This window comes from Ranitomeya variabilis, chromosome 7, assembly GCF_051348905.1.
Source record: "Ranitomeya variabilis isolate aRanVar5 chromosome 7, aRanVar5.hap1, whole genome shotgun sequence".
NCBI lineage: Eukaryota > Metazoa > Chordata > Amphibia > Anura > Dendrobatidae > Ranitomeya > Ranitomeya variabilis.
The window spans coordinates 238,651,849-238,708,942 of record NC_135238.1 but is presented as its reverse complement, the minus strand read 5'-3'; the positions used below and the strand labels follow the sequence as shown (position 1 = coordinate 238,708,942).

The 57,094-nt window shown below is 46.9% G+C and overlaps 1 long non-coding RNA gene across 2 annotated transcripts; it reads left to right on the top strand.

Annotated features, from left to right (window-relative positions):
- Positions 1–1,659: 1,659 nt before the first annotated feature.
- On the top strand, positions 1,660–8,438 carry LOC143784724 (uncharacterized). 2 transcript variants are annotated; one of them, XR_013217878.1, is made up of 3 exons: positions 1,660–1,876; positions 5,675–5,764; positions 7,097–8,438. It is a non-coding gene; the product is annotated as an uncharacterized LOC143784724 (long non-coding RNA). The 2 variants fall into 2 exon arrangements; XR_013217879.1 differs by lacking the exon at positions 1,660–1,876 and adding an exon at positions 1,881–2,019.
- Positions 8,439–57,094: the final 48,656 nt, after the last annotated feature.

The window sequence follows — 57,094 nt, the reverse complement described above, 5'->3', positions numbered from 1 at the left end:
CTCATAGGGCAGTGGTAACTGGGTTGACCATATATCTACTCCTAACGCCAACACTAGAAGTAGCCGGGGATCATTCCTACGTTGATTCTAGATGACACGCTCCAGCCGGAGAATCTAGCTACCCCTAGTAGAGGAAAACAAAAGACCTTTCTTGCCTCCAGAGAAGGGGACCCCAAAGCTGGATAGAAGCCCCCCACAAATAATAACGGTGAGGTAAGAGGAAATGACAAACACAGAAATGAACCAGGTTTAGCACAGAGAGGCCCGCTTACTGATAGCAGAATAAAGAAAGGTAACTTATATGGTCAACAAAAACCCTATCAAAATCCACACTGGAAATTCAAGAACCCCCGAACCGTCTAACGGTCCGGGGGGAGAACACCAGCCCCCTAGAGCTTCCAGCAAAGGTCAGGATATAGATTTGGAACAAGCTGGACAAAAATACAAAACCAAAACAAATAGCAAAAAGCAAAAGGCAGACTTAGCTGATATAACTGGAACCAGGATCAGTAGACAAGAGCACAGCAGACTAGCTCTGATAACTACGTTGCCAGGCATTGAACTGAAGGTCTAGGGAGCTTATATAGCAACACCCCTAACTAACGACCCAGGTGCGGATAAAAGGAATGACAGAAAAACCAGAGTCAAAAAACTAGTAACCACTAGAGGGAGCAAAAAGCAAATTCACAACAGATGGCGTGGGGCGAGTTCTTATTTTGGGCTGTGGATGGCGTGGGGCGAGTTCTTATTTTGGGCTGTGGAAGGCATGTGGCGAGTTCTTATTTTGGGCTGTGGAAGGCGCGGGGTGAGTTCTTATTTTGGGCTGTGGACGGGGTGGGGCGAGTTCTTATTTTGGGCTGTGGATGGTGCGGGGCGATTTCTTATTTTGGGCTGTGGACGGCGCGGGCCGAGTTCTTATTTTGGGCTGTGGAAGGCGTGGGGCGAGTTCTTATTTTGGGTTGTGGATGGTGTGGGGCGAGTTATTTTGGGCTGTGGAAGGCCCGGGGCGAGTTCTTATTTTGGGCTGTGGACGGCGCGGGGCGAGTTCTTATTTTGGGCTGTGGACGGCGCGGGCCGAGTTCTTATTTTGGGCTGTGGATGGCGTGGGGCGAGTTCTTATTTTGGGCTGTGGATGGCGTGGTGCGAGTTCTTATTTTGGGCTGTGGATGGCGTGGGGCGAGTTCTTATTTTGGGCTGTGGATGGCGTGGGGCGAGTTCTTATTTTGGGCTGTGGACGGCGTGGGGCGAGTTCTTATTTTGGGCTGTGGATGGCGTGGGGCGAGTTCTTATTTTGGGCTGTGGACGGCGTGGTGCGAGTTCTTATTTTGGGCTGTGGATGGCGTGGTGCGAGTTCTTATTTTGGGCTGTGGATGGCGTGGGGCGAGTTCTTATTTTGGGCTGTGGATGGCGTGGGGCGAGTTCTTATTTTGGGCTGTGGACGGCGCGGGCCGAGTTCTTATTTTGGGCTGTGGATGGCGTGGGGCGAGTTCTTATTTTGGGCTGTGGATGGCGTGGTGCGAGTTCTTATTTTGGGATGTGGATGGCGTGGGGCGAGTTCTTATTTTGGGCTGTGGACGGCGTGGGGCGAGTTCTTATTTTGGGCTGTGGATGGCGTGAGGCGAGTTCTTATTTTGGGCTGTGGACGGCGCGGGCCGAGTTCTTATTGTGGGCTGTGGACGGCGCGTTTATCACTTTTTGTTATTTTTTTAGGACGAAGTGGTGATCAAAAACATTTTTTCTTCTAATTTTTACTTTTTTTCAGCCACCCCTTGGGGGCTTCACCGGGCGAGTGTTTGGTCTCTTGTGACGCATAGTGCAGTCCTCGGTACCGACTGACAAAGTGAGATTTGTGCTGTTGTATGGAGCTCGGCCGCAGGTAACGCAAGATGGCGGTAACAGGAGCCTAACAAAGGGGCGCTGCTGCCATGGCAACCCAACAAACCCCCCCATCAGTCGGCGCTGAATGATTGCGTTCTGAATTATGCTACTGCGCAGGCACAGCCGACGGCCCCATTTTGCGTAAGATTATTCGTTTTATTTTTTTCCTCAAGAAATTTATGACAAAATCAAATGAAAATATGGTGACTTTAGATCGTATCATGCTACAGTGCAGGGAGTCGCCACCTGCATGACGAATATATATTTTTTAAATCAATAAGATATGCAGTATTTAAAATTAGGGGGCAGGTCAGTGAGGGATCAGTGACCTGTCATAAGCCATAAGTGTAACGGGTTTACCACGACAGAGAGGAGCCAGAAGACCACAGCGTCTGATTTCTCCTACTCCTGCACTGATTAGAAGCACTTCACCTTCATAGTAAATGGTACAGGTTTCTTTTAGCAGTCGGGGGTTAATCTGATCAGTTGAGCGCTCCTGGAGCATTCTTGCATTAAGGCTCTCAGCTGTGCACTGTTAGCAACTCCCATCCCCTATATAATCTGGGCCCTGACTAGCACTCATTGTCAGAGCTAGCTTATGCTCCATGGCTGTAGGTTGTAGGTGTTTGCTGTTGGGAGAAGGCGTTTGGTGGATTTATCTGTGACTGTTGCTAGGTTTTGGGTGTGTGATAATTTCCTTTCTTCTCCTACTTTGGGTTAACCCCATCCTCCACTCCCCAGTGCATTTGTGTATTACGGTACACTACTACTCCCCTGTTCCCTGGGTGGTCCCGGCATCTTCACCATCAGTAGTAATCCGGGGAGCAGAGCGAGCTAGGGCACCTATAGGGTTAGGGACAGGGAAGGAGCCCCTGGGCCCCGGGAAACCCGACAACAGAGTACCACATAACATAAAGCCCTGCCCACATCCTCACCTCAGAGAACCAGAATCTCATTAACTGAAAACTACAAATAAAGATTAAACAACCACAAGACGGATTTCATCACCAGGTATCATTGTAATCAGTATAACAGAGCCAACATGACACTGTCTGTAGGTTACTAAACTCAATCCTGCTGACAGGTTCCCTTTAAGTGCATTTAAAGGGAACTGCAGTTTTGCAGTTGACAAAGTCTCTATTATGAAATACAAATATCAACATACATAACATTGTAGCTACATAATGCTGGAAAATACCCAATGCCACAACAAATATTATATGGAAATAACAAATTCAGTACAAAATTAGAATGGCATCATATAATGGAAAAAATGTAGATTAGAATCAACAATTACAAACATATAAATTTTTATAAATGCCAAAAATGTATTTAACATATATAGACTAAGCATATTAAAAAGTAGGAAACCACAAGGTGGTGCAAAAATACTAAAAACCTCCACACACAAAGCTTTACAGAGTCATTGTAAAGCTGTACGTGAAAATAGGGCAGTTAAACAAATACCTACGGTGAGGATATGCATACAAATAAAGGAGTAGGTGCCTAGGGTTAAAGGGAACCTGTCACCACGTTTTTGGAAGATGGGATAAAAATAGCGTTAAATAGGGGCAGAGGTGGGCGTTACATTAGTGTGTGTGTTATGCGTTTATTACCCACCTAAGTTGCCGAAATAACTTTGCAAAGTCTCCGTTTTCGCCTGTCAATCAGGCTGGTCAGGTCACATGGGCGTGGTGTCTTCCCCCAGATTTGGCGTAGTTTTCCGTTGGTGGCGTAGTGGTGTGCGCATGCCCAAAGTCCGGAATCCTCTTCCAGGGGATTTAAAATAGCGCGGTGTTCGTTATTGCATTGGTGATCGGTGGGCGCGGCCATCTTCCTTTGGCCGCGCGTGCGCAGAAGCGGCGCTCTGCTGGCAGCGGCTTCAGGAAAATGGCCGCGGGATGCCGCGCGTGCGCAGATGGATATCGCGGCGGCCATTTTCCTGAAGCCGCGGCCAGCAGAGCGCCGCTTCTGCGCACGCGCGGCCAAAGGAAGATGGCCGCGCCCACCGATCACCAATGCAATAACGAACACCGCGCTATTTTAAATCCCCTGGAAGAGGATTCCGGACTTTGGGCATGCGCACACCACTACGCCACCAACGGAAAACTACGCCAAATCTGGGGGAAGACAACGCCCATGCGACCTGACCAGCCTGATTGACAGGCGAAAACGGAGACTTTGCAAAGTTATTTCGGCAACTTAGGTGGGTAATAAACGCATAACACACACACTAATGTAACGCCCACCTCTGCCCCTATTTAACGCTATTTTTATCCCATCTTCCAAAAACGTGGTGACAGGTTCCCTTTAAATGTTATCCAAGGACCCTACATGGCCAAACATTACTTGCCACTCTGATAAACCCACACCTAATGGAAAAAAGGACCCATTCCGCTTCAGCATCAGTATACAAATATATTACACATGCAGCAATACCTGTAGTGTAGGATATCGCTCACACCATAAGACCCCACACATTTCGGCAGTTTGCCTTCATCACCATCAAAAGTAATCCGGGGAGCAGGGATAACTATGGCTCCCCTAGCTTTAGGGATTGGATGTAGCCCCTGGATATCCTGCAACAATGTCGTGAGAGGTGCCCTCAGGTTACAAGTGACCACTGCAAACACTATGCACCCAAACACCCGCACCCCATTATACTACTAATGAGAGAGACACTGAAGGTATAACTGACCACCGAACACACTGCACCCCAAAACACCCGCACCACATTATACAGCACTAGTGAGAGACGGTACAAGTGACCACTGAAAACACTGCACCCCCAAACACCCGGCAATTTCTACCTTAAGCTACAGGTGTAGAGTCGCTCTCATACTGAATAAATTGATGTCTTTGGTGTACAAGTCCACTCTGCCATTGCTGAGAAATCTGCTGATGAAGTTATATGCAAATGAGCTGCAAGTGCTTTGGGGTGTGGGCAAAGCACTTGTATCTCCCCAGCCCTCACTTCTTAGCTCCCGCCCAGAGCCTGCCTACGGTATGTGATTGACAGGTCAGTCTGGCATTTGGGCTAAATCTCTGCAAGGGGCTGCAGTTAAACGCGGGTGGACAGACCTGTTAATCAGTGAGGGCTGGAGAGCTGGAACTGCTTCGTCACTCCCCAAAGCACATTTGACTCATATGCATAAAACTTCATACAGCCATAGTTTTAGTTAGAATTTCCTCTTGACCAGTAAGGGCCAAAATTGCCAGGATTAGAATCAACACTGATCCCTGAATATACAGTGGCATGTAAAAGTTTGTGCACCCCTGGTCAAAATTAATGTTATTGTGAACAGTTAAGCAAGTGGAAGATGAAATTATCTAAAAGGCCTAAAGTTACAGTTGACACATTTCCTTTGTATTTTAGGCAATATATATTTCCATCTTTTACATTTTAAAAATTACAAAAAGAAAAAGGGGAAAAAAATACTGAACGTGCACACATACCCTTAGAGTTATGGTTTGTTCACTATCATTATTAGAAAAGGCCAGGTGTGATGACACAGCATTTAATCTTAATTATGCAGTAACTTCAGTTGGCCCTGAGACATGCGCTATTATGTTTAGATTGACTTTTGAATTTATGTGTCTTTCTTTGGTTGGTCAAGAAACACAGACTATTGTTCTTCTGAGCCTTTAACGTTGATTCTTGAGTTGACGTTTGTTGTAGCATATTGTGTTATCTTGGATGCTGGGACGCAAGGTAATTGAACAATAGGGAGGGGCTCATCTCTGATTGTTTGAGTATTTAATCAATCTGCATAATTTGTCCTCCTCTGCTCTGCAGGTCAACAAGCCATCGGGTCCGGCACAATGGTCAATCAAGATATTATCAAACATCAATTGTTCAGTGACCCTGTGTCCCTGTCTTGCTAAGGTAGCAGACAACACCAATATTTATATAATCAACTTTATTTAAAGAACCGATAAAACCAAGGACCCCTGGACGAAGCTTTCCTAAGGGTCCCGTCTCACAGTGGCACTTTTGTCGCTACGACGGTACGATCCGTGACGTTCCAGCGATATCCATACGATATCGCTGTATCTGACACGCAGCAGCGATCAGGGACCCCGCTGAGAATCGTACGTCGTAGCAGATCGTTTGGAACTTTCTTTCGTCGCTGGATCTCCCGCTGTCATCGCTGGATCGTTGTGTGTGACAGCGATCCAGCGATGCGTTCGCTTGTAACCAGGGTAAACATCGGGTTACTAAGCGCAGGGCCGTGCTTAGTAACCCGATGTTTACCGTGGTTACCAGCGTAAAAGTAAAAAAAAAAAAACACTACATACTCACATTCCGGTGTCTGTCCCCCGGCGTTCTGCTTCTCTGCACTGTGAGCGCCGGCCGGCCGGAAAGCGAGCACAGCGGTGACGTCACCGCTGTGCTTTCCGGCTGGCACAGACACAGTGGAGAGAAGCAGAACGCCGGGGGACGGACACCGGAATGTAAGTATGTACTGTTTGGTTTTTTTTACTTTTACGCTGGTAACCACGGTAAACATCGGGTTACTAAGCGCGGCCCTGCACTTAGTAACCCGATGGTTACCCGGGGACCTCGGCATCGTTGGTCGCTGGAGAGCTGACTATGTGACAGCTCCCCAGCGACCACACAACCACTTACCAACGATCACGGCCAGGTCGTATCGCTGGTCGTGATCGTTGGTAAATCGTTATCTGAGACGGTACCCTTAGCGAAACGCGCATCGGGTGTGGTCGGGTCCCTGGCTGGTGGCACTTATTAGGTAAATATGTTCCTTCTGGTATTTACTAATGGATATATGATATGCTTTCCGATATGATGACTGATGCTTTTTTTATATTATATATTACATATTATACCACTTGGTGTTATATCACACTTGTGAATATTTATTAATCTATGCTACTGTATGATTGAGTTGCACGTTTGCACTTTTTTGTCAGTCACCATATCGGCAGCTATACTCTGGAATTGGTAGAGTGCTGTTATTTTCTGCAATAAGATCATATTGGGAGTTTTTTTTTATTTTTAGCCACTTGGTTGTCAGCCATACCTGCCCGCTGTGTCTGTTCTCTGTTGTGTCCCATTGCTACTTTTACGTACTTGGTTTTATCGGTTCTTTAAATAAAGTTGATTATATAAATATTGGTGTTGCCTAGCACTTTTCTTTGGTGTGTATAATTATAAACTGCTTGGCTCAAAGTAATTTGTTATCTATAGGTGTTTAAGGTAGCAGACAGTAAGCTGTGGGAGCTGATATAAGAGGCAAACAGCAGCCATTCAAAAATGTCAAGAATCAACTTTTAAGACTCAAATAAACAATAGTCTATGTTTCTTGACCAACCAAATAAAAACATATAAATTCAAAAATCAACATAAAGATAATAGACTAGGTCATCTGGACTAATCAAAATAGACGTCTGGATAATTAAGATTACATGTTGTGTCATCATAGCAGGTGATGCAAATTTCCCAGCTTTATAAAAACTCACCCTCCTCTAACCTTCTGCCAAAAAACAGCAGCCATATGTTCTTCTAAACAGCTGCCGAGCACTCTGAAGACTCAGAAAGCAGGAGAAGGCTATAAGAAGACAACAAAATTGCCTTTCCTTAGTTTGAAATGTAATTAAGAAATGGCAGTTACGAGGAACAGTGGAAGTCAAGATAAGGTCTGGAAGACCAAGCACAATTTTAGTGAGAGCTGCTCGTAGGATTGCTAGAGAGGCAAATCAGAACCCCCGTCTGACAACAAAAGACCTTCAGAAAGATTTAGCAGACTCTGCAGTTGTGGTATATTGTACTACTGTTCAGAGACACCTGCACAAATATGGTCTTCATGGAAGAGTCATCAGATGAAAACCTCTCCTGTGTCCTCACCATAAAATTCAGCATCAGAAGTATGAAAAGAACATCAACACAAGCCTGATGAATTTTGGAAACAAGTCCTGTGGACTGGTGAGGTTAAAATACAGATCTTTGGCCTCAATGATCAAACATTTGTGTGCAAAAAAAGGGCACAGAATTTCATGAAAAGAGCATCTTGACAACCATTAACCCCTTTCTGCCAGCTGACGTACTATTCCGTCAGCTGGCAGAACCCCCGCTTTGAGGTGGGCTTCGGCGGTGAGCCCACCTCAAAGCCGCGACATGTCAGCTGTTTTGTACAGCTGACATGTGTGCGCAATGAGCGCGAGCGGAATCGCGATCAGCCCACACCCATTAACTAGTTAAATGCCGCTGTCAAACGCAGACAGTGGCATTTAGCGCTCCCGGCCGCGCGGCCAGGGATGCTCGCACCGCTGACCCGTCACATGATCGGGGGTCATCAGTGCATTGCCATAACAACCACAGGTCTCCTTGAGACCTCTATGGTTGTTGATGGCCGATTGCTTTGAGCGCCACCCTGTGGTCGGCGTTCAAAGCAACCCTGCATTTCTGCTACATAGAGGTGATCTGTGCTTCACCTCTATGTACCAGAGCCGTTCGTGTAGTGCATGCTTCTAGCCTCCTATGGAGGCTATTGAAGCATGCCAAAATTAAAAAAAAAAAGTGTTTCAAAATATAAAAAAAATATATAAAAGTTCAAATCACCCCCCTTTCGCCCCAATCAAAATAAAACAATAAAAAAAATCAAACCTACACATATTTGGTATTGCCGCGTTCAGAATCGCCCGATCTATCAATAAAAACAAAGGATTAACCTGATCGCTAAATGGCGTAGCGAGAAAAAAAATCAAAACGCCAAACTTACGTTTTTTTGGTCGCCGCAACATTGCGTTAAAATGCAATAACGGGCGATCAAAAGAACGTATCTGCACCAAAATGGTATCATTAAAAATGCCAGCTCGGCACGCAAAAAATAAGCCCTCACCCAACCCCAGATCACGAAAATTGGAGACGCTTCGGGTATCGGAAAATGGCGCAATTTTTTTTTATTTATTTTTTTTAGCAAAGTTTGGAATTGTTTTTTACCACTTAGATAAAAGAGAACCTAGACATGTTTGGTGTCTATGAACTCGTAATAACCTGGAGAATCATAATGGCAGGTCAGTTTTAGCATTTGGTGAACCTAGCAAAAAAGCCAAACAAAAAACATGTGTAAGATTGCACTTTTTTTGCAATTTCATCGCACTTGGAATTTTTTTCCTGTTTTCTTTTACACGGCATGGTAAAACCAATGGTATCGTTCAAAATTACATCTCGTCCCGCAAAAAATAAGCCCTCACATGGCCATATTGATGGAAAAATAAAAAAGTTATGGCTCTGGGAAGGAGTGGAGCGAAAAACGAAAAAACAGAAGAAGCTCCAGGGGTGAAGGGGTTAAGCATGGGGGTGGATCAATCAGGCTTTGGGGATGTGTTGCAGCCAATGGCATGGGGAACATTTCACAGGTAGAGGGACGAATGGATTAAATGAAATTTCCTCAAACCCTGACCCAAAAACAAAACCTGGTTAAATACCACATATGATAAAAATACCACCAGATGGGTCATCTGTTAAGGTACTACAATACAACCTACTGCTCACGCCTGCCTTGCTGTGGAGGTTGTGGCACCCTAAGAAACGGTTTATTGACGCCCCCACTCAACGCAGGCTGTCCCTCTCTTCCCTACGATATCCCTCTCAGTGTAGGTGGGAAAACAATATAGTAAAGAGCAGTGGTGAAAAAAGTACACAAAATGAATAAATATCCAGAAAACCTCAACAGGCACCCCCAAATACCATTATGATAATCCAACACATCACCAAATAGCAGATAAATAATCAAGCAATATTCAGTCTGAAAATAACTGTATTAGTCCCATGTCCATCATGGACATACAATCATTGCAAACCATAGTCGAATAGGGACCAACACAAACGACCAGAATATTGTGATAGATAATGATGCTACTCATCTATACAGCATCCGGCAGTATCGATGACCACATTATTTCCTCCTGATGAACCGTGCTAACGGGGAAACGCGTCGGGAAGACACTAGCACATGCTAAGTTATCTTTCATCATTATCTATCACAATATTCTGGTCGTTTGTGTTGGTCCCTATTGGACTATGGTTTGCATAAACCGTTTCTTAGGGTGCCAACCTCCACAGCAAGGCAGGCGTGAGCAGTAGGTTGTATTGTAGTACCTTAACAGGTGACCCATCTGGTGGTATTTTTATCATATATGGTATTTAACCAGGTTTTGTTTTTGGGTCAGGGTTTTAAATTTATAACATTAACCCCTTCATGACCCAGCCTATTTTGGCCTTAATGACCTTGCCGTTTTTTGCAATTCTGACCAGTGTCCCTTTATGAGGTAATAACTCAGGAACGCTTCAACGGATCCTAGCGATTCTGAGATTGTTTTTTCGTGACATATTGGGCTTCATGTTAGTGGTAAATTTAGGTCGATAATTTCTGAGTTTATTTGTGAAAAAAACGGAAATTTGGCGAAAATTTTGAAAATTTTGCAATTTTCACATTTTGAATTTTTATTCTGTTAAACCAGAGAGTTATGTGACACAAAATAGTTAATAAATAACATTTCCCGCATGTCTACTTTACATCAGCACAATTTTGGAAACAATTTTTTTTTTTGCTAGGAAGTTATAAGGGTTAAAATTTGACCAGTGATTTCTCATTTTTACAATAAAATTTACAAAACCATTTTTTTTAGGGACCACCTCACACTTGAAGTCATTTTGAGGGTTCTATATGGCTGAAAATACCCAAAAGTGACACCATTCTAAAAACTGCACTCCTCAAGGTGCTCAAAACCACATTCAAGAAGTTTATTAACCCTTCAGGTGTTTCACAGCAGCAGAAGCAACATGGAAGTAAAAAATGAACATTTAACTTTTTAGTCACAAAAATGATCTTTTAGCAACAATTTTTTTATTTTCCCAAGGGTAAAAGGAGAAACTGGACCAGGGACGTTGTTGTCCAATTTGTCCTGAGTACGCTGATACCTCATATGTGGGGGTAAACCACTGTTTGGGCGCACGGCAGGGCTCGGAAGGGAAGGAGCGCCATTTGACTTTTTGAATGAAAAATTGGCTCCAATCTTTAGCGGACACCATGTCGCGTTTGGAGAGCCCCCGTGTGCCTAAACATTGGAGCTCCCCCACAAGTGACCACATTTTGGAAACTAGACCCCCCAAGGAACTTATCTAGAAGCATAGTGAGCACTTTAAACCCCCAGGTGCTTCACAAATTGATCCGTAAAAATGAAAAAGTACTTTTTTTTCACAAAAAAATTATTTTAGCCTCAATTTTTTCATTTTCACATGGGCAACAGGATAAAATGGATCCTAAATTTTGTTGGGCAATTTCTCCTGAGTACACCAATACCTTACATGTGGGGGTAAACCACTGTTTGGGCACATGGTAAGGCTCGGAAGGGAAGGAGCGCCATTTGACTTTTTGAATGAAAAATTGGCTCCAATCTTTAGCGGACACCATGTCGCGTTTGGAGAGCCCCCGTGTGCCTAAACATTGGAGCTCCCCCACAAGTGACCACATTTTGGAAACTAGACCCCCCAAGGAACTCATCTAGAGGCATAGTGAGCACTTTAAACCCCCAGGTGCTTCACAAATTGATCCGCAAAAATGAAAAAGTACTTTTTTTTCACACAAAATTTCTTTTAGCCTCAATTCTTTCATTTTCACATGGGCAACAGGATAAAATGGATCCTAAAATTTGTTGGGCAATTTCTCCTGAGTATGCCGATACCTCATATGTGGGGGTAAACCACTGTTTGGGTGCACGGCAAGGCTCGGAAGGGGAGGCGTGCCATTTGACTTTTTGAATGGAAAATTAGCTCCAATCGTTAGCGGACACCATGTCGCGTTTGGAGAGCCCCTGTGTGCCTAAACATTGGAGCTCCCGCACAAGTGACCCCATTTTGGAAACTAGACTTCCCAAGGAACTAATCTAGATGTGTGGTGAGCACTTTGAACCCCCAAGTGCTTTACAGAAGTTTATAACGCAGAGCCATGAAAATAAAAAATAATTTTTCTTTTCTCAAAAATATTTTTTTAGCCCAGAATTTTTTTATTTTTGCAAGAGTAACAGGAGAAATTGGACCCCAAAAGTTGTTGTCCAGTTTCTCCTGAGTACGCTGATACCCCATATGTGGGGGTAAACCACTGTTTTGGCACACGTCGGGGTTCGGAAGGGAAGTAGTGATGTTTTGAAATGCAGACTTTGATGGAATGCTCTGCGGGCATCAGGTTGCGTTTGCAGAGCCCCTGATGTGCCTAAAAAGTAGGAACTCCCCACAAGTGACTCCATTTTGGAAACTAGACCCCCAAGGGAACTTATCTAGATGTGTGGTGAGCACTTTGAACCCCCAAGTGCTTCACAGAAGTTTATAACGCAGAGCCGTGAAAATAATAAATGTGTTTCCTTTCCTCAAAAATATTTTTTTAGCCCAGAATTTTTTATTTTTGCAAGAGTAACAGGAGAAATTGGACCCCAAAAGTTGTTGTCCAGTTTCTCCTGAGTACGCTGATACCCCATATGTGGGGGTAAACCACTGTTTGGGCACATGCCGGGGCTCGGAAGGGAAGTAGTGACGTTTTGGAATGCAGACTTTGATGGAATGGTCTGCGGGCATCATGTTACGTTTGCAGAGCCCCTGATATGCCTAAACAGTAGAAACCTCCCACAATTGACCCCATTTTGGAAACTAGACCCCCCATGGAACTTATCTAGATGTGTGGTGAGCACGTTCAACCCCCAAATGCTTCACAGAAGTTTACAACGCAGAGCCGTGAAAATAAAAAATCATTTTTCTTTCCTCAAAAAAGATGTTTTAGCAAGCAATTTTTTATTTTCACAAGGGTAACAGGAGAATTTGGACCCCAATATTTGTTGCCCAGTTTGTTGTGAGTACGCTGATACCCCATATGTGGGGGTAAACCACTGTTTGGGCACACGTCAGGGCTCGGAAGGGAAGTAGTGACATTTGAAATGCAGACTTTGATGGAATGGTCTGCGGGCGTCACATTGCATTTGCAGAGCCCCTGATGTGCCTAAACAGTAGAAACACCCCACAAGTGACCCCATTTTGGAAACTAGACCCCCGAAGGAACTTATCTAGATGTGTGGTGAGCACTTTCAACCCCCAAGTGCTTCACAGAAGTTTATAACGCAGAGCCGTGAAAATAAAAAATAATTGTTCTTTCCTCAAAAATTATGTTTTAGCAAGTCATTTTTTATTTTTGCAAGGGTAACAGGAGAAATTGGACCCCAACAGTTGTTGCCCAGTTTGTCCTGAGTACGCTGGTACCCCAAATGTGGGGGTAAACCACTGTTTGGGCGCACGTCGGGGCTTGGAAGGGCGGGAGCACCATTTGATTTTTTGAACGCAAGATTGGCTGGAATCAATGGTGGCGCCATGTTGCGTTTGGAGACCCCTGATGTGCCCAAACAGTGGAATCCCCTCAATTCTAACTTCAACACTAACTCCAACACACCCCTAATCCTAATCCCAACTGTAGCCATAACCCTAATCACAACCCTAACCCCAACACACCCCTAACCACAACCCTAACCGCAACACACCCGTAACCCTAATTCCAACCCTAATCCCAACCGTAACCCTAATCCCAACCCTAACCACAACTGTAACCCCAACACACCCCTAACCCTATCCGTAACCCTAACCACAAGCCTAATCTTAACCCTATTTCAAACCCTAGCCCTAATTCCAACCCTAACTCTAATTCCAACCCTAACCCTAAGGCTATGTGCCCACGTTGCGGATTCGTGTGAGATTTTTCCGCACGATTTTTGAAAAATCTGCAGGTAAAAGGCACTGCGTTTTACCTGCGGATTTACAGCAGATTTCCAGTGTTTTTTTGTGCGGATTTCACCTGCGGATTCCTATTGAGGAACAGGTGTAAAACGCTGCGGAATCCGCACAAAGAATTGACATGCTGCGGAAAATACAACGCAGCGTTTCTGCACGGAATTTTCCGCACCATGGGCACAGCGGATTTGGTTTTCCTTAGGTGTACATGGTACTGTAAACCTGATGGAAAACTGCTTCGAATTCGCAGCGGCCAATCCGCTGCGGATCCGCGGCCAATCCGCTGCGGATCCGCGGCCAATCCGCTGCGGATCCGCGGCCAATCCGCTGCGGATCCGCGACCAATCCGCTGCGGATCCGCGGCCGATCCGCTGCGGATCCGCGACCGATCCCCTGCGGATCCGCGGCCGATCCGCTGCCGATCCGCGGCCGATCCACTGCCGATCCGCGGCCGATCCGCTCTGTGTGCACATGCCATAACCCTACCCGTAACCCTAACCCTACCCGTAAACCTACCCCTAAGCCTAACCCTACCCCTAGTTCTAACCCTAGTTCTAACCCTAACCCTAGTGGAAAAAGAAAAAAAAATATTTTCTTTATTTTATTATTGTCCCTACCTATGGGGGTGATAAAGGGGGGGGGGGTTATTTATTATTTTTTTATTTTGATCGCTGTGATAGAACCTACCACAGCGATCAAAATGTACTTGTAATGAATCTGCCGGCTGGCAGATTCGGCGGGCGCACTGCGCATGCGCCCGCCATTTTCCAAGATTGCGGCGCCCATGGAGAAGACGGCCGGACACCGGGAGGGACATGGAAGCTAGGTAAGTATGGGGGGGTGGGATCGGAACACGGGGGGGGGGGGGGGATCGGAGGACCGGGGGAGTGGACAAGAGGACCGGGGGAGCGGACAGGAGGGAGGAGGGGAGCGGACAGGAGATCGGGCAGAAAGGACGACTGGGGGGGCGATCGGTGGGGGGGGGGGGGCAGATCGGGGTCTCCAGCCATGGCAGATGCTATTGCAGCATCGGCCATGGCTGGATTGTAATATTTCACCATTTTCATAGGTGAAATATTACAAATCGCTCTGATTGGCTGTTTCACTTTCAACAGCCAATCAGAGCGATCGTAGCCACGGGGGGGTGAAGCCACCCCCCCTGGGCTGAAGTACAACTGCCCCTCTCCCTGCAGATCGGGTAAAATAGGAGTTAACCCTTTCACCCGATCTGCATGGATGCGATCTTTCCATGACGCCACATAGGCGTCATAGGTCGGATTGGCACGGGTTTTCATGACGCCTACGTGGCGTCAAAGGTCGGGAAGGGGTTAAAAGCTATGTTTTAAAGGGATTACATGTACATAACGAGTCTGATTAGTCCCTATTCCATTTAATTCTTGATTTCCTGCTGCATACACAAGTTTCCAGTAATCCTCCTTCATCTGCTGTTCGTGTTTACTTCCATCTGCATTTGCTGGACATGTAAGCTGTTTCTGCTTTGCAATAACCTGAGGCTATTGACCAGGCCTCCCTGGTTGAGCTAAGATATGATTTGAACTGCCTTATAAGCATATCTATCTGTGCCTGGACTAATACAAGGATTTATTTGTGTCAATTATCCTCAAGAATAACTGTGCTTCATAGACTTTCTGCTTGATTGCATTTTCCTCTGAAGTTTCCTATAGACTGCTAAGCTGTGTTTAATATTTGCACCAAGTGTTGTGGACTTGAGTTTCTCTCTGCACCTGTTTGAATCACTGTGTGATAATATAGACTTTACCACTTATTAAACTGTGTCCTGTAGTTGTCTTGTTCCACGCAAAGAGTCTCCTGAGTTATCCCCTATAATTATTACGGCATACTCTAGCCTAAAAAAAAAAGGAGACTGCTGGAACAATGACTGCAGAAAGCAAATTAGAGCAGGTGTTTTCCATAATTAGATCACTGCAGAAAGATGTGGAAGGTCTGCAAAAGAAGTTTGGAAGCCTTGAACACAATCAACAAGTGTTTGGACAAACTTTGCAGGACTTGAGCAACCGCATGGCAGCCCAGGAAAACAAACTTGCTGGCATAGAGTCCCAGTATGGACAGGCTTTTCAGGACATAAGCTTGCAAATAGCTGCACAAGTGACTTTACCCTCTATGCAACCGCCACCAGCTAGCCCACCTAAGTTGCCCCCATTCAGATTTAATGGTGATCGCGACAAATTTCGTGGCTTTGTGAATCAATGTATGCTTTATTTTGATGTGCATGCTGACTGTTTTCCTACTGATAGATCCAAAGTATTGTGTGTAATAATGCTACTGACCTCACGAGCGCTCGCCTGGGCGAATCCGATGATTGAGTCTCGTGACCCACGGTTAAATGACTTGGATGATTTCTTGGCCGCTATGGCATTAATGTTTGATGACCCTAATCGCCCTGCAACCGCTGAATCTGCTTTGTCTTTACGCCAGGCTAAACGTTCTGTTATTGAGTATGCCACTGAATTCAGGAGATTAGCGGTAGATACCAATTGGGACAGTTATGCACAATTGCCTATTTTTAGTTTCAATAATTTTTATTTTCAATAATATATCAATTAAACAACAGATTCCCTTACAAGGGAGTTCAGTAGGTTTCAAACCAAACAAAGAGAAAAAACCATACATACATTAACTCAAATTCAAAGATACAGATATGACGAGACAAGAACATGGGGAGACATAAAAGAGGGAAAATGGGGAGGAAAAAGAGATTCTGCACTTTACTTCGTGGTAAACTGCAGTATATTTACAAGACAAGATTATACTTTGTTCCGTTTTATGAGTTCCGCCTCCCACCTCCCCGCACCCCACCCAACGCAGGCTCAACCCCAGTGTCATCGAAATCTCTCACAGGATAATGTAGTCTCAAATAGATAAAGTCAAGGTTTGTGTAAGATTCAAGTTCGTGTTAAGATCCATCCATGGTTTCCAAATCTGGTAGAAGGCCTCCCACACATCTTCCCTAGTCGCGTGTATACGTTCATATAAGAGGATTGAATTCATTTTGTCTCTAACTGCTTGGAAAGAGAGTAATGGCGTCCTCCAGTTGGTAGCTATATGCAGCTTAGCGGCCATAAGCAACTGGCTTATCAGCCTGTGGAATTTGTTAGAAAATCCTGGGTATTTGGCTCCCAAGAGGAATGTGGTCGGGTCAGGTTGTATTGCCCCGCCATACATTTTTTCAATTATTAATCTTACTTCCCGCCACATGGTCGAGTCTATCGGACACTCCCACCAAATATGCTTCATATCTCCCACTGCGTCACATCCTCTAAAACATTTATCTGAAATGTTGGGGTATATAGTGTGGAGTTTACTTGGGACTAGGTACGTTCTGTGCAGGACCTTAATGGATGTCTCTGCCAGGGAGGCTTGATGACTACCCCTGGAAACTGTGTCGCAGCATCGCCTCCAATTTTCCAAGGTTAATTGGATACCCAAGTCCTCCTCCCACTGTTTCATGTAATGTAGTTTGTCAACTCCATGTGCCGCATTGAGAGATCCGTATAGCTGAGAAATGGTTCCCCTTCCCAGTGGGTCATCCATACACCTCTGTTCAAAGCTAGTTGCGCGAAAAGGGATTTTATGTTGTAGAAGCTGTTCCGCAAAATGGAAAACCTGATAGATACGAAAGGTTTCATTAGTGGGTGGATTGTATTTACAGTTAGGTCCATATATATTTGGACAGAGACAACATTTTTCTCATTTTGGTTAAAGACATTACCACAATGAATTTTAAACAAAACAATTCAGATGCAGTTGAAGTTCAGACTTTCAGCTTTCATTTGAGGGTATCCACATTAAAATTGGATGAAGGGTTTAGGAGTTTCAGCTCCTTAACATGTGCCACCCTGTTTTTAAAGGGACCAAAAGTAATTGGACAATTGACTCCACGGCTATTTCATGGACAGGTGTGGGCAATCCCTTCTTTATGTCATTCCCAATTAAGCAGATAAAAGGCCTGGAGTTGATTTGAGGTGTGGTGCTTGCATTTGGAAGGTTTTGCTGTGAAGTAAACATGTGGTAAAGGAGCTCTCCATGAAGGTGAAACAAGCCATCCTTAAGCTGCGAAAACAGAAAAAAACAAGCCGAGAAATTGCTACAATATTAGGAGTGGCAAAATCTACAGTTTGGTACATCCTGAGAAAGAAAGAAAGCACTGGTGAACTCATCAATGCAAAAAGACCTGGGCGTCCACGGAAGACAACAGTGGTGGAGGACAGAAGAATAATCTCCATGGTGAAGAGAAACCTCTTCACAACAGCCAACCAAGTGACCAACACTCTCCAGGAGGTCGGCGTATCAATATCCAAATCTACCATAAAGAGAAGACTGCATGAAAGTAAATACAGAGGGTTCACTGCACGGTCCAAGCCACTCATAAGCATCAAGAATAAAAAGGCTAGACTGGACTTTGCTATAAAACATCTAAAAAAGCCAGCACAGTTCTGGAAGAACATTCTTTGGACAGATGAAACCATGATCAACCTCTACCAGAATGATGGAAAGAGAAAAGTATGACGAAGGCGTGGTACAGCTCATGATCCAAAGCATACCACATCATCTGTAAAACACGGCAGAGGCAGTGTGATGGCTTGGGCATGCATGGCTGCCAGTGGCACTGGGTCACTAGTGTTTATTGATGATGTGACACAGGATAGAAGCAGCCGAATGAATTCTGAGGTATTCAGAGCCGCCATACTGTGTGCTCAGATCCAGCCAAATGCAGCCAAACTTATTGGTCATCGTTTCATCCTACAGATAGACAATGACCCAAAACATGAAGCCAAAGCAACCCAGGAGTTAATTAAATCAAAGAAGTGGAATATTCTTGAATGGCCAAGTCAGTCACCTGATCTCAACCCAATTGAGCATGCATTTCACTTGTTAAAGACTAAACCTCAGACAGAAAGGCCCACAAACAAACAGCAACTGAAAACCACCGCAGTGAAGGCCTGGCAGAGCATCAAAAAGGAGGAAACACAGCGTCTGGTGATGTCCATGAGTTCAAGACTTCAGGCAGTCATTGCCAGCCAAGGGTTTTCAAACCAAGTACTAAAAATGAACATTTTATTTAAAATTATTGAATCTGTCCAATTACTTTTGGTCCTTTTAAAAACAGGGTGGCACATGTTAAGGAGCTGAAACTCCTAAACCCTTCATCCGATTTTAATGTGGATACCCTCAAATGAAAGCTGAAAGTCTGAACTTCAACTGCATCTGAATTGTTTTGTTTAAAATTCATTGTGGTATTGTCTATAACCAAAACTAGAAAAATGTTGTCTCTGTCCAAATATATATGTACCTAACTGTATGTAGGAATTCTTGTCTAGTTAGAATTATATTAAAGGGTGAGCAGAGGTGTTTTAGTGTGGTAATTCCATTAAGTTTCCACCAAGCAAAAGAGCGCGAGTCAAGACCCGGTGGGAACATGGGGTTACAGAAGAGGGGGGTCAGTGGGGCGGACTTAAATTGGAGTTCAAATTTAAACCTTTCCTTCCTCCAAAGGATCAGGGAATGTGCTGTGAAAGGTGCTGTAATGTGTAGGCCTTTTGGTAGTTTTTGTGTTGACCACATAAGGCCAGGCAAGGAAAATGGTAGCAAGAGGGACGATTCCAGGTCAACCCATCTCGGAGCCTGAGTGGCAGCGCAGGCATTTGTCAATTGGGCCAGCTGAGCCGACTTGTAATACAGTGTGAAGTTAGGCATGGAAAGTCCTCCCAGCTTTCTATGTATGAACATAGTTTTTTGACGGATTCTGGGTTTTTTCCCCTGCCAAATAAATTTTGAAATCATAGAATGAATTTCGTGTAAGGTCTCATGAGGCAACAGAATGGGGAGAGAGCGGAATAAGTACAGAAATCTAGGGAGAGAGACCATTTTAATTGCATGCAACCTGCCCAACCAGGTCAACTTCATGGCAGACCATGTGGTTAAGTCAGCTCGGAGGTTTTTTATTAACGGGAGGTAGTTCCATTTGAGTAAGGTCGACTTATGAGAGGTAAGATTGACTCCGAGATGTTATGTAATGTTCATTTTTAACAAATTTGAACTGGGAGATAATATTTGTTTGCATGTCCTTAGCGGTGTTAAGAAATAGAGCTTCGGATTTGTCAACATTAATTTTGAGTCCTGAGATCGACTCAAATCTACGTAGAACTGAAAATAAATTTGGGAGAGTGGTAAGTGGACTGGACAAAGTCAGCAGTAAGTCATCCGCAAATAAACTTGCCTTATATTGTGCGCCAAATCCTGCAGGCCCAAGTATGTTCGGGTTAAGCCTTATTGCCTCAGCCAGTGACTCCATGGCCATGGCGAACAGAGCTGGAGAAAGTGAGCAGCCCTGTCTCGTCCCCCTTTGTATGTTGATAGGAGTAGGTCTAGTTGACGGGAGTTTCAGATAAGCTGTAGGGCTGTCGTACAGTAGTTGGAGGCATGAAATAAGGGTGCGAGGGATGCCAAATCTGGATAGGACTTCAAATAGGTAGGACCATGAGACTGAGTCGAAAGCTTTCTCTATATCTAAAGCTAATAATAGCAGGGGTTGTTTGTGAAAATTAGCTGAATGTATAATATTTAAATTTCTCCTAATGTTGTCGGGGCCTTGTCTATTGGGCATGAATCCCACTTGATCACGCTGAATAAGGGTAGGTAGAAACTTGTTGAGTCTAGTGGTAATGATGGATGTAAAGAGTACAATTGCCTATTTTTAAAAGGGGTCTGTCTAGTATTGTAAAAGATGAACGAGCCCGCTCTGAGTCACCACAAGAGCTAGAGACATTTATACAGCATTGTGTGCGCATTGACATTCGCCTTACTGAGCGTAGGCAGGAGAAATTTGCTGCATATAACCGTGTTTCTAACTTTTCCCCTCCTTCCAAAGAGCCTGCAGGTAAAACCTCTCGGGAGGTGGAGGAGGTGCCCATGCAAGTTGATTCCGTTCAGAGGCGCGAGATCAATGAGCGCCGGGAGCATCGCCTGCGTGAAAGTCTATGTTTCTACTGCGGCCAGTCTGACCACTTCTTGATCAATTGTCCTAAGTGTCCTAGACGGCCTAACAAGGTGCTAGCAGCAGTAGGGGAGTATGACAACTGTGATGATGAATCTGACATCTCTGAATATAGCCTGCCTTTAAACGCTGTATTCCATTCACTTTCTATGACTTCACCCCCCAAGGAGCTGAAGGAAAAGAACTCTCACTGTTCTCTCCCTATTAAGATCCTGTGTTCAGGACAGTGGATTTCCAGTACAGCTATGATTGACTCTGGTGCAGGTGGCAATTTCATGGATATTGCATTTGCCAAGGAACATGGTATTGAAATTCAGCAAAGAGCCTCTCCAATTACCATGGAAACAGTGGATGGGTCACCTTTAATCTCTGGGCCTGTGGATCAGGAGACCGTACCCCTTGAAATTTTGTTGGAGCCTAATCATCAGGAGCAACTTTCTTTCTTGCTAATTTCTTCTCATTTTCCTGTGATTTTAGGCATTCCTTGGTTGCGTTTTCAGAACCCAATTATCAACTGGGAGACCAAGGAGATTATCTTCCCAACAAGGCGCAACTCAGCGTTAACAGAAGCTGTCCCTGAGTCCATGGCTACGGAACCACATGTACAGGTATTTTCTTTACCTCCAGCATATAAAGAGTTCTCTGACATCTGTGACAAGAAGAATGCAGATCAGCTTCCTCCACACAGGCATTATGACTGTCCCATTGAGCTGCTTTCTGGGGCAGCCATTCCTTTTGGTAACGTATACCCTTTGGCGGCACCTGAGCTTCAAGCATTAAAAGAGTATATTGATGAAAATCTGGCCAAAGGCTTCATACGTCCTTCTTCCTCACCAGCAGGGGCACCTATCTTTTTTGTAAAGGAGAAGGATGGGACCCTGAGACCCTGTGTTGACTATAGAGAACTCAATAAGGTAACCGTACGAAACCGTTACCCTTTGCCTCTGATTCCCGAATTACTGGAAAGAGTCCGCCATGCTAAGGTGTTCTCTAAACTGGATCTTCGTGGGGCTTATAATTTGGTGCGTATTCGTCCAGGGGATGAGTGGAAGACAGCATTCAGATCCCGGTATGGACACTTTGAATCTCTTGTGATGCCCTTCGGGCTTTGTAACGCCCCTGCAACATTTCAACACCTTGCTAATGACATTTTCAGAGATTTGTTGGACCAGTTTGTAGTGATCTATTTGGACGATATACTAATCTTTTCTGACTCTCTACAGGAACATGAAGAACATGTCAAAACTGTTTTAAGACGTCTGAAAGAGAACCATCTGTATATTAAGCTGGAGAAATGCGAGTTCCATCGTTCTGAGATACAGTTCTTAGGTTATATCATCTCTCCCCAGGGGCTGAACATGGAATCTGGTAAGATTCAGGCTATCCTTGACTGGCCGGTACCCAAGAACATTAAGGAGGTCCAACGTTTTATTGGTTTTGCAAATTTCTACAGACGCTTCATTCGAAATTTTTCTGATATTGTCCGTCCCATTAATTCCTTGACAAAGAAGGAAAAGCCCTTTAAGTGGTCATCACAGGCTCAAGAAGCTTTTGATTGGCTTCAGATCTGTTTCACATCAGCACCGCTGTTGATACACCCAGATCCAACACTTCCTTTCATTGTGGACGCTTCTGATAATGCTTTGGGGGCTATTCTCTCCCAAAGAACTGGAGAAAAGGGTCTGCTACATCCTTGTGCTTTCTTTTCCCGCAGACTAACCTCAGCAGAGAAGAATTACGACGTGGGAGACAAGGAATTGCTGGCTATTATTGCGGCTTTCAAAGAATGGAGGCATCATCTGCAAGGAGCTGCACAACAGATTATAGTGCTAACTGACCATCGCAATTTAGAGTTCCTTAGATCCGTTAGATGTCTTTCTCCTCGGCAGGCTCGTTGGAACTTATTTTTAAATCAATTTAACGTTATCTCGTACTGTCCAGGTTCTCGTAATGGGAAGGCTGATGCTTTATCCCGAATCCATGCTGCGGATTCCGTACCTGGAGCCCCGTCCAAGACCATTCTATCTGATGCCAATTTCATCGGAGTTATCCACGATCAGGACTTGTGGAAGGAGTGCAGGGAGGCCTATGAAGGTGATGTATTTCTGGCCAACCCACCTGTGGATATTAATCTTGTCTTTAAGGGTGGCATGTGGTTCAGAGATCGACATATCTACGTCCCGGAGGTCGTCCGTCTGCAGATCCTCAAGTTGGTACATGTCTCCAAGTTGGCTGGTCATGGGGGTACAGAAGACACGAGTTTCTGAGCCGATTCTTCTGGTGGCCAACTTGCCTGAAGGATACCAAGGACTATGTTCTCTCTTGCGAGGTATGTGCCCGTTACAAGACTCCTCATGTGGCACCTACGGGTCTTCTACAACCATTACCTGTTCCGTCCCGCCCTTGGGGGTCTATATCAATGGACTTTATTGTGGAGCTGCCTACATCGGGGGGCATGAATACCATCATGGTGGTAGTTGATCGCCTGACTAAAGCTGCTCATTTTGTTCCGTGCACCGACCTCCCCTCAGCTAAAGATACAGTTCACTTCAAGATTCTGGAATGGGTTTTGCTCTGCACTTAATATTAATGTCTGTCTCTCTTCTGCTTACCATCCCCAGACAAATGGTCAGACTGAGCGGACCAACCAGACGCTGGAACAATATCTAAGATGCTATGTCAGCCATCTCCAGGATGATTGGTTGGAGTTGTTGCCGTTAGCCGAATTTTCATATAATAATTCTCAGAGCGCCTCCACTAAATTTACACCTTTCTTTGCCAATCTGGGTTATCATCCGTGTATTTTACCTAGGTCTCCAATTAATTCTCCGGTTCCGGCAGTGGAGCAAAGGCTGACTGCGATGAGACAAAATCTGGTGGTTCTGAAGGAATCCCTGACCACAGCTCAAGAACGTTATAAGAGATCGGCTGATAGATTCCGTAAACCTGCACCCATGTTCAAGGTAGGAGATTCCGTGTGGTTAGCAACTAAGAATCTGAAGTTAAACGTTCCTTCACAAAAACTTTGGCCCTTTCAAGATCAACGGTATTGTGAGCTCTGTTGCCTGCCGGCTGAAGCTGCCTAGGACTATGAAGGTACACCCAGTTTTTCATGTATCTTTACTAAACCCTGTATCTCCTAATACCTTCCAGGGACGTGTTGTGCCACCTCCGCAGCCTGTGGTGATTGATGGGCAAGAACAATTCGTGGTGGAGGAAATTATTGATTCCAGGATTCGCAGGAATCGGCTCCAATATATGATAAGATGGCAGGGATATCCCCCTGAGGAAGACTCTTGGGAACGTGTGGAAAACATCAATGCCCAACAGAAGATTTCTCGTTTTCATCAGAGATTCCCTGAGAAACCAGGTCCAGGATCATCCTGAGGCCGCTTCTAAGGAGGGAGTAATGTCAGGACTCTGAACATTTTTTACCTTTTGTGCATTACTGCCCTTTTCCAAGATGGCGTCTTTGGTCTCATGTGCACTGTGTCTTCCTGCTATAAAACTCCACCCCAGCCTTCAGTCTGTGCTAGAGTATTCTGCCTTGCATCCAGCTCCTGACCTCTGATTACTCCCTGGCTATATACCTGCTCCTGTGAACCTGTGTGGTGATCCTGCTACTCTGCTCTGAGTTCCTGCTGCATACACAAGTTTCCAGTAATCCTCCTTCATCTGCTGCTCGTGTTTACTTCCATCTGCATTTGCTGGACATGTATGCTGTTTCTGCTCTGCAAAGACCTGAGACTATTACCCAGGCCTCCCTGGTTGAGCTAAGATATGATTATAACTGCCTAATAAGCATATCTATCTGTGCCTGGACTAATACAAGGATTTATTCGTGTCAAGTATCCTCAAGAATAACTGTGCTTCATGGACTTTCTGCTTGATTGCATTTTCCTCTGAAGTTTCCTATAGACTGCTAAGCTGCGTTTATTATTTGCACCAAGTGTTGTGGACTTGAGTTTCTGCACCTGTTTGAATCACCGTGTGATAATATAGACTTTACCACTTATAAAACTGTGTCCTGTAGTTGTCTTGTTCCACGCAAAGAGTCTCCTGAGTTATCCCCTATAATTATTACAATGTGACTGGCACCCCGTAATGGTCGCACTCATCCTGTTATAATTATTAGACCTCGTTCACACATTCAGTATTTGGTCAGTATTTTACATCAGTATTTGTAGCCAAAACCAGGAGAGGAACAATCAGAAGAAAACTTTAATGGAAACTCGTCACCACTTCTGTATTTATCACCCACTCCTGTTTTTTGGCTACAAATACTGATGTAAAATACTGACCAAATACTGAACATGGCCTTAGTTTTCAGCTCGGGATCCAGGGTTGAAGTCCTGGTTTTGGTTCAGGTTGGATATAACTATGATGGACAGCTGCTTATTCACCGCAGCCTAGTACTTCCCGAAACCTTATATTATCCGGGGCTCACAACCTGTACAAAGATCGCAATCCAAGAGCAGACCCTCTGAATTGCAAATCCCCTTAGAAAGAATCAGTCGTTTAATAGCAGCTGCGTGGACCAATTTTAAAGCCTTTGTTAGGGAAATCTTGCGCAGGGCTCCGATGCCTTATGAATTTTCAGAGTCCCTTTAACTAAGTCCCTCTCCGAGGAAGAAAAATATCTTTAATTTTTTTTTTAAAATTTCTGCTATTTTGGCTTTTTCATATTTTTCACTTTTAAACTTTAGTTAATGTGGGACCTAAAAAAAAAAGCATGGTATTTTTTTTATTTTAATCTAGGAATAAAAGCCATAACTAAGCAGAGATATTAAGTATGAATCCGGCTCTGCAGACACAGTGGTCAAGAGTCCGATACTTAAATCTCCTCTTTAGAGACTCTTGGCTTTGACAAAGGCTTTGTTTCTCTGCTTCGGGAATTAGCATTTTAATAAAAGCTTTTAATGGAATTCCAGGGAAAAAGCTTAAATATAAAAAAAAAAATACTGAAGAGATTTAAGTGGAGCCTTCGGCTTAGCAGAGATTTATTTGTCTCTTGTCAAAGAGGGGTGCGACCCCAGCACTTCAGAAGAAAGGTGGAAGCGGCGGCCTCACGAGATCCCCGTGTTCCCCCTGACGTAGGATGAAGAGCGCCGCCTGTTTATTTGTAGTTTTGTTTTTCAAAGTGCTATGATAAGGGCAGATGTCCAGTGCCAGGGGGCACCGTGAGGCAATGCCTGGAGGACGCCATCATAACCTTCATGTTCTGCTTAATCTGTCCTAAAACATAAGGCTTTAAATAGAAATTAAATACATTCTACATTTTATGTTTTGGTTGCCACCCTGTTGCACATCTGAATTAGTTGGAAGTTACTGACTATAGCCAGGCAAAGTGGCCACAATGTAACAAGTGTCAATATATGCAAATGAGGCTGAGCTGCAGCATTACAGCCCCATCGTTTCACTAAGGACCGATCTAGATGGGCTGACTACTGCCAAGAAACAACTGCTAATCGGCTGCATGAGGTCCGATCGGGTTCAACAGGCCAACGATTGTTCTGTGCGTTTAGAAAATAATGTTATCGTCAGCACACGACATGTACACGACATGTACACAGGACGATGTGCTGCCAAGAACAATGATATTAAAAGCCGCTAATCAGGAAATGAGTGTTCCTAGGAACCTTCAGTCATGATTATCATCAGTCTGTTTGTATGTGCCCTAAGAGGCTTTGGATTGGAAATGTTGGTAATATATTATTATTATTATTTATTGTTATAGCGCCATTTATTCCATGGCGCTTTACATGTGAGGAGGGGTATACATAATAAAAACAAGTACAATAATCTTAAACAATACTAGTCATAACTGGTACAGGAGGAGAGAGGACCCTGCCCGCGAAGGCTCACAATCTACAAGGGATGGGTGAGAATACAGTAGGTGAGGATAGAGCTGGTCGTGCAGCGGTTCGGTGGATTGGTGGTGCAGGTTGTAGGCTTGTCGGAAGAGGTGGGTCTTCAGGTTCTTTTTGAAGGTTTCGCTGGTAGGCGAGGATCTGATGTGTTGTGGTAGAGAGTTCCAGAGTAGGGGTGATACGCGAGAGAAATCTTGTATACGATTGTGGGAAGAGGAGATAAGAGGGGAGTAGAGAAGGAGATCTTGTGAGGATCGGAGGTTGCGTGTAGGTAAGTACCGGGAGACGAGGTCACAGATGTATGGAGGAGACAGGTTGTGGATGGCTTTGTATGTCATGGCTAGGGTTTTGTACTGGAGTCTCTGGGCAATGGGGAGCCAGTGAAGGGATTGACAGAGGGGAGAGGCAGGGGAATAGCGGGGGGACAGGTGGATTAGTCGGGCAGCAGAGTTTAGAATAGATTGGAGGGGTGCGAGAGTGTTCGAGGGGAGGCCACAGAGTAGGAGGTTGCAGTAGTCAAGGCGAGAGATGATGAGGGCATGGACTAGGGTTTTTGCAGATTCTTGGTTGAGGAATGAACGGATTCGTGAAATATTTTTGAGTTGAAGTCGGCAGGAAGTGGAAAGGGCTTGGATATGTGGTTTGAAGGAGAGATCAGCGTCAAGGATTACCCCGAGACAGCGATCTTGTGGGACTGGGGAGAGTGGGCAGCCATTTACTGTAATGGTTAGGTTCGTTGGGGGGGTCGCGTGAGATGGGGGAAAGATGATGAATTCTGTTTTGTCCATGTTAAGTTTCAGAAATCTAGCGGAGAAGAAGGATGAAACAGTGGACAGACATTGAGGGATTCTGGTTAGTAGGGAGGTGATATCTGGTCCAGAGCCATGAGATTCTATGAGCTGTCCCAGGCCAAAGGTGTAAATGGAGAAGAGCAGGGGCCCAAGGACTGAACCTTGTGGGACTCCGACAGATAGGGGGCGAGGTGAGGAGGTGGTGTGTGAGTGGGAGACGCTGAATGTCCGGTCTGTTAGGTATGATGAGATCCAGGATAGGGCCAAGTCTGTGATGCCAAGGGATGAGAGGGTCTGTAATAATAGGGAATGGTCCACTGTGTCAAAGGCAGCCGACAGGTCGAGGAGGAGGAGGACAGAGTAGTGTCGCTTGCTCTTGGCGGTTAAGAGGTCGTTGGTGACCTTAGTTAGGGCAGTTTCAGTGGAATGGTGTGACCGGAAGCCAGATTGTAAGCGGTCAAATAGGGAGCAAGAAGAGAGATGGGAGGACAGTTCAAGGTAGACGTGTTGTTCCAGTAGTTTGGAGGCATAAGGGAGAAGTGATATAGGGCGATAGCTAGATACAGAGGATGGGTCAAGAGAGAGCTTTTTGAGGATAGGTGTGATGGAGGCATGTTTAAAGCTTGAGGGGAAAACACCAGTTGTTAGTGATAGGTTGAAGAGATGGGTTAGGGTTGGGATGAAGACTGTGGTGAGGTTTGGGATGAGGTGGGATGGGAGCGGGACAAGTGCACAGGTGGTGAGATGCGATCTTGAGAGTAGAGTGGAGAGTTGATCTTCTGTAATGGTGGAGAAGTTCGTTTTGGAGGTGGAGGGCAGGGAAGTCGGGAGGAATGGCTCTGGGGCTTGTTGACCAAAACTGTCTCTGATGCTATCAATCTTCTGCTTGAAGAATGATGCAAAGTCTTCAGCTGAGATGAGTGGGGAGGGAGGAGGTGCTGGGGGACGGAGGAGAGAATTGAAGATGTTGAATAACTGTTTAGGGTTGTGAGACAGGGAGGATATGAGAGATGAGAAGTAGGTTTGTTTAGCTGTGGCGAGTGTGGTCTTGAAAGTAGTGAGGGACTGTTTGAATGCGATAAAGTGGTCGTTGGAGTGGGATCTTTTCCATCTGCGCTCAGCAGCCCTAGAAGCTTGCCTCAGTTCTTTGGTCAGGCTGGTGTGCCAGGGCTGTCTGTTGATTTTGTGAGCTTTGGTATGTGTAAGTGGGGCAGCAGATTCCAAAGCTACAGCTATTGTGGTGTTATATAGAGCAGCAGCGTCATCCGCATTGTGTATGGAACTTATGTCTGTGAGAGGGAGGAAGGATTCAGAGATATCAACTCAATTGATAACAATATCAATATATCAACTACTCCTTTAATCATTGGGTAAAGAAAAGTCCAGCGGGTACCCGCCATCCTGCAGGTAGTCCTTATGATAACTACATATATGATACTTTTCCCAAATATCACTTAGGACTAGCAGGTCGATTATGAAATCTTTGTTATATAGATCATTGTAGCTGCAGAAAAGCCACAGTAACCAAACAAAAATCCCAGTCCAGCAGTATGTCACAGGAGCTAAGAACAGAAAAATGCCCAGGAGAGGCAGCAGCGACTGTACAGAGTCCAGCAATATGTCACAGGAACAAAGCAAAGAACAATGCCCAGGAGAGGCAGCAGCGGACTGTACAGAGTCCAGCAGTATGTCACATAAGCAAAGCAGAGACAAATGCCCAGGAGAGGCAGCAGCGGACGATACAGAGTCCAGCAGTATGTCACAGAAGCAAAGCAGAGACAAATGCCCAGGAGAGGCAGCAGCGACTGTACAGAGTCCAGCAGTATGTCACAGGAACAAAGCAGAGAAAAATGCCCAGGAGAGGCAGCAGTGACTGTACAGAGTCCAGCAATATGTCACAGGCACAAAGCACAGAAAAAATGCCCAGGAGAGGCAGCAGCGACTGTACAGAATCCAGCAATATGTCACAGGCACAAAGCACAGAAAAAATGCCCAGGAGAGGCAGCAGAGACTGTGCAGAGTCCAGCAGTATGTCACAGAAGCAAAGTAGAGACAAATGCCCAGGAGAGGCAGCAGCGACTGTGCAGAGTCCAGCAATACGTCACAGGCACAAAGCAGAGACTAATGCCTAGGAGAGGCAGCAGCGGACTGTACAGAGTCCAGCAGTATGTCACAGGAACAAAACAGAGACAAATGCCCAGGAGAGGCAGCAGCGACTGTACAGAGTCCAGCAATACGTCACAGGAACAAAGCAAAGAACAATGCCCAGGAGAGGCAGCAGCGACTGTGCAGAGTCCAGCAATATGTCACAGGCACAAAGCAGAGACTAATGCCCAGGAGAGGCAGCAGCGGACTGTACAGAGTCCAGCAGTATGTCACAGGAACAAAGCAGAGACAAATGCCCAGGAGAGGCAGCAGCGGACTGTACAGAGTCCAGCAATATGTCACAGGCACAAAGCAGAGACAAATTCCCAGGAGAGGCAGCAGCGGACTGTACAGAGTCCAGCAATATGTCACAGGAACAAAGCAAAGAACAATGCCCAGGAGAGGCAGCAGCGGCTGTACAGAATCCAGCAATATGTCACAGGCACAAAGCACAGAAAAAATGCCCAGGAGAGGCAGCAGAGACTGTGCAGAGTCCAGCAGTATGTCACAGAAGCAAAGCAGAGACAAATGCCCAGGAGAGGCAGCAGCGACTGTGCAGAGTCCAGCAATACGTCACAGGCACAAAGCAGAGACTAATGCCTAGGAGAGGCAGCAGCGGACTGTACAGAGTCCAGCAGTATGTCACAGGAACAAAACAGAGACAAATGCCCAGGAGAGGCAGCAGCGACTGTACAGAGTCCAGCAATACGTCACAGGAACAAAGCAAAGAACAATGCCCAGGAGAGGCAGCAGCGACTGTGCAGAGTCCAGCAATATGTCACAGGCACAAAGCAGAGACTAATGCCCAGGAGAGGCAGCAGCGGACTGTACAGAGTCCAGCAGTATGTCACAGGAACAAAGCAGAGACAAATGCCCAGGAGAGGCAGCAGCGGACTGTACAGAGTCCAGCAGTATGTCACAGGAACAAAGCAGAGACAAATGCCCAGGAGAGGCAGCAGCGACTGTGCAGAGTCCAGCAATATGTCACAGGCACAAAGCAGAGACTAATGCCCAGGAGAGGCAGCAGCGGACTGTACAGAGTCCAGCAATATGTCACAGGCACAAAGCAGAGACAAATTCCCAGGAGAGGCAGCAGCGGACTGTACAGAGTCTAGCAATATGTCACAGGCACAAAGCAGAGACAAATTCCCAGGAGAGGCAGCAGCGACTGTACAGAGTCCAGCAATATGTCACAGGAACAAAGCAGAGAAAAATGCCCAGGAGAGGCAGCAGCGACTGTACAGAGTCCAGCAATATGTCACAGGAACAAAGCAAAGAACAATGCCCAGGAGAGGCAGCAGCGGACTGTAGAGTCCAGCAGTATGTCACAGAAGCAAAGCAGAGACAAATGCCCAGGAGAGGCAGCAGCGACTGTACAGAGTCCAGCAGTATGTCACAGGAACAAAGCAGAGAAAAATGCCCAGGAGAGGCAGCAGTGACTGTACAGAGTCCAGCAATACGTCACAGGAACAAAGCAAAGAACAATGCCCAGGAGAGGCAGCAGCGACTGCAGAGTCCAGCAATATGTCACAGGCACAAAGCAGAGACTAATGCCCAGGAGAGGCAGCAGCGGACTGTACAGAGTCCAGCAGTATGTCACAGGAACAAAGCAGAGAAAAATGCCCAGGAGAGTCAGCAGCGGACTGTACAGAGTCCAGCAATATGTCACAGGCACAAAGCAGAGACAAATTCCCAGGAGAGGCAGCAGCGGACTGTACAGAGTCCAGCAATATGTCACAGGCACAAAGCAGAGACAAATTCCCAGGAGAGACAGCAGCGACTGTACAGAGTCCAGCAATATGTCACAGGAACAAAGCAGAGAAAAATGCCCAGGAGAGGCAGCAGCGACTGCACAGAGTCCAGCAATATGTCACAGGAACAAAGCAAAGAACAATGCCCAGGAGAGGCAGCAGTGGACTGTAGAGTCCAGCAGTATGTCACAGAAGCAAAGCAGAGACAAATGCCCAGGAGAGGCAGCAGCGACTGTACAGAGTCCAGCAGTATGTCACAGAAGCAAAGCAGAGACAAATGCCCAGGAGAGGCAGCAGCGACTGTGCAGAGTCCAGCAATACGTCACAGGCACAAAGCAGAGACTAATGCCTAGGAGAGGCAGCAGCGGACTGTACAGAGTCCAGCAGTATGTCACAGGAACAAAACAGACAAATGCCCAGGAGAGGCAGCAGCGACTGTACAGAGTCCAGCAATACGTCACAGGAACAAAGCAAAGAACAATGCCCAGGAGAGGCAGCAGCGACTGTGCAGAGTCCAGCAATATGTCACAGGCACAAAGCAGAGACTAATGCCCAGGAGAGGCAGCAGCGGACTGTACAGAGTCCAGCAGTATGTCACAGGAACAAAGCAGAGACAAATGCCCAGGAGAGGCAGCAGCGGACTGTACAGAGTCCAGCAATATGTCACAGGCACAAAGCAGAGACAAATTCCCAGGAGAGGCAGCAGCGGACTGTACAGAGTCCAGCAATATGTCACAGGCACAAAGCAGAGACAAATTCCCAGGAGAGGCAGCAGCGACTGTACAGAGTCCAGCAATATGTCACAGGAACAAAGCAGAGAAAAATGCCCAGGAGAGGCAGCAGCGACTGTTGTGAATTTGGATTCTGGGCTCCCCCGGTGGCCGCTTGTGGAATTGGACTTGTCATCCTCTTTCCTGTTTCACCTGGTTCCATCAGTAGTGGGTGTCGCTATTTAAGCTCATTTCTCTGGTGGTTTCTTGCCGGTCAACAATGTTATCTGATGCCTCTCAGTGCTTGTTCCTGCTTCTGACAACTACTAGATAAGTTGGACTTTTGTCCATTTTTCGTTTTGCCTATTTGTTCCAGTTCACAGCTGAAGTTTTGTTACTGTGTCTGGAAAGCTCTCGTTGATCAGGGATTGCTACTCTGGCGTTATGAGTTAATGCCAGAGTTTAAGGTAATCTCTGGATGGTGTTTTGTTAGTGTTTTTCTGCTGACCATGAAAGTATACTATCCGTCTTCTGCTATCTAGTAAGCGGACCTCAAATTTGCTAAGACTATTTTCCTGCTGCGTTTGTTGTTTCATCTGAACTCACCGTCATTATATGTGGGGGGCTACTGTCTTCTTGGGAATATTTCTCTAGAGGTGAGCCAGGTCTTATATTTCCCTCTGCTAGCTATTTAGGTCTTAGGCCAGAGCTGGGCATCTAGCAATAAATAGGAAATGCTACCTGGCTATTTCTAGTTGCGTGGCAGGCTTAGTTCATGGTCAGTATAGTTCCATCTTCCGAGAGCTTGTCCCTCTATAGGCTTGCTATGATCTCTGCCCGCAGAGATCATGAAAGTTTGACCGGCCCATAAAGTGTTAAACACCCAGGTTGAGAAAGGAGAGTTATAAGAAGTCTGCTGGAATTTTTTTTTTTTTTTTTTTTCCCTCCAGTTTGCCTTGCTGCAGTCTTTTTTCTCTCTCTCCTCCTAATCTCTGTATTGCTCTGTGTGCACCTGACAATAATGGATCTTCAGAGTGTAACTGCGGGTTTGAATAATCTCATCACGAAAGTACAAAATTTACAAGATTTTGTGGTACATGCTCCAGTATCTGAGCCGAGAATTCCTTTGCCGGAGTTCTTCACAGGGAATAGAGCTAGCTTCCAGAATTTCCGAAATAATTGTAAGCTTTATTTGTCCCTGAAGTCTCGTTCAGCTGGAGACCCTGCTCAGCAGGTTAGGATTGTGATTTCCTTGCTCAGGGGTGACCCTCAAGATTGGGCCTTCTCATTGCCAGCAGGGGATCCTGCGTTGCGCGATGTGGATGCGTTTTTTCTGGCCTTGGGCTTGCTTTATGAGGAATCTCATTTGGAACTTCAGGCAGAAAAAACTTTGATGGCACTATCTCAGGGGCAAGACGAAGCTGAGGTTTACTGCCAAAAATTCCGTAAATGGTCTGTGCTTACTCAGTGGAATGAGTGCGCCTTGGCGGCAACTTTCAGAGAAGGTCTCTCTGATGCCGTTAAGGATGTTATGGTGGGGTTCCCTGTGCCTGCAGGTCTGAATGAGTCCATGACAATGGCTATTCAGATTGATAGGCGTCTGCGGGAGCGCAAACCGGTGCACCATCTGGCGGTGTCTATGGAAAAGACGCCAGAAAGTATGCAGTGTGATAGAATTCTGTCCAGGAGCGAGCGACAGAATTTTAGACGGAAGAATGGATTGTGCTTCTATTGTGGGGATTCTACTCATGTTATATCAGCATGCTCTAGGCGTACAAAGAAGCTTGATAAGTCTGTTTCCATTGGCACCATTCAGTCTAAGTTTATTTTGTCTGTAACCCTGATTTGCTCTTTGTCATCCATTGCCACGGACGCCTATGTTGACTCTGGCGCCGCTCTGAGTCTTATGGATTGGTCCTTTGCCAATCGTTGTGGTTTTGATTTAGAGCCTTTGGAGACTCTTATTCCTCTGAAGGGGATTGACTCCACCCCATTGGCTAATAATAAACCACAATACTGGACACAAGTAACCATGCGTATCAATCCGGATCACCAGGAGATTATTCGTTTCCTGGTGCTGTATAATTTACATGACGATTTGGTACTGGGATTGCCATGGTTGCAGTCTCACAATCCAGTCTTGGACTGGAGAGCAATGTCTGTGTTGAGCTGGGGATGTAAGGGTATTCATGGGGACTTACCTTTGGTTTCTATTTCGTCGTCCATTCCCTCTGAAGTCCCTGAGTTCCTCTCTGATTATCAAGACGTCTTTGACGAACCCAAGCTTGGGTCGTTACCTCCGCACCGTGAGTGCGATTGTGCCATAGATTTGATACCGGGTTGCAAATATCCAAAGGGTCGTTTGTTTAATCTGTCTGTGCCGGAACATGCTGCTATGCGGGAATATATAAAGGAGTCTTTGGAGAGGGGACATATTCGTCCATCTTCTTCTCCCTTGGGAGCTGGGTTTTTCTTTGTCTCAAAAAAGGACGGCTCTTTGAGACCATGTGTTGATTATCGGCTTCTGAATAAGATCACTGTTAAGTACCAATATCCATTGCCATTGCTTACTGATTTGTTTGCTCGTATAGAGGGTGCTAAGTGGTTCTCTAAAATTGATCTTCGTGGGGCGTATAATTTGGTGCGGATCAGGCAGGGGGATGAGTGGAAGACCGCATTTAATACGCCCGAGGGCCACTTTGAGTATTTGGTCATGCCTTTTGGTCTTTCTAATGCCCCTTCAGTTTTCCAGTCTTTTATGCATGATATTTTCCGCGATTTTCTGGATAAATTTATGATAATATATCTGGATGATATTCTGATTTTTTCTGATGACTGGGACTCTCATGTCCAGCAGGTCAGGAGAGTTTTTCAGGTTCTGCGGTCTAATTCTTTATGTGTGAAGGGGTCTAAGTGCGTTTTTGGGGTCCAGAAAATTTCCTTTTTGGGGTATATTTTTTCTCCCTCTTCCATTGAGATGGATCCCGTCAAGGTGCAAGCTATTTGTGACTGGACTCAGCCCTCCTCTCTAAAGGGTCTTCAGAGATTTTTGGGCTTTGCCAACTTTTACCGCCGATTTATTGCTGGTTTTTCGGATGTCGTTAAACCACTGACTGATTTGACCAGACATGGCGCTGATGTTGCTAATTGGTCCCCTCATGCTGTAGAGGCCTTTCAGGAGCTTAAGCACCGTTTTGCCTCTGCCCCTGTGTTACGTCAGCCTGATGTGAATCTGCCTTTTCAGGTTGAGGTTGACGCTTCGGAGATCGGAGCTGGGGCAGTGTTGTCGCAGAAAGGTTCCGACTGCTCCGTCATTAGGCCTTGTGCTTTCTTTTCTCGCAAATTTTCGCCCGCAGAGCGGAATTATGATGTTGGGAATAGGGAGCTTTTGGCCATGAAGTGGGCGTTTGAGGAGTGGCGCCATTGGCTAGAGGGGGCTAAGCATCAGGTGGTGGTATTGACTGACCACAAAAATTTGATTTATCTTGAGACTGCCAGGCGCCTGAATCCTAGACAGGCGCGCTGGTCTTTATTTTTTTCTCGCTTTAATTTTGTGGTGTCATACCTACCGGGTTCTAAGAATGTTAAGGCAGATGCCCTTTCTAGGAGTTTTGACCCGGACTCTCCTGGTAATACTGAACCCACAGCTATCCTTAGGGAGGGAGTAATTTTGTCGGCCGTTTCTCCTGATCTGCGGCGGTCCTTGCAAGAGTTTCAGGCGGATAGACCGGATCGTTGTCCGCCTGATAGACTGTTTGTTCCGGAGGATTGGACCAGTAGAGTCATCTCTGAGGTACATTCTTCTGCATTGGCAGGTCATCCCGGAATTTTTGGTACCAGGGATTTGGTGGCAAGATCCTTCTGGTGGCCTTCCCTGTCACGAGATGTGCGAGTCTTTGTGCAGTCATGTGACATTTGTGCTCGGGCCAAGTCTTGTAGTTCTCGGGCTAGCGGACTGCTGTTGCCCTTGCCTATTCCTAAGAGGCCTTGGACACACATCTCGATGGATTTTATTTCAGATCTGCCTGTTTCCCAGAAGATGTCTGTCATCTGGGTGGTCTGTGACCGTTTCTCTAAAATGGTCCATTTGGTTCCTCTGCCCAAGTTGCCTTCTTCTTCTGAGTTGGTTCCTCTGTTTTTTCAGAATGTTGTCCGATTGCACGGTATTCCTGAGAATATTGTTTCTGACAGAGGTACCCAATTTGTGTCTAGATTTTGGCGGGCATTCTGTGCTAGGATGGGCATAGATTTGTCTTTTTCATCTGCTTTTCACCCTCAGACTAATGGCCAGACCGAGCGGACTAATCAGACCCTGGAGACATATCTGAGGTGTTTTGTCTCTGCTGACCAGGATGATTGGGTTGCTTTTTTGCCATTGGCAGAGTTCGCCCTCAATAATCGGGCCAGCTCTTCCACCTTGGTGTCCCCGTTTTTCTGTAATTCGGGGTTTCACCCTCGATTTTCCTCCGGTCAGGTGGAATCCTCGGATTGTCCTGGAGTGGATGCGGTGGTGGAGAGATTGCATCACATCTGGGGGCAGGTTATGGACAATTTGAAGTTGTCCCAGGAGAAGACTCAGCGTTTTGCCAACCGTCATCGTCGTGTTGGTTCTCGGCTTTGTGTTGGAGATTTGGTGTGGTTGTCTTCTCGTTTTGTCCCTATGAGGGTCTCTTCTCCTAAGTTTAAACCTCGGTTCATCGGCCCTTATAGAATATTGGAGATTCTTAATCCTGTTTCTTTCCGTTTGGACCTCCCTGCGTCCTTTTCCATTCATAACGTTTTTCATCGGTCGTTATTGCGCAGGTATGAGATACCTGTTGTACCTTCAGTTGAGCCTCCTGCTCCGGTGTTGGTTGAGGGTGAGTTGGAGTACGTTGTGGAGAAAATTTTGGACTCTCGTGTTTCCAGACGGAGACTCCAGTATCTGGTCAACTGGAAGGGTTACGGCCAGGAGGATAATTCTTGGGTCAATGCATCTGATGTTCATGCTTCTGATCTTGTTCGTGCCTTCCATAGGGCTCATCCTGGTCGCCCTGGTGGATCTGGTGAGGGTTCGGTGCCCCCTCCTTGAGGGGGGGGTACTGTTGTGAATTTGGATTCTGGGCTCCCCCGGTGGCCGCTTGTGGAATTGGACTTGTCATCCTCTTTCCTGTTTCACCTGGTTCCATCAGTAGTGGGTGTCGCTATTTAAGCTCATTTCTCTGGTGGTTTCTTGCCGGTCAACAATGTTATCTGATGCCTCTCAGTGCTTGTTCCTGCTTCTGACAACTACTAGATAAGTTGGACTTTTGTCCATTTTTCGTTTTGCCTATTTGTTCCAGTTCACAGCTGAAGTTTTGTTACTGTGTCTGGAAAGCTCTCGTTGATCAGGGATTGCTACTCTGGCGTTATGAGTTAATGCCAGAGTTTAAGGTAATCTCTGGATGGTGTTTTGTTAGTGTTTTTCTGCTGACCATGAAAGTATACTATCCGTCTTCTGCTATCTAGTAAGCGGACCTCAAATTTGCTAAGACTATTTTCCTGCTGCGTTTGTTGTTTCATCTGAACTCACCGTCATTATATGTGGGGGGCTACTGTCTTCTTGGGAATATTTCTCTAGAGGTGAGCCAGGTCTTATATTTCCCTCTGCTAGCTATTTAGGTCTTAGGCCAGAGCTGGGCATCTAGCAATAAATAGGAAATGCTACCTGGCTATTTCTAGTTGCGTGGCAGGCTTAGTTCATGGTCAGTATAGTTCCATCTTCCGAGAGCTTGTCCCTCTATAGGCTTGCTATGATCTCTGCCCGCAGAGATCATGACAAGCGACTGTACAGAGTCCAGCAATATGTCACAGGCACAAAGCAGAGACAAATTCCCAGGAGAGGCAGCAGCGGACTGTACAGAGCCCAGCAATATGTCACAGGCACAAAGCACAGAAAAATGCCCAGGAGAGGCAGCAGCGACTGTACAGAGTCCAGCAATATGTCACAGGCACAAAGCAGAGACAAATTCCCAGGAGAGGCAGCAGCGGACTGTACAGAGTCCAGCAATATGTCACAGGAACAAAGCACAGAAAAATGCCCAGGAGAGGCAGCAGCGACTGTACAGAGTCCAGCAATATGTCACAGGCACAAAGCAGAGACAAATTCCCAGGAGAGGCAGCAGCGACTGTACAGAGTCCAGCAATATGTCACAGGAACAAAGCAGAGAAAAATGCCCAGGATAGGCAGCAGCGACTGTACAGAGTCCAGCAGTATGTCGCAGGAGCAAAGCAGACAAAAATGCCCAGGAGAGGCAGCAGCGGACTGTACAGAGTCCAGCGGTATGTCACAGGAGCAAAGCAAAGAAAAATGCCCAGGAGAGGCCGCAGCGGACTGTACAGAGTCCAGCAGTATGTCACAGAAGCAAAGCAGAGACAAATGTCCAGGAGAGGCAGCAGCGACTGTACAGAGTTCAGCAGTATGTCACAGGAACAAAGCACAGAAAAATGCCCAGGAGAGGCAGCAGCGACTGTACAGAGTCCAGCAATATGTCACAGGCACAAAGCAGAGACAAATTTCCAGGAGAGGCAGCAGCGGACTGTACAGAGCCCAGCAATATGTCACAGGCACAAAGCACAGAAAAATGCCCAGGAGAGGCAGCAGCGACTGTACAGAGTCCAGCAATATGTCACAGGCACAAAGCAGAGACAAATTCCCAGGAGAGGCAGCAGCGGACTGTACAGAGTCCAGCAATATGTCACAGGAACAAAGCACAGAAAAATGCCCAGGAGAGGCAGCAGCGACTGTACAGAGTCCAGCAATATGTCACAGGCACAAAGCAGAGACAAATTCCCAGGAGAGGCAGCAGCGACTGTACAGAGTCCAGCAATATGTCACAGGAACAAAGCAGAGAAAAATGCCCAGGATAGGCAGCAGCGACTGTACAGAGTCCAGCAGTATGTCGCAGGAGCAAAGCAGACAAAAATGCCCAGGAGAGGCAGCAGCGGACTGTACAGAGTCCAGCGGTATGTCACAGGAGCAAAGCAAAGAAAAATGCCCAGGAGAGGCAGCGGACTGTGCACGGTGCAGGTCTTTACTGAAAATCAGAGTTTTTTTTATTGTCTGTACAAGTCCCCTCTAATGTAAAGTGATGCAGAATATGTTGGCGCTATAGAAATTACATTATTATTATTATTACAGTCTTCTCCCCTGCACTTTGTCACACATGAGTACCACCAGTAAGCTCTGATGCCTCTGAGGACCCCTAGAATAATTCTTGAAATCTTAAGTGTCCTTTGAAAGAGAAAAAAAATCACAGAGAAAAAAGCAGATATGGTTACCTGCTGAAGCCTCCAAACAAATGCACCAGCAGGGCGCATCGGACCCAATAAATGATGGCAACAACACAGGTGCAAAAATTACCGATGAAACAACCACTTTCAACCCAGTATTGGCTGTTTGGCATTAGTGCACAAAAGGATAAACGATAATAGTCTGTATGTGGCATTGTTCACACAAGCAATGCAGAACATCTGGTCTACAGCCTATTACTAACGCACATACAGGCGGGCCGCCCAGTGCTACAAAATGCATGCTGTGTGAACAGAGGCCTACAGTTTACAGAGCCATTTGGTCCGACTGCGGACTGCGACTGTGTACAGAGCCATCATTTATCGGGTCCGATGCGCCCTGCTGGTGCATTTGTTTGAAGGCTTCAGCAGGTAACCATCTCTGCTTTTTTCTCTGTGATTTTTTTTGTCAATTTTCTGGAGGATTTTTCAGTCCTCTTTGTGCGTCTGTGAGCGTTTTCTCCATGTTTAGCGTTAGGACCGGCAAAAATGTAAGGACCCTTGACGTGGGTTGCCGGCTTACGTATTGAGGCCCCAATATAAACTAATACCTTACATACATTGATATCTGTTTTTTTTTTGCACTTTATCTTGCAGGGCGCAGTCGGACCAAGATGGCTCTGTAAACTGTAGGCCTCTATTCACACAGCATGCATTTTGTAGCACTGGGCGGCCCGCCTGTATGTGCGTTAGTAATAGGCTGTAGACCAGATGCTCTGCATTGCTTGTGTGAACAATGCCACATACAGACTATTATCGTTTATCCTTTTGTGCACTAATGCCAAACCATCAATACTGGATTGAAAGTGGTTGTTTCATCGGTATTTTTTGCACCTGTGTTGTTGCCATCATTTATCAGGTCCGATGCGCCCTGCTGGTGCATTTGTTTGGAGGCTTCAGCAGGTAACCATCTCTGCTTTTTTCCCCTGTGATTTTTTTTGTCAATTTTCTGGAGGATTTTTAAGTCCTCTTTGTGCGTCTGTGTCCTTTGAAAGCGGTCATGTAGAGAACACTCAATCATACGGACGTTCCCTAAGTAAAATATCCCAAAAGTTTCAGTGGGACTGAGATCAAGTTATTGCCATGGAATTATTTCATTTTATTCCCAGTTTTCCCACAGGAGCGGATCTGGCAGGTCACGGGACCCCCCTCTGTTACATATAAGATGTGCTGATGATAACAATGAAGGTTTAATTCCACCAGGACAGGGGTCTGTGAAGGAGATGGTTCTTGTGGCAGCGCAGCAGTTCTACCTGTGCAATATTATTTCACAGCATCCATCATGGTTTTTTTTTAGTAAAATGCACTTATGGCACTGGATTTAGGGGGACCTTGCCCTACAGATCATACAAGTCTCAGTTTATAGGAATATCCCAGAAAAGATGGATATTGTGTCTCAAGGAAACAGCAATATAGTCCCAGACGCAATATAATTCAGCACCGAGTCTCTTTGTTATTAGCTTTTATTGATAAATGAGTGGAGAAGTTTACACTGTTGATCCATGGGCCTGCTTCTATACAGTTGTGGCCAAAAGTATTGACACCCCTGCAATTCTGTCAGTTTGCAATCATTTTCAGGAAGAAACTGAATATTATCACAAATTCTTTGGTATTATTATCTTCATTTAATTTGTCTTAAATGAAAAAAAACACAAAAGAGAATGAAGCAAAACATTGATCATTTCACACAAAACTCCAAAAATGGGCCAGACAAAAGTATTGGCACCCTCAGCCTAATACTTGGTTGCACAACCTTTAGCCAAAATAACGGCGACCAACCTCTTCCAGAAACCATCAATGAGTTTCTTACAATGCTCTGCTGGAATTTTAGACCATTCCTCTTTGGCAAACTGCTCCAGGTCCCTGATATTTGAAGGGTGCCTTCTCCAAACTGCCATTTTTAGATCTCTCCACAGGTGTTCTATGGGATTCGGGTCTGGACTCATTGCTGGCCACCTAAGAAGTCTCCAGTGCTTTCTCTCAAACCATTTTCTAGTGCTTTTTGAAGTGTGTTTTGGGTCATTGTCCTGCTGGAAGACCCATGACCTCTGAGGGAGACCCAGCTTTCTCACACTGGGCCCTACATTATGCTGCAAAATTTGTTGGTAGTCTTCAGACTTCATAATGCCATGCACACGGTCAAGCAGTCCAGTGCCAGAGGCAGCAAAGCAACCCCAGAACATCAGGGAACCTCCGCCATGTTTGACTGTAGGGACCGTGTTCTTTTCTTTGAATGCCTCTTTTTTTCTCCAGTAAACTCTATGTTGATGCCTTTGCCCAAAAAGCTCTACTTTTGTCTCATCTGACCAGAGAACATTCTTCCAAAACATTTTAGGCTTTTTCAGGTAAGTTTTGGTAAACTCCAGCCTGGATTTTTTATGTCTCGGGGTAAGAAGTGGGGTCTTCCTGGGTCTCCTACCATACAGTCCCTTTTCAATCAGATGCCGACGGATAGTACGGGTTGACACTGTTGTACCCTCGGACTGCAGGGCAGCTTGAACTTGTTTGGATGTTAGTCGAGGTTCTTTATCCAACATCCGCACAATCTTGCGTTGAAATCTCTTGTCAATTTTTCTTTTCCGTCCACATCTAGGGAGGTTAGCCACAGTGCCATGGGCTTTAAACTTCTTGATCACACTGCACACGGTAGATACAGGAACATTCAGGTCTTTGGAGATGGACTTGTAGCCTTGAGATTGCTGATGCTTCCTCACAATTTGGTTTCTCAAGTCCTCAGACAGTTCTTTGGTCTTCTTTCTTTTCTCCATGCTCAATGTGTTACACACAAGGACACAGGACAGAGGTTGAGTCAACTTTAATCCATGTCAACTGGCTGCAAGTGTGATTTAGTTATTGCCAACACCTGTTAGGTGCCACAGGTAAGTTACAGGTGTTGTTAATTACACTAAATTAGAGAAGCATCACATGATTTTTCGAACATTGCCAATACTTTTGTCCACCCCTTTTTTATGTTTGGTGTGGAATTATATCCAATTTGGCTTTAGGACAATTCTTTTTGTGTTTTTTCATTTAAGCCAAATTAAATGAAGATAATAATAACAAAGAATTTGTGTTTGCAATCATTTTCAGGAAGAAACTGAGTATTATCTGACAGAATTGCAGGGGTGTCAATACTTTTGGCCACCACTCTATATACATGGGTTGTCAACATGAGAAGACCCCCTTATGATTGCTCGGAGAGATGTGACCTGGGGGTATGGGGCAGCATTACACCCTGTCCATCCATCTGCCTGCTCACAACTGCCCCATACCTAATGATGTTGTGCCAGAAAGAATCTGGATACCATGGGACTGGTTTACCAAGCTAAATGCAGCAGAATCTTTCCTGACTTCTACCATATTTATTATGTGTTTCAAACCCTTACTGCACTTGATCTGACAAGGGGGTGTGACCTTGCTCAAAGGGGCATGTCTTGTAAAAATAAAAAGGTGAAACACAGTGTGCCAAAAAATGAGCCAAAATGTCTGTCACGAGGGTGTCACGTCCCTCTGGAAGACTTGGAGTTAGACGGTCACATCGGGTAATGAATTGCAGGTAGAGATGGTGTGATTTGTGTCCCATATTAAATGGATTTAGTTTCTTCTGGTGGTGAAGAGGTTAACAACCCTTTCTATATTGGTCAGAAACATGCGGCTCCATTTCAGCTGCTTTTGGTCTTGTCGTCACCTCTTCCTATGTAAACTGGTCAGACCTTCTTGTCCCTGCTGGTGAAAGATTTGTCTTCCTGTGCTGTGTGCTAAAGCTAAGTGGTTGGATTGGAGTTATTTCAGTAGTGTTCTGTGGTTTGTTGTTGTACATGTGTGTTTATCTCCCGGTCCCTATTCCCATTTAGTTTATTCCTCCCAGTCCCTATCCTCCTCCATATTGTTGGTTGGTGTGTTTGTATGATAGAGTTTTTCTGTTATCCGTTTTGTCTTTGTGTCTGGTTTACCTTAGATATCTATCCCAGGTTTCATAGGGTGGGGGAGGGGGGCAGATCAGGGTTTAACACAAGCATATTAAGGTCGGAGACTTGGGCCTCTCTACCGTCAAGAGTATCCCCGGGACAGGAATAGTTAGGGTCCCAGCTCCAGGGACAGTTTGAGGCCCCTCTCATTTACCGTAGGGGCGTAGTCAGGTGCACAGAACAGTCTCAGAAGTGACATAAATTAAGACAGAAGTGTCAGTGTCTGACTATGTATGCAGCAAATTCATTGCACACCTGTTCCTCAGGCTGATATTACTCCTGCACGTCCTTCATCAAGACTAGAGGACAAAACGCAAAACTTTATGAATCAGGGCCTTAGACTTCACCATCTTAAAATTAGACCGATGTGTCCAACATCAGTCACTTTGATTAATTTGGTGGATAATCCGACTGCTGAGAATCACACAGTATTGATAAATCTGCACCATTGTATCAGCTCTATCATTACATCACCCTCAGCCGTGTGCACCAGGGTCCTGAATGGTGAATCTTCCTAATCAGAGGATTAAATACATGTAAGGAAAGCTGGACGACAACCACTACAGAGAGAAGAAATCACTATTGTATTGGTTGTGATCCAACTTTCCCAAAAAGGGACAAACTAAGAAATTATGCAATGAACAGATCATTTTGACAGATTCCCTCTGGAGGATTTCTTTTTACTGGGATTTTCTACTGGGAGAGAAGCTCTTTCACTGGAGGCGCTGGAGTCACAGGAGCTGATCCGTCTCTTGGATGAGGCTTGTTCGCACCCGTCACCTGCAGCACCTGGACTCTGGTTTCTGGGATTGTTATTCCTGCATGCTGGATCTATTGGAGCATGGAGGACCCTCCTCACCAGGGCCCGGAGCCCATTGTGTGCAGGAGAGGCTTTGGTGATAAATGTGCCATGACGCCTCTTATATTCTGTAGCAATAAGTAATGAGGTGAGAATAATCCAGAGACACTAAAAAATGGATTTTGCTCCTGTCTAGAAGGTGATTTTTTTGGCTGCCAGATCTCACATTGTGCTGCTACCTGGGAGTCCTCGGTGCTATGCACAGGAAGCGGAGAGGATGCACCTAAGAATGGTGTATGAAAAGCTAGTCTCCATACCTCACTATTCAACACCAAGACACCTGCTTGCTGTTAAAGGATGGGTACAATCTGTTTGTACAGACTTGATCCACCGCTCCTGGTCTGTGACTATTGTATCCAGTGTAGACAATCCTCTGTGAGCTAAACAGAGATCCCAATGGATACATTACCTGTCCTCACACATTGTAACAACTGTCAGCCGTCATAGAGTAAGGGACCCTCGTATGATTCCATATACCCTAATGATGATGTCAGGATAGCGCTGTGGAAGATAATGGCACCATAGAGCGACGAAAATAAAGCAAACCTAATAAACTGCGCCCAACCACAGCGGTCGATGGCTGCACAATTGTGGGGGAACATTACAGCAGCCGCAAATACTGGGACTAATACCCCAATAACCTTATATCAGCTCCTTATACACAAAGTGGAAACCTGAGGAGGAAACAGTCCGGGGTCAGACATGATGGACGCAGGATGCTCTGAGGTCCAGCACCATCAGTTCACATTGGTCTGCATGGGAGCTGTGAACACAAAATGATAGGAGACTTGATCGAGGCTGAATGTAAAGTTGTTTTGTTTTTTTTATTTTAGATGACTGGAGAATGAGAAGAAATAATACACAATATCTATACACCTGGTATTATATAATGATGGGACTCCCTGAATCTGGAGAACTTACAGTCTTTGGAGTTTAGCCGTCTGGAAAACTGCAGGACAAACCACAAGTCTGCTGATGTCCTGGTCCCAGTAACGTGTCCCGACTGGTCAGGTCACCAGTTTGAGAAGCTAAGCACAAGAAATTACCCTCTGGGGCTAGTGTTTCCAATAAATTGTGAGATCCCTTGTTATTAGCTGTGAAAAGTTATTCATGAATGAAACCTTAGAATCTGATCCAGTCCAGCTCTGCTACACATCACAGCCCAGCTCTGCTACACGTCACAGCCCAGCTCTGCTACACGTCACAGCCCAGCTCTGCTACACGTCACAGCCCAGCTCTGCTACATGTCACAGCCCAGCTCTGCTACACGTCACAGCCCAGCTCTGCTACACGTCACAGCCCAGCTCTGCTACACGTCACAGCCCAGCTCTGCTACACGTCACAGCCCAGCTCTGCTACACGTCACAGCCCAGCTCTGCTACACGTCACAACCCAGCTCTGCTACACGTCACAGCTCTGCTACAAGTCACAGCCCAGCTCTGCTACACGTCACAGCCCAGCTCTGCTACACGTCACAGCCCAGCTCTGCTACACGTCACAGCCCAGCTCTGCTACACGTCGCAGCCCAGCTCTGCTACAAGTCACAGCCCAGCTCTGCTACACATCACAGCCCAGCTCTGCTACACGTCACAGCCCAGCTCTGCTACACGTCACAGCCCAGCTCTGCTACACGTCACAGCCCAGCTCTGCTACACGTTACAGCCCAGCTCTGCTACACGTCACAACCCAGCTCTGCTACACGTCACAGCCCAGCTCTGCTACACGTCACAACCCAGCTCTGCTACACGTCACAGCCCAGCTCTGCTACAAGTCACAGCCCAGCTCTGCTACACGTCGCAGCCCAGCTCTGCTACACGTCGCAGCCCAGCTCTGCTGCGTGTCACAGCCCAGCTCTACGCGTCACAGCCCAGCTCTGCTACACTTCACAACCCAGCTCTGCTACACTTCACAACCCAGCTCTGATACACGTCACAGCCCAGCTCTGATACACGTCACAGCCCAGCTCTGATACACGTCACAGCCCAGCTCTGCTGCGTGTCACAGCCCAGCTCTGCTACACGTCACAGCCCAGCTCTGCTACACTTCACAACCCAGCTCTGCTACACTTCACAACCCAGCTCTGCTACACGTCACAGCCCAGCTCTGCTACACGTCACAGCCCAGCTCTGCTACACGTCACAGCCCAGCTCTGCTACACGTCACAACCCAGCTCTGCTACACGTCACAGCTCTGCTACAAGTCACAACCCAGCTCTGCTACACTTCACAACCCAGCTCTGATACACGTCACAGCCCAGCTCTGCTACACGTCACAGCCCAGCTCTGCTACACTTCACAACCCAGCTCTGCTACACTTCACAACCCAGCTCTGCTACACGTCACAGCCCAGCTCTGCTACACGTCACAGCCCAGCTCTGCTACACGTCACAACCCAGCTCTGCTACACGTCACAGCTCTGCTACAAGTCACAGCCCAGCTCTGCTACACGTCACAGCCCAGCTCTGCTACACGTCACAGCCCAGCTCTGCTACACGTTTCAGCCCAGCTCTGCTACAAGTCACAGCCCAGCTCTGCTACACATCACAGCCCAGCTCTGCTACACGTCACAGCCCAGCTCTGCTACACGTCACAGCCCAGCTCTGCTACACGTCACAGCCCAGCTCTGCTACACGTTACAGCCCAGCTCTGCTACATGTCACAACCCAGCTCTGCTACACGTCACAGCCCAGCTCTGCTACACGTCACAACCCAGCTCTGCTACACGTCACAGCCCAGCTCTGCTACAAGTCACAGCTCAGCTCTGCTACACGTCACAGCCCAGCTCTGCTACACGTCGCAGCCCAGCTCTGCTACACGTCGCAGCCCAGCTCTGCTGCGTGTCACAGCCCAGCTCTGCTACACGTCACAGCCCAGCTCTGCTACACGTCGCAGCCCAGCTCTGCTGCGTGTCACAGCCCAGCTCTACTACACGTCACAGCCCAGCTCTGCTACACTTCACAACCCAGCTCTGATACACGTCACAGCCCAGCTCTGATACACGTCACAGCCCAGCTCTGATACACGTCACAGCCCAGCTCTGCTGCGTGTCACAGCCCAGCTCTGCTACACGTCACAGCCCAGCTCTGCTACACTTCACAACCCAGCTCTGCTACACTTCACAACCCAGCTCTGCTACACGTCACAGCCCAGCTCTGCTACACGTCACAGCCCAGCTCTGCTACACGTCACAGCCCAGCTCTGCTACACGTCACAGCCCAGCTCTGCTACACGTCACAGCCCAGCTCTGCTGCAAGTCACAGCCCAGCTCTGCTGCAAGTTACAGCCCAGCTCTGCTGCATGTCACAGCCCAGCTCTGCTACACGTCACAGCCCCGCTCTGCTACATATCACAGCCCAGCTCTGCTACATGTCACAGCCCAGCTCTGCTGCATGTCCCAGCCCAGCTCTGGTACATGTCACAGTCCAGCTCTGCTACAAGTTACAGCACAGCTCTGCTAGATGTCACAGCCCAGCTCTGCTACACATCACAGCCCCGCTCTGCTACACGTCACAGCCCAGCTCTGCTACATATCACAGCCCAGCTCTGCTACATGTCACAGCCCAGCTCTGCTGCACGTCACAGCCCAGCTCTGCTGCACGTCACAGCCCAGCTCTGCTGCATGTCACAGCCCAGCTCTGCTGCAAGTTACAGCCCAGCTCTGCTGCATGTCACAGCCCAGCTCTGCCACACGTCACAGCCCAGCTCTGGTACATGTCACAGTCCAGCTCTGCTACATATCACAGCCCAGCTCTGCTACATGTCAGCCCAGATCAGCTGCATGTAACAGCCCAGCTCTGGTACATGTCACAGTCCAGCTCTGCTACAAGTTACAGCCCAGCTCTGCTGCATGTCACAGCCCAGCTCTGCTACACGTCACAGCCCCGCTCTGCTACACGTCACAGCCCAACTCTGCTACATATCACAGCCCAGCTCTGCTACATGTCATAGCCCAGCTCTGCTACACGTCACAGCCCAGCTCTGCTGCAAGTTACAGCCCAGCTCTGCTGCATGTCACAGCCCAGCTCTGCTACACGTCACAGCCCAGCTCTGGTACATGTCACAGTCCAGCCCTGCTACATATCACAGCCCAGCTCTGCTACAAGTTACAGCCCAGCTCTGCTACACATCACAGCCCAGCTCTGCTACACATCACAGCCCAGCTCTGCTACATAGCCCAGCTCTGCTACGCATCACAGCCCAGCTCTGCTACATATCACAGCCCAACTCTGCTACATATCACAGCCCAACTCTGCTACATATCACAGCCCAGCTCTGCTACATGTCACAGCCCAGCTCTGCTACATGTTGTAACCTCAGTGACCGCAGCCGAGGCTGGAGATGCTGGGATTTCTGCTCATGGCTCAGACTCCAGACTGAATAATACAGAAGTTTTGAAAAATTAGTTTCCATGTTTTCAATATTTGCAAATCTCAGTCCCGTGATTTTCATTATTCCACAATATTCTTTATTGGTGCTGTAATCTTAATGTTGAGAGAATAGGAGGCCCCCTCCTCCTTGTACACCGCCCCTATTGGACAATCAGTAGATTTGGGTTCCAGTACCATCTCTATGCTGATGACATCAAATTATACACATGATCTCCTGACATCAGGCCTGCATTGTTACAAAACACCCATGATTGTCTTTCCACCATCTCCAAAATCATGTCCTCCTATCTGCAACTGAACCTGTCAAAAACTGAAATTTGTGTTTCCTCCCTATACTAACCTTCCTATGACATTGCCATCTCCGTGTGTGGCTCCACCATTACTCCCCAGCAACATGCCCGCTGTCTTGGGGTCATGCTTGATTCAGAGCTTTCATTCACCCCCCATATCCGATCACTGGCTCGCTCTTATCTGCACCTCAAAAACATTTCTAGAATTCGACTCTTTCTTACTTTACACTCTGCAGAACCTCTTACTGTTTCTCTCATTCTCGTCTGGACTATTGTAACTCTCTACTAATTGTCCTCCCTCTTACCAAACTCTCCCCTTTCCAATCTGTCCTGAATGCTGCAGCCAGGATCATATTCCTCACCAACCGTTACACCGATGCCTCTACCTTGTGCCAGTCATTACACTGGCTACCCATCCACTCCATAATTCAGTATGATGCTGACAGTCAGGGAACAGGATAATGACTAACACTCGGGGTACAGGATAATGATGTTGACACTCGGGATACAGGATAATGACACTGACACTCGGGGTACAGGATAATGATGTTGACACTCGGGATACAGGATAATGACACCGACACTGGGGGTACAGGATAATAACGCTGACACTTGGGGTACAGGATAATGACACTGACACTCGGGGTACAGGATAATAACACTGACACTCGGTACAGGATAATGACACTCGGGGTACAGGATAATGACACTCGGGGTACAGGATAATGACACTGACACTTGGGGTACATGATAATGACACTGACACTTGGGGTACAGGATAATGGCACTGACACTCGGGGTACAGGATAATGACACTGACACTCGGGGTACAGGATAATGACACACACTGGGGGTACAGGATAATGAGGCTGACAATCGGGGTACAGGATAATGACACTGACACTGGGGGTACAGGATAATGACACTGACACTGGGGGTACAGGATAATGGCACTGACACTCGGGGTACAGGATAATGACACTGACACTGGGGGTACAGGATAATGACACTGACACTGGGGGTACAGGATAATGACACTGACACTGGGGGTACAGGATAATGAGGCTGACAATCGGGGTACAGGATAATGACACACACTGGGGGTACAGGATAATGAGGCTGACAATCGGGGTACAGGATAATGACACACACTGGGGGTACAGGATAATGACACTGACACTGGGGGTACAGGATAATGGCACTGACACTCGGGGTACAGGATAATGACACTGACAATCGGGGTACAGGATAATGACACTGACACTGGGGGTACAGGATAATGACACTGACACTGGGGGTACAGGATAATGGCACTGACACTCGGGGTACAGGATAATGACACTGACACTGGGGCACTGTCGGACACAGTCAGAAAAGGGCCCCTGTGCAAGAACAATATTATGGGCCCTTTGCAGCCCGAGAACTCCTAAAAATGCAAAATTGCACTTGCTTTGGAGTGAGAAATGGGCCCCCTTACCTCTTGGGCCCCTGTGCGGCTGCACAGGTTGCACCAATGGTATGTCCGCCCCTGCACTGGGGGTACAGGATAATGACACTGACACTGGGGGTACAGGATAATAACACTGACACTGGGGGTACAGGATAATGAGGCTGACAATCGGGGTACAGGATAATGACACTGACACTGGGGGTACAGGATAATGACACTGACACTGGGGGTACAGGATAATGGCACTGACACTCGGGGTACAGGATAATGACACTGACACTGGGGGTACAGGATAATGACACTGACACTGGGGATACAGGATAATGACACTGACACTGGGGGTACAGGATAATGAGGCTGACAATCGGGGTACAGGATAATGACACTGACACTGGGGGTACAGGATAATGACACTGACACTGGGGGTACAGGATAATGGCACTGACACTCGGGGTACAGGATAATGACACTGACACTGGGGGTACAGGATAATGACACTGGGGGTACAGGATAATGACACTGACACTGGGGGTACAGGATAATGAGGCTGACAATCGGGGTACAGGATAATGACGCTCACACTCAGGGTACGCACTGAGGATTTTTGTCTTTGTCTCCCCATGCTTGGAGGGATGGGGGGCTTGTCATGGGACCCTTCTTGGACCCCCTGCTGACATTACGTTGGGTCACAATAGGAGCAGTGGTGGGGGGCTATGTACGGGTTGGGGTCTGAGCTCAGGTATTTGCCTCTTCTCACTTCGCGGCCTTTTAAGGAGAAGACAATTGAAGAACATTCCAAACATTTTACTGGAAATATTGCTGCGACTGCTGCTGTGTACATGGAGAAGATGAGAGACGCATTGTGCCCTGCGCTGTGCACCAGGAGCGGAGGGGACACTGGACACAATACTCAAATGTGTGCAGGTAGGAAAACACAAAATAAATCTTTATTGGAAAAAAAAACCTGATTTTTTTCAATATCACAAGGTTTTCAAGATCTCTCCTTGCTGCTCAGGTCAAACATGGACAGTATGTTTATATCTAAACCTTATGTAGTCAGTTTATAAAGTCTACAATTCGCTAACAGCTAAATACATCAACAGCATCTGGTGGACGATGAACAATGGAAATAAAAGATACAAAACGTACTGAACATTTATTGTTTGTGGATTAAATCAGTTCTCCAGGATCACAATAAACAGAAGAGTGAGTGCAGCTCTGGGGTATAATACTGGATGTCACTCAGGATCAGTAATGTAATGTATGTACACAGTGACTGCACCAGCAGAATAGTGAGTGCAGCTCTGGGGTATAATACAGGATGTAACTCAGGATCAGTAATGTAATGTATGTACACAGTGACTTCACCAGCAGAATAGTGAGTGCAGCTCTGGGGTATAATACAGGATGTAACTCAGGATCAGTAATGTAATGTATGTACACAGTGACTGCACCAGCAGAATAGTGAGTGCAGCTCTGGGGTATAATACAGGATGTAACTCAGGATCAGTAATGTATGTGCACAGTGACTGCAGCAGCAGAATAGTGAGTGCAGCTCTGGAGTATAACACAGGATGTAACTCAGGATCAGTAATGTAATGTATGTACACAGTGACTGCACCAGCAGAATAGTGAGTGCAGCTCTGGGGTATAATACAGGATGTAACTCAGGATCAGTAATGTAATGTATGTGCACAGTGACTGCAGCAGCAGAATAGTGAGTGCAGCTCTGGGGTATAATACAGGATGTAACCCAGGATCAGTAATGTAATGTATGTACACAGTGACTGCACAGCAGGAAGAGGTGGAGCCTGCTTGCCGTGTGCTGCCTAGAGAGAGCTCCTGGGAAGGGAGGTAAAGTTTTTCATCCAGGACTTTTTGTCTTCCCCCTTCCCAGGAAAGAAGGCTCATTTTGGGACTGGCCTCCGGGGCTGGGCCCCCGGCTCCCACCTCCCGGTCCAAGCCGGCGGGGGGTGGGAGGACTCCAACTCCGGCTAGGGCCACAAGATCTGGCCAAGGATCAGGCAAGGGATCCAGTATGAAGACCCGTAGGACCCCTGAGGCCGCGGCGGCTCCTTCCCCCGGAGGTAGGCTGAGTACGAGCAGGGGTGCTGCAGCGGTGCCCCTTGGTTGGGGTACTAAGGCGGCTAGAGAATCCGCCGTGGGCTATGGTTCACGCATCCATGCGCACCTCTGCGAGTATGAGGACGCCTCAAGGAAGCTAAAATCCCTCTGGGGGGAGTTGAGGGTAGCTAAGGACAGGTCTGACAGGGCCTCCGGCAATAAGAAGGCCGAGCTATCCGCCGCGGTCAAGAAGATAAAACAATCCATACAAGACCTGGAAAGCCGGAGGTGTGAGATCCTGGATGGCAGCGGGCCCTTCCGTGAAAAGCTGGAGAACGATGACCGGTTCAGAGCCATGACCGGTGGGGCTCCGGAGGGGTCACGGAGCTCCGGCCAGGTGGTGGAGGAGGATGATGAGGAATGCGAGGAGGAGGTCGCGCCCTACCCACCACCTGGTGGCCTGGTAAGAGATCTCCAGGCGTCGCATAGCGGGATAGCCCCCGAGCAGGTGGCTCTCCCGACAGATTCTGGCCCTTCAGGGGACAGCGGGAGCGAGGGGGAGGATGAGGATGGTGGTAGTAGCAGCGAGGGGGGCTGCCTCGTCATGCAGCAGATCCGGCAGATCGAGTCCCCGGTCCGTTTTAACCAGCTGAGGTTCGGGGATGAGATCTGCGAGGACGAGGCAACCAGGAGGGGGATGAAGAGGAAGGTTAAGAAAAGGAATAACAAGAAAACATCTACTGTGGAGAAATATGTGTATGTCCCCCTCTCTGGGGCCCCCCGATCCCGCTGTGCGGCACCCGCTACCCACCCCGGCTCGGGCTCTGTTGTGGGTCCGCAGCGGGGGAGCGGGGAGATTACAGGCCATGACACGCAGGGAGCTGCCTCTGTTTGTGGTAACGGAGGGGGTAGTGATGTGTCTGATATGGAGCATGATGTGGAAGGTGGCCCAGAGGTGGGCAAGAGAGTGGCAGCCGGGACCGCATCTCCGGCGGTGAGCGCTGGGGTGTCCGGGTCCCCCACTTACGGATCCGCTAAATCTGGATCGCTTCTGGGGACCCAGGCACCTAGTAAAGTAAAGAAGGAGGGGCCTGCGGCTTCGGCATTACAGGCTCATAAAAAGAAAATGGTGGGGCCTCCCCTGGCGGGGTCTGCGGTTAAGTCGGGGCCTCATGCATTGGGGGCACCGCCGCTGGTGGATGCTGAGGGAGAGTGGCCTAGCCTGGGGCCGGCCGCTGGAGTTGCTGTGGCCAGGCTGTTTGTGGCCCAGGGTGTGGTGGTGGGGGGTGCTGTGCCCCATGGGACTGGTACCGCCGGGGGGATTCCTGGGGGTGGATCCAGCTCTGGGTCGGCTCTGGGGGTCCCGCTGCGGCCGGTCTCAGGGGGCGTGGCCTCCTCGGCACCCGCTGCCCATGCAGGTGCAGCTTTGGATAGCTCTGCTGTGCGGCTGAAGGCTGGGGGCGTGGCTTCCCAAAGAAAGGGAAAAAAAATGGTCTTAGCCAGCAATGGAGCAGGGACTGCAGCAGATAGCAGCAAGGGCGCCTGCCTGGTGGGGTCCCCTGAGTCTGGGGGCTTACCTGCGGTGGGGGCTCCGGTGACAAGGCAGGATGGAGCTGGAGGCGGGTTTGCACCTTGCTTCCTACCTGCCAGTGAGGGAGGAGACTCTGTGCCTGCTATGGTGGAAAGTCAGGCTGTGCTGCTTAAGTCCTATGGCAGCAGGACTCTTAAAGGGACAGCAGCGCTGTGTGTGTCAAACCCCCCAGCAGGGAGGATGCCACCAGTAGGTGGCGGTAGCAGTGAACCTGGAAATACCCAAAAGGTGAGGCAAAATAAAACTGACCCCAGTGTGCATGTGAGTGAGAGTGGGGTGACTGATGGAGTAGATGAGGAGGGTGCGGGTATGGAAGTGTCTATGGTTGAGGATGCGAGTGGCAGTGCGTCTAAGGTGGCAAGTGTGAGTACGGTGTCTGATGTGTTGTGAATTTGGTTTTTGGGCTCCCCCGGTGGTCACTGGTGGTACTGGACTTGTGTGCTTCACTTTCTCTGTTCACCTGTTTCCATCAGGATATGGGTGTATCCTATTTAGCCTTGCTGCTCAGTTATTCTAGTGCCGGCCATCAATGTAACCAGAGCCTTTCTGTTGCATGTTCCTGCTTCTAGACTACTATCAGCTAAGTTGGACTCTTAGTCCTAAGTTTGTTTGCATTTTTGTTCCAGTTCACAGTTATGTTATGTTTCTGTAGCTGGAAGCTCTTGTGGGCCGAAATTACCACTCCGGTGTCATGAGTTGACACATGAGTCTTAAAGTAATTTCTGGATGGTATTTTAATAGGGTTTTCAGCTGACCGTGAAGTTCCCTATTGTATCTTCTTGCTATCTAGTAAGCGGACCTCGCTTTGCTGAACCTACCTTCATACTGCGTATGTCTTTTCCTCTGAACTCACCGTCAATATATGTGGGGGGCTTCTGTCTCCTTTTTGGGGGAATTTCCCTAGAGGTAAGCCAGGTCTGTTTTTTCCTCTAATAGGGTTAGTTAGTTCTCCGGCTGGCGCTGGGCGTCTAGGGATAAAACGTAGGTACGTCACCCGGCCACTGTTAGTTGTGTGATAGGTTTAGCTCACGGTCAGCTCGAGATTCCATCACCCAAGAGCTAGTCTGTTATTTAAGTTCTCTGACGTTCCCTTGCCATTGGGAACCAGGACAGTATGGCCGGCCAAGGGTTAAAACCGTTGGCAGAAGAAAGGAGAGAAAAAGAAGTCTGCAGATTTTTTTTTTTTTTTTTCTTCTGAGCTTGCTCTATAGTTTACTCAGTTGCATTTCTGCTCTAATTGCAGCCTTTGCCTCTCTCTCTCCTTCTAATCCTTGAATGGCTCCGATCTCACCTGAGTAAAATGGATCCTCAGAGTTCGGCTACAGGTTTGAATAATCTTGCTACGAAGGTTCAAAATTTACAGGATTTTGTTATTCATGCTCCTATATCTGAACCTAGAATTCCTATACCAGAATTTTTCTCCGGGGATAGATCTCGTTTCCTGAATTTCAAAAATAATTGTAAATTATTTCTTTCCCTGAGATCTCGCTCCACTGGAGATCCCGCACAGCAGGTTAGGATAGTAATTTCCTTGCTGCGGGGTGACCCTCAAGACTGGGCATTTGCATTGGCACCCGGGGATCCTGCGTTGCTCAATGTGGATGCGTTTTTTCTGGCTTTGGGGTTGCTTTATGAGGAACCTAACTTAGAGATTCAGGCTGAAAAAGCCTTGATGGCCCTATCTCAAGGGCAAGATGAAGCTGAAATATACTGCCAAAAATTTCGTAAATGGTCTGTGCTTACTCAGTGGAATGAGTGCGCCCTGGCGGCAAATTTCAGAGAGGGTCTCTCTGATGCCATTAAAGATGTTATGGTGGGGTTCCCTGCACCTACAGGTCTGAATGAGTCCATGACAATGGCTATTCAGATTGATCGGCGTTTGCGGGAGCGCAAACCTGTGCACCATGTGGCGGTGTCTTCTGAGAAGGCTCCAGAAAATATGCAATGTGATAGAATTCTGTCCAGAAGCGAACGGCAGAATTTTAGGCGAAAAAATGGGTTGTGCTTCTATTGTGGTGATTCAACTCATGTTATATCAGCATGCTCTAAACGTACAAAAAAGGTTGACAAGTCTATTTCAATTGGCACTTTACAGTCTAAGTTTATTTTGTCTGTGACCTTGATTTGTTCATTATCGTCAATTACCGCGGATGCCTATGTCGACTCTGGCGCCGCTTTGAGTCTCATGGATTGGTCCTTTGCCAGGCGCTGTGGGTTTGATCTAGAGCCTCTGGAAGTTCCTATACCTCTGAAGGGTATTGACTCTACACCATTGGCTAGTAATAAACCACAATACTGGACACAAGTGACTATGCGTATGAATCCAGACCATCAGGAGACGATTCGCTTCCTTGTGTTGTACAATCTACATGATGTTTTGGTGCTCGGATTGCCATGGTTACAATCTCATAACCCAGTTCTTGACTGGAAAGCAATGTCTGTGTTAAGCTGGGGATGTCAGGGGGCTCATGGGGACGTACCTTTGGTTTCCATTTCGTCATCTATTCCCTCTGAGATTCCGGAATTTTTATCTGATTATCGTGATGTTTTTGAGGAGCCTAAGCTTGGTTCACTACCTCCTCACAGAGATTGCGATTGTACCATAGATCTGATTCCGGGCAGTAAATTTCCAAAGGGTCGTTTATTTAATCTATCTGTACCTGAACATGCTGCTATGCGAGAATATATTAAGGAGTCCCTGGAAAAGGGACATATTCGTCCTTCTTCATCTCCCTTAGGAGCCGTTTTTTTCTTTGTGTCTAAAAAAGTTGGCTCTTTGAGGCCGTGTATTGATTATCGACTTTTGAATAAAATTACAGTCAGATATCAGTATCCTCTGCCACTGCTGACTGATTTGTTTGCTCGAATAAAAGGGGCTAAGTGGTTCTCTAAGATTGATCTCCGTGGGGCGTATAATTTGGTGCGAATTAAGCAGGGGGATGAGTGGAAAACCGCATTTAATACGCCCGAGGGCCATTTTGAGTATTTAGTAATGCCTTTTGGTCTTTCAAATGCCCCTTCAGTCTTTCAGTCCTTTATGCATGACATTTTCCGGGAATATTTGGATAAATTCATGATCGTGTATCTGGATGATGTTTTGATTTTTTCGGATGACTGGGATTCTCATGTCCAACAGGTCAGGAGGGTTTTTCAGGTTTTGCGGGCTAATTCCTTGTGTGTGAAGGGTTCTAAGTGTATTTTTGGG